The 64,826-nt window shown below is 39.9% G+C and overlaps 1 protein-coding gene across 1 annotated transcript; it reads left to right on the top strand.

Annotated features, from left to right (window-relative positions):
* Positions 1-4,282: 4,282 nt before the first annotated feature.
* lmbrd1 (LMBR1 domain containing 1) lies at positions 4,283-62,900 on the top strand. The gene is made up of 16 exons (XM_030771498.1): positions 4,283-4,355; positions 6,422-6,598; positions 8,968-9,031; positions 21,577-21,674; positions 22,508-22,575; positions 25,230-25,318; positions 29,274-29,347; positions 36,412-36,537; positions 36,729-36,881; positions 42,339-42,403; positions 42,792-42,894; positions 44,543-44,647; positions 44,885-45,034; positions 47,264-47,345; positions 62,470-62,561; positions 62,754-62,900. The coding sequence occupies exons 1-16, from the start codon at positions 4,287-4,289 to the stop codon at positions 62,862-62,864; spliced, it is 1,626 nt and encodes a 541-aa protein (XP_030627358.1). The 5' UTR covers positions 4,283-4,286; the 3' UTR covers positions 62,865-62,900.
* Positions 62,901-64,826: the final 1,926 nt, after the last annotated feature.

Here is a 64,826-nt window from a genome sequence, read left to right as displayed (position 1 = left end):
TGTGTTATGGATTTCATTCCAGTTTGTCAGATGGTCATTAAGCTACTTGAGAGAAGACTCATTCAAAGAATGGTGGTGATGTGTCTCATTGTAAATGGAATCGCTCCATACGACAGTAAACATTTACTCAGTAACCAAATGTGATTAACTCATTTTTCATTGATAACATTTACATCTCTCAGGGGTTCCTTTAATATTTAGAGACAGTGTATGAAGCTTGCTTCACCTGAAGCAGAAATTTCCAGCAAAGAAAATGTATTTCTAGGTGAAACAACATTAGCTGACCTTCAGAAATGACTACCAGCATACATTATATTCTTTCAAGTCATGCGGATTGTGGCCAGTTTTTACAGTACTTCATACTCTCAGCCAGCTTGTCACATCTTATTATCTCAAGGAGGAAAAACAGTGCTGACCAAACCTTGAATGATTTACTCTCCTGCTGTGGGGTCAACAACTTTTCTATTGACATATACAAACAGTTCTACACACATCAGTGTAATAAATTACATTTTTTTAGATAACATAGTTATATTTGAACTCAGAAAGGTGTATAACTTGATTCAGTGAGTTAAGATGGTTACAAATACAATAACAGTACAAAACCAAATTCATAGTAAAAATCATATATGTGCAGTGTACTGTATTATGTTACTGTATTATCTATCTATCTATCTATCTATCTATCTATCTATCTATCTATCTATCTATCTATCTATCTGTCTATCTATCTATCTATCTATCTATATCTATATATATATACACATATATGATTAGAGATGTCTGGGATTTCCTCAGAGACACATATTTTTTCAAAGTCTCAACTACTACCAGCCATTTGTTTACTTAAAATATGTAAATGAATGAATGAATGAATGAATGAATGAATGAATGAGGCAACTGTCCTCTTGTGTAACCATGTAATATGCATCATGTTGATCTCATGACATCATTAGTTCTGCTGCATTGCCCCACCCACTCTCACCATAGCTGTATGACATGCATTTCTTGGCAGTGTCAGCCCTTCCACAAAACTTGGCTCCATACTCACTCTCTAAACTCATTCACTGCTTTCTGGAACACAGGAACTAGAACACTGAGAGATGGCTCTTGGTTTATAAAAGTCTAGATATGAGTGATATTAGAAGTGGTATTAATTAAATTTACGTTTTATTGTTAGTGTCTTTTCAACTATTTTTAATTTATCATATGTAGCTCTCTGGTAAATACCCAGATATGAAAAGGCATTCTTGACATTATCCTAACATTCATTATTACTATGGTGTTGTTTCACTGGTTGTTTAGCAGTTCAATATTTAGTCAGCAACTTCATAAGTCGGAAGAGATCATCATATGTCTGTTTGCCTTCCTCCCTGATCACTTTTCATGGTGTGCTTAATCACTATAGCAACTGTTTGAATGGTCTTCAATATGACATCCTAGCAGGAAAGATGATACAGTACATAAATAAGACGGAGGCATTAAAAACAAAATCCAGGCCAGTGGATAACATACTGCTTGTAACATATTACTCACAGTCAGACGACAGTAAGCTAGGTTTGTAAGGAATCAGATTTATGCGTTGGAATCGTCACATGGGAAGTGTCATGTTCCAATAAATATTCTTTTGAGCTGTCACATGTTATTATGATGTAAAAGCTGAAATGCTTATTATTGAAATCAGAGTGGATAGCTCTCCTCTGCCATTTTAAGTCGTTGCATTTACTGCTACTAAAGATAATTTAATTCTGTAAAATAACTTTTATATCATAGAGTGCCTAATTCTGATTGGTGATGGAATATTGAAAGTATTTCAATTCACAATGTCTCCTGGTGGAACTGTTAATTACCAAAAAGCCCTTTCCTTACCTTTCCTCTACTTCAAGAAATTGTCCATCATTTTCAAATGTATGCATCATCTCATTGAAGATGCCATTAACTTTCACCTTTCACATTTATAATTATGCTCATCAAATCAGAATGTCTTCGTTTTTCCTTTTATTTTCTCTGGCACACTTGGCACACTTGTGGAGATAAAAGTTAATTGAAAGTAATAATTGGGCAAATTATGTAGGATGAGCATCAGTTTAAAGACTTGCTGATCTGGAAACTTTGCAGACTTTCCATGGAAAAAGTATGAGATCCAGTCACACATTTGTGGCTGGTTAGTCACAGGAACGGAGGGAGTGGATATGGATAAAGCACTTGCTTTGTTCAACAAAGCCGTGGTCAAGGCTTCATCAGACTTCAAGACACAAGACTAGAGTCATTGGAAACAGTGTGCGGTCATAGCCGCTTGTTGTGATCATGTCAGCGATGCCTCTTCGATACAGCAGTATAATTATAACTTTATTATTAGTACCGCAATCATGAATAGATCCGTCATCTTTGTTCATGCTGACAATTTGAGGTTCTTTCATAAATTTGTCATATGCTGGTTGTACAAAGATTTATCATTCTGCTCATGGAAATTAATCGAGTGTGTTTGTGTATTAGTATTTTCTATTAATAAATTAAAGTTCATGTGGATGAGATAATGTATGTAGAGTGCTGTTTATGAAAGTACATTAATCAAATAAGTCAAATGAAAGAATGAACACGTATAAAATGTCCTAACTTAGAGATCCACTAATGGTAATATATGTACAAACAAAACACAGTATATTTTCCCCCCACATCTAATTGCATATACAGGATCTATTTGGCAAATATCCTGTGGACTGACCTTCTGTTTAGGGGTTCGAACTGCAGCTGTAATTATTCATTTTATTTATTGTCTGTCATTCCAGTGTCACATAGTTCTCAAAAGTACACACAATATGGTATGTTCCATATGTTTTCCTCCTGAAGCAGCATTCATAATTTACAGCATAAAAAACAGCTGATGCCCAGCCCGTTCTCACTTACTCAGACCCTTCTGGCACATGTTTGTGCTGGAGATTGTACTGTCCCTGAGAAATTCATCCCTTTTGATACCGAGGCAATCTAACATGTGTTTAAAGAGGCTTTAAATGGAAGCTTCTAATGTTTAGTAATTCATCTTGAAGGTGTAAGTGGAAGAAATATTGGTGATTAAGGAGAGAATCTAATGATTCTTAAACTTTCACTCAGCCAGGGCTTGGCAAGCAATCATAGAAATTGATCCTTTTATCGCCTCCAATCCAAAATGACCGGTGTGCTTGCCAAGGGCAGACAAACTTTCACTCAGTTTTTAGACATAAGACGAATGTCAATATCTCCAATATACTTGTTTCAAATAAGGTAAATGATTTTTCTATTTTCATTAAAGAATAGATTATCACCACAGAAACTTGGCATGGATTAAACAGCCACCCAAAACAGACTCTCCTTGCCAAAACATCCTCTCATGCATCCTCTCCCACTTGGCCGTCTTGATAGAAAAAAAAATCAACAAGGACATTTTCATTAAAGCAAACTGCAAAAAGTGTAATCTAGTGGCATAGGAATGTTCAGTATTAGGCAACTTGTTGCAAATAAATTCATGTAGACGGTCTATGCATCCAAAGTATCTTTTATTATTAATGTCACACACAAAAAAAATCAACATGCAGAGGTTTGGCAGCCTGGTTTTATCCCTATCTGAAACTGAGTCATTTTCAAGGGGGTGGAAACTCCTGTGAATGAATTTACACAGGGGTGTATACAGTACGAGCAGAAGTATTGCACTCTACACAGAGTTAAAGTATCCCTCCGGAAAAATTCTTAAGTAAGAATAAAATAGTCACTCATTTACAGTTTACAAAAACGGTTGTCAGTTTAACTCTACTCAGAGTAAATTTTTTTTGTAACAGTACTTCTATTTGTACTTTGTCCACCCCTGATTTTACCATTCAAGCATCAGTGTGGTTGAGAAACAGAGCTGCTTCCTTCAGTGTTATAAGTCATATGTTAAAGAATAAGTCATTACGGCCCTTCTCTACTATAAATCAGGTTTAAAACAGATTCAAACTAAGCATAAAATGACGTTTTACTATTTCAATCCCAAATTAATATTTTGAGTGTGATGGATTTAAGGTTTAGCTGACAAACGTCTCCACTGACAGATACTCCGTGTTACTGCATAACCTTACTGACCGTGTTTTACAAGGTTAAGAATCAAAGTCTGTGTGGAAAGAAGCTCTGAATAACTTAATTTAAATCTGGAGTCAGTCCAATTTCCCTAAAACTTGACCTAAATTTCTCCGAGAAACGTGGCTCCGCCTTCTGCTCCGTGTGAACAGAAACACGTGATTGGTCTTTAGTTTGTTGCAGGAAGTGGCTTGAAGATGGCGGTCTCTACAACATTGCTAACTGAATCAGTGCTGGGATGGTCCATATTCGCTGTTGTGCTGGTGGTAAGACATATTTTAAAAAAAAGTAGTCTTGTATGTTTTACGGATCCCTGCAGTTACAGTCATCGCCATTTTGTCTCAGCTGACGTTCATTCAGATGGCTGACGGCAACTTTTGAGCTAAGCTAGCTGGCTAGTTTGCTTGCTCGTTTATCATACGACGTTAGCACTGTTGTTTACATAATCATTAAAGGCCATTTGGTCAGGTGTAATTCACTTTGTTTAACGTTATATGTAAGCTTATCGTTGGTACGTATATCATAGTTCAAGACAGTCGTGTGAGAGTACTGCCAGACTCAAATGGCAAACATGCAAAGACTGTGAAGTTTCACATGTTACAGTCTCAGTCTAAACTTCAGGGGAAATTGATTGCCTGACCACCCGAGTCTGTTTCTCTTTTCACGGAGCTCGCTAAATTTGATTTTGTGCAATTACATTGTACTCTTTTCACATTTTTCGTGAGTGATGTTAATGAATCATTAGACAAGGTTTGAATCGATCGGTTTGTGGAAACATAATTTTGTTCAGACTTCCTGTCACTATTTAAATTTCACGCCTAAGAGGTTCGCATATCAGGGCAAACATTCAGTCAGAATTTGTATAACCTTTTAATCAGTCCGGAAAGCATATTGAGGATACATCACAGATGATGATATAACCAGTACAAACAAAGGGAAAAAGTGGATGGTCAGCAGGCTTCTTGGTTGGTCCTTAAATTTTGTCAATGAGCGTTGGTTCAGATGCAGAGCGTTGTGTCATTATCTGGCAATATACTCTGCCAGAAGCTTAAGTGTGTAGGCCCTTAATTGATCCTGTCTGAAAATGGCATCCCCTGAAGCGAGCGTGCTGGTTTTAGCAGTGTCCTCACAGCTTAGCGCGTGTGTGACTGGAATACGACCTTGCTGTTTTACAGCGCGTTCATTCCAATTGTTCAGCCATATTGTCAGAGACCGTTTAATGAGAGAGGGCATAAGGTTACATCAGAAAAACGCTCTTTTCATGGTTAGTTTGAAGTCAATTGTTACATTTGCTGTGGAGAAAAAGAATAAACAATCCATGATAGATCAAGGAGATAAGAGGTTTTGACGCCCACACTCTCAGTTAAATTTTAACTGCTTTAGGCTATGTATAATAACAAGCCAAAATTATTTGAAAAATAGTTTCACTAAAAAATAAATAAAATAATAATAATAAAAAAAAATTCACAAGTCTTTTTTTTCTCTCCTTTGACTGTAGTAAGTAACTAGGCTACTCAAAACAAGCTGCCCTTAAATGTCCGGGATAAGTGAACTCACTTACTGGGTAGAACATGGATCTTAATTGCAAATGCTGCCCATACAGAATCAAGGCATATTAGTTCCTTTGGATTTTAGAAGTTTCCCACTTTAAAAGTAACATACATGACTCGTGTGTTTCAAGTGCCTACTTCATGAACATCAGGGTCATTATGAAATCATTTATCCAATAATGAAGACATAGATGTGTGGTTTTAGGCTGTCCAATAATAGGCTAGTGAGTGACACACACACACACACACACACAAAAGAAAAAAACTGGCACGCTCTCTGTCACCTCTGCTTTAGGTTAAATTTATCCAGTTGAGTGATTAAAAAAAGAGAAATGAAACCAGATGGCATATTCAGTTCCCCCTAGGTCTAATAATTATGCAGAGTGTAATCTAAATGGAAGGTCTGTTTATACATGTATAGTAACTGTGAATCTGTTGGGTCTCGTAAGCAAAAGTGTTAGGAGAGCCAGTACACACTGCGCTTTCAGTTTTAAATATGTTTAATTTTTCTGGACACATCTTATAAATTGTCTTAGTTGATTTTTAAAATGTCATCCAATGGCACTGACTTTGCTTGTTTATAAATTATGTGCCCTGACAGAAATGTAAATTGCCAGGTAATTGCATACTATACCTGTTTACTAATGTGGACCTATATAGCTACTTATTTTGTGTTTTGTGATTAAACTAATTCTGTTGTATGAATCAGAGTGGAATAATTGTTCACATGTTGCTCTTTACACTTCAAATGTAACTTTGCTTTTTTCGTTTTGTGTCTCTAGGTGATCTTGGCTTTCTGTTGGGTCTACATTCGGAAGTACCAGAGTCGTCAGGAGAGCGAAGTTATCTCCACAATCACAGCGATATGCGCTCTGGCCATTGCACTGATTACATCTGCGCTTCTTCCTGTGGATATATTTCTAGTGTCCTTCATGAAGTATCCTAATGGCACTTACAAGGTATGATTCTTCAGTGTAACATGGTCACTTAATTCTTGATGAATCTCAGCATTGATAGATGATGAAATGTTTCGCAAATTGAGTAGTCTCATGGCTCTTCACAGTTTGAGTCTGTCTTATCTCTTTGTCTGCATTAAACTTTATCTGTTCCCTAATGTATTGGATTAAACATACTTAAGTCTTTATTTAAACTGCTCCCAAGCTCCCGATTCAATGTCCTTTAAAGCAGTCTCAGAGAGGCCTCAGAATATCTGCTATCAAACACTGATTGATGTTTTGAAGTAGATGATCAGTGATCAGTCGTAATACTTTTGTGAAAGAAACCTTTGGGAGTTCTTGCTGTCTGTAAGACTAATTAGTCTAATATGATTGAATAAGTTTGTTCTCTCCTGAAGTGATAAGGATGTCCAAGGCTGTCGTGAAAATTTGTTTTAAAGAATATTTTTAATTGCATTTTAATACGAACATTTTAGCTTTTTAATTAAGAGACATTGCAGTATCCTCTGAAACTATTTTGTTGTTGACACTAAAATGCAAAACTTTCAGTGTGCTGTCATAAGTAGGAACCATGAAAACAGAATGGCATGACCCTATCAGATAGCATCTTCAACACATTTTGGAGATGCTGTATCTGCATAAACACCGTGAACCAGTAAATGGGTCAGACAAACTGTTGGTTCCATTCCTTATTCTTATTCTTAAGGATATTCTAAGTCATTTGACAAAGTTTTCATATTTCTCATGCATATTAATGTAATTGTGTGAGAAAACTTTTTCAGCTGTACACAAAATATATCTGCAAACTGTTATTTTCTTTTCTCCTGTGACCACTGTTATAATTGCATAATTAACTGTTAGGACAGGTGGCTTTTGCAGTGAAAGAAGGATGTGTAGGAAGAGTTTTGTAAACGAGGATGAGTCATGAATAGATTATGTCAGATATTTCTTCCTTCCTTTGGCAGTTTTGTTAATCCACTTTTTCTGATGTGAAGATCAAACATATCCTTTCCCGCAGTCAAGCAAGCCAGCTTAATGTTTCAACGGAACATTCTCGGTAAACATATCAAAAGTGCGGCCGTACATGTAGACCTGTGTGGTTTTTTTAGCCCAGTCGCTATGCCCTAAAGAGATTACCATGATGACTGGCAGGTTTTGAGGTCTGACTGACTGATGGTAATGCACTTTCTTGCTCAGAATTTTCAGAGTAAAATAGATTGATGTAGGGGTTAGGATGTCCAAGACTGGGGTTTTAAAGTAGTTAAATGAGCCTGTATTATTTTTCAGAAAGCTTCTCCATAAGTGGATGCGGTGGAATGTGATTTCATGTTGAAGTTGTTCATTTTATATGCCAGGCGGTTTCTTGGTGTGTTTGTCCGCACTGCTGATTCACTCTATGCAATATAATGCATAATTTACTCTGGGAGAGCTCTGTAGACAAAACAGATATAAATTTAGACTGAATGAGACTGCTGAATGTTCTACTACAGTACATGCAATATAGTGTAACTCTATACATCTAGTCAGGAGATTTGTCCACTGTGCTTAAAATGAATTCTTATGTTAATAAGTTGTTAGGTACAGCGAATGTTAAGTGAGGTACTGATTTTGGTAAGCTGCAATGACATATGAGTGTCATTCTGTTCATTAAGGCTACTGATTCGATGCGATTTGAATTGATTTGGAAAGCAAGGTGTTGTTTTTTACTGCGTCGCTTGGACTATAGAAGGGCGTTCTTGTGTTAATGGCACTCGTGTAGCAATTAAAGGTTTGATCTTTTGAAACAATGGGAAACGGCTTGATGGATGTGAGGCTTGGATAGGGTTCATCTTGAGGAGGGCATCACAGAGAATGATTTACTGCTGCAAAGGTAGACAGCAATTCTCTCTGGCATTTGGATCAGCTTTGAGAACCTGTGAGTCATCAAAGTGTCAGGTCACATTTTTGATGGAATCTCTGTCACATCAGAAAAAAAAAAAAAACACTCAACAGAAAAAAACAGCTGCAGTACCTCTTCTCCTTGGTAGCACTTCATAAAACAGGATGAGCTGCATTTTTTTGTTCTCTGTTTGTTTCCTGTACATATCAGATTATGGCAATCTGTGTCCTGGTTATTGAAATTTTGACCATCAGATGTAAACAGACTGTGTATTTTTTTTTTATGTCTCTTGTATGCTGGGTTTAAGAAAGCACATTGCTTATATGACATGTGAGTGCGCTTTAGACACGAGTTTCAGATATGACAGTGTACGTAGTACAAAGTGAATTGCTTGAATCGAATGGACTATGTCATAGTAGAGCTAGTCATCTGTGCTCAAAATCTTTTTTTTCCATTCATACTATTTTTTCCCCTTTCTTTTTCTCTAATGCAGGAGTGGGCAGCTAATAACGAGACAAGAAAACAGATTGAAGACACAGTTTTGTATGGATACTACAGTAAGTGTGATCATTTAGTGCTTTTTTGGCCCCCTTATCACCCTGTTTCAAGCCGGTTTATGAACTCATTATCAGTTTTTCTCAATGCACCAATATCCAGCAATTTTCTTTTGGAATAAGAAAAAAATCTGTGGTTTATGTTGTTTTGGTTAAGTTCTTGGAAGAATAGCATACCACAACAATTAAGGTCAAAAGGAAAGGGACCGGTCTCCCACTGAAATTTGTTATACTTAGATGCTGTATCAGGCAGACGTTGTGTGATCAAGGTTGGGGGTATCTCCCAAAACTGAATTTATTGCTCTCACAAGCTTATGCAGTTTTTAGGTTTGCTTAGGTATTCTAGAGGTGTCCAAAGCTTTGTACTTGTCCTTGCTGTAGGTTTACAGTCACACAAATTCAGCGCCGTATGTCTGTGTGTGTGTGAGAGACAAAGTGTCAGTGTTAAATTGAGTCATGCCACAGACACTTGATCATAAACCATTAGAGTTTTCTAACAGATGTCACCTGAACAGGCTGTCAGTGCTGCAGCGTCATGCCAAAAAGCCTAATTCATTGGTGACAAGCAAGTCTCCCAGCTCCAAACCACCCGATCAAAAAAAAAAAAAAAAAAAGAAAGAAAAAAAGAAATCCCACTTCCATTGGCAAAAAGACATTAAAAGATTAACCATGACAGCGCAGGCACACCCAGTGCAATCTCCCATCCAGCTGCTTGGGCATTCTTTGGCCTCTTAGCTCACTGTTGTGGTTATGTGCCCAGAATAATTTTTTTAATTTACCTGAATAGCAATGCTCATTCCAAAAAATGAAAAAAAAGAAAAAAACTTTTCTTTGTCAAAAGTTTTAGTTTGACTTCATGGCAGACACTGGTGGGAAATGAGCTATATCCTGCTAAGCTAAATAATGGACAAATGATTCTATAGTATGTCGCTCAGTTCCTTGAGATTTGTTTTTTTTTTTCTTTCTCTCTTCAAGGAAAATGTTATCGTATCAGCACATCAGCAATTTGTATGGTTTTGTTGCTGACACCATGTAATTACACAGCTAGGATATATATGCCTTTGATGCCTTTACCCTCACCTGATTTTATTTGTCAGGCAATTTTCTTCAACAAGAAAAAGAAGAGTTACAACAGCTAGCATTTCTCCCCAAGATGTCAGCACAAGGTTGGATCCAAAATGGAAATATAACTATGCTTCACCTGTTAGGGTGGGGGAGAACCTTTATAAGGACAGAAATCCAAATCTCAACAGCTACAGATGGGCTCTCTAGAGCTATCCATTGTACTCCTACACTGCTTTCACAAGTCATTCTTTGATCACGCAGTACGACTTCAATTTCCCATGTACCGTGTTCTCATCCTCCGCTGTCTGGCACGAGGATGTTCCTTGGGTCAGAAGACACAAACGTTCCCCTTATTATTTTTATTTCAGGCTTTACCGACACATCTCGATGCACACTGGGGAAGAGAAAAAGCTAAAAAAAGGGGTTACGGTTACGGTTACCGCTGGAAAAAAAATATCAGTGCAAAAGTCTGTTCTGTATGCTGCATGACCGGTTTCAGGAATGCCCATGGAGGGCAGAAGGGATGCAGCAGAGGAAGGAATTAGTTTTGTGGCACTTGAGGTATTTTCAGAGGACCCCAAGCAATGGCTCCCTTAAGGAAAAGGATGAGAGCAAGGGGGGAGGGCTAAGAAGAGTACAGATTTCTTGGCCTGTGGTATACATGCATGTGATCATAGCTCAGGGACCCAAAAAATGATCTGTTTGTGCATTTACTGTAGAAATAACCTTAGGCTACCAAACAGAATGGTTTAAAGTGGTTCAGGAAAAATAAATATATAAATGTTTAAATCCGCTCAAATGAGACGCCAAAGTCATTCAGGTATGTGAAAAAAGCGAGTGGTTGATTTGCATTTCCTGGGAAGCATTCACCTGCAGCTTGAGTGTCTTTACTGCAGAGATTTATCCTTTTCCCCCTTGTGTTTCTGATAACAAATGTCTGTCATCCCTCTTTTGCTGTCTTCTTTCCTTTTTGGTTCATCCCACTTCTCTCAGTGGGAGGAATAGGAGCAGCTGTCTTGGTGAAACAAGTAAAAATATGGCTTCAACAAAGGAAGTAGAGGAGAAATGCAAACAAATATGATTTCTGAAAGCATGTGGTACCAGCACCTTCTTAATAAGACTGTCTTTAGTCTAAAGAGAAGGTGGTGAATTATTGCTTCAGATGGCTCCACTTGAATGCCTGTCCATCTGACTGTTTTGTCCTAGCTTGTCCTTATCATTTAAAAAAAAAAAAAAGGAAAAAAAAAAGCAGCTGCAGTATCACGTGGAATTAATAGTCAAGTGCTGGTACTAGCAGTGAAGATGTTCTCTGGATTTTCAACCTAGGAGCACAACACGAAATTACATTGCCACAGTCTCTCTGACATTTTCCCTGCACTTCAGTTCCTGTTGAATTAGGCTCACTGATTGTCTGTTGTCTTCCTTCTCTCCTCCTCTGTACCGCACAGTGCAGTTCAGTTTCACTGACCAGTAGGTGGAGAGCAAGCTCCATCAGTGTAAGCCCACGAGCAGAAAGTCATTTCTAAGAGGCTGCAAAGCTCTAACCTTTAAAAAGAAGGCTGACGAAGAAGAGGAAGAAGAAGAAAAAAAAAACGGATTCTTTTTCAAAGTCAGAATTTGACAACCCTGTCCATCCACGTCTTTTGAAAATGGAATAATTACAGCACTAACATGGAGATTTTGTTTCTCTATCAAGAGATTTCTCAGCCAGGCAGATTGATTTGTTTGTAGTACTGATCACAGCTAACGAGCGCTTGTATGCCCTACTTGCACAAACATTGCGTTCATAAAAGCCGGTTGGAATCAATGCAATTCATCTGACACTTTGCGCTAATTATTTGATTATGAAATGCTCGCTTTGGCTATCATGACATTCTTAATTGTGTGCAGCAATTGTTCCATGAACGTTTTCATGATTGTTAGAGTCTAGATTAATTTGAACAATGCTTAGAGGTAAACTCATCAGCAGTAGTTAATGTAATACCTTGCCAAAACTGTTGCCACGTGTGATTCAAATATGCCTGGTTTCAGGAAAGTTCTCTGAAGATGTTTTTTTTTTTTTTTTTGTGGTGTATTAAGAATGAATGAAGAACTGTTTTATTGGTGTCATTATTTTGTCATTATCCATTTTGAACACTTCACGACAGTCCTTGAATAAATCCTGGCACAAACCATATCACTCTCAAGAGTGAGGGGGTTAAGGAGAATGGAAGATATGTGCTTACACACGCAAACTATTCTCACAACAAAACTCCACCACACAAAGGTTTTCTTTTTAGCCCTCTCTGGCTCATTTGGCAAGGGAAGACGTTAGCGCACATTTCCCCCGTGTATTTACAGGGGTTCAATAATGTCCAATGGATCTGCGTGATCTGTAACAAAATGCTGTCTTTCCAAAGCTCTTTGCAGTGCTCAGCATCATCCCTCCATTTCTACATCTGTTCAGTCTGCTCAGTGGTTCAAAGCAGTGGTGCTGAAGACCCTGGAGCAACAGGACTAAATACTCGAGAGTCCTCTAAATAAATCATTGAACTTTGTTGTGCTCTCCTTCTTATTCTTATTTTGGGAGGGGACAAGAGGATGCAATCCTCCTGACAAACAAAGTGCAGGCATATTTTTTCCTTTTTTTTCTTCTGCTTTTGCTCGGGAGTTATGAGAGATTTCTGATGGAAAGTGCTCATTTTTTTTGCCACTGGGTTGCTGGGAAAAGCACATATATAGTGGTCTATTTGGACAGGCAATTGTATGTGGTACAAGTTTGAGCTCTTAAAGATGTGTCTGGGCCAAGGCATATTTTCAAAATAGCTTAGATATTATCCTGCACGACCCATTTTTTAAAATTCCTAGCCAAGTTGTTGAAAGGTACAGCTAAAGCTTTTGATGATCCCTGGTAGCAGTGTTGTACATAGATGGATTCTGGCTAAAGCCAGAGGTCCAGAACATCTCTGAAGATTAACCTTTAAGGTTAAGTAATTAAAGAGAAAATATATATTTGTTCAACTGGCCATACGCCAAGTCCTTCCGACAGCCTTTTCATTTAATGTAGTGATCTTTCAAGTAGACGGTCTGGCCTTGAAGTTTGGCTGTAAAGCACAAGGTTAAATGGATGGGGATCTCCAAGGAGACTTAAAAGTCCTGGGAGGTGTCTAATATTCTGCTCTTTCACGTGTATGCTTGTTCTAATAGGCCTTAGAATCTACGGCCAAACCCCTGGTTTTATATTGGGACAACAGAAAAAAACAAAACAAAACAAAAAAACCATTGAAGTTCATTTACAAAGTCTTGACATTTTTTTTTTTTTTTTACAAGGAGGGATACTATAAGAAATTTTGAACTGGAAGAAAAGTTTAAGCACAGTCAGTACAAACTGTCATGGAGTCACTGATGTGTCTACTTGAGTGGTGTGCATTTTAAATTCAGGAGTCAGAAACCTTGACTTGCTCTCCACTTCAGGGCTCTCCCCCTACTCCTCGCTTGCTGTTCTCACCTCCTCAAATGGGTAAAAGGCAGTGTCAGGCCAACATATGCGTCAGTGAAGTTTTAGAGACTTCAAACAGGCGGTTGAGTTTGCAGTCTAGCTATTACCTTTGCTCCGTGGATGTTTTTCAGGAAAACAAGAATGTATCTCTCCCATCTTCTTTTTCCTTCCAGGTTTTATTTTGACGATTCTGCTGCATAGTACAGAAATTCCACGCATTTCCATCCCTCATTGCTTCACCCCTTACGAGAGTGCGTAGGTGATTTGCTGGTGATTAGGGTGGTGTTATGAACATTCAGGCCATCCTCTTGGGCCCGTATGCACGCTTTAGCTACTTTTGCCTTTTCCAGATGCTGTATATTGCCAAAAGCTCTGCAATGCAGAATTTGAAAGCATATTTGGGGGCATGGGTTATGCTGGGAATGAACTGTAAAAATCAATTACTAAAACTGTTTGGATTGCCAGTCATCGAGGTCAGTTCCTCATTTTATAATGTGCATTAAAAAAAAAAAAAATCCTCCCACCCGCCTTTTGGTCTCCCACATTAATTCACTATTCATGTCTTGTATTACACGGCCACTTCAAGAAATTGATGCAGTTTTCCCTCTTGCAAAGATGGACAAGGAGCCCTACAGAGTCTACATAGCCTACAGATTGGGATGGGGATTCTGCTTTTCTATCAGATATCAGTGGAGCTGTGCGGTAAAGAGGAACAGAATAATACAATTTGACTATTGCCATTAAAAAAAAATTCTGCAGGCAAAAATTCTAAAATCAGGAGGAGTCAATGCACAGTTATCCTACAGGTTGTTTAGACATCTGAGTGTCTCTGTCATTATGTTAAGGGAGGGTTGAGGAAACATCCGGCAATCTTTTTCAGATGGTTAAAAGAAAGGATGTTGTAGTATTTTCAATATTAAATTAAATATAATTTCAGATAAATAGAAACCAGCTTCTGTGGCTAAGACCTTTCTTCTGATTTGTATGTGTTTCCAACAACAATAGCAACTATTCATGTCCCAAAGAAGTACACCATCATGTGTAACAGAACCACTTATGATATAAATTGTCCTGTTATTCCCGCAACAACAAAAAGGACTGGAACAGCAACACTAATTCTACATTTATATCTCGTATTCTCTTACTCTCTGTATAACTCCTCACTGTAATCAAAAGTGTTTACATGATCTTTATGGTCAAAACTGAAAGAGATGGCAATATCTTTGAAATGAGAGATCTTAATGACCAAGCGAATAAAGTGGCCCTGCACTAGCCTCTTTCTGACAAGTGCAAGTCTCTCCACAAATGGGTTCTGCTCCAATCAACTAACAGAAGCAGTCAGGACCATCTTTTCTCTAGTCAAGAAATAGAATGAAATAATGGCAGGTGTTTGTGTTAGTATGATATTGATTTCTGCGCTGATGCAGTTTTAGCTGTGATGATAGTTGGGTGCGACTCGCGGTGGATCCTATGGCGTTACATTATCAGTATTCCTGTGATGCTCATTCAGAGGGCGCTGATCCCTGGGGGTCGGAGCTGTGAGAATCCAATACAACGGCAAATTATCGCCCGCCCTGATTAGTAATCTGACGGACCCTGCACGGGGCAAGAGGGTAATGCTCCAATAGTGGTGTATTCTGCTAATTTACAACCTTGTGACAATCAATTGCATCTTCGACCTGGCTGACCAGTTTTATTGAAAAAAAAAAAAAACAAGACGTGAAAAACAAACAAACAAAAAAAAAACACAAGATGTGACAATTTTTGGCCCCTCTGAAAAAGATGATTAGGTACAGTGTGGATGGGTAGAGGAAATTCCTACAAACAAGCTTAAGAGATTGATTGCTTTTTGACGTCTGAGTCCCGAGGTAGCCTTCAAACTAACAGTGTCATCATCATTCTTCTTTTTGAGGCTGCCTCTCCTCAAGAGGCAGCTTCAAATAGCCATCAAACTATCCTTTTGCTGAAAAGGTAAACAGCTAACAAAAAGAAAGAAAAAACAAGCAAACAAAAGAGTAGACTATGATAGTTAAAAGCGAGTGAAAAAGAAATGGCAAAAAAACAAGATCGTCTGTTATTTACACTGGGAAGATTTTGTACACTGCAAACCAGAAGCAAAGGTGAGATCAAATTCTGTCAAACAAGAGTTTTTTTTTTTTAATTCACAACACCCAAAAAAAATGGTTCCCTTGACAGATTAGTGTCTCATCATACCTCCCAGTATCTCTGCCCCATGCATGGCTGACAGGTCTACAGGAAATGAGATGGGGAGAGTTGCTGGCCACAGTGCACAAGTCTGCGGAGGCTCTGAGATTTCACCAATCTCCTGAGTCTTTTGTCACAGCTTTTCACTCCTCAGTTTCCCCTGACATTTCATTTTCACATAAACGTAATACATTTGTGTTGTCTAGGAGGGAAGGACTGGAGCCTTGGGGGTGGGGGGTGGGGGCAAATGATGCTTATCATTCTTGACCTTCACTGGCCCATTAGGAATGACACGTTCACAGGGCCGTAGTTTAGGGAAGAATTCAGATGACCTCCCGTACACGTCCCCAGCAAAAGGATTCTGACCCTGACTCTAGTCTGACTCATAAACCCATGTCCTTCTCTCACCGGTTCCATGCTCCCGACACATCCACAAAACAGCAGGCTGTAATTACGGGTCTGAGAGGGTCCAGGTACAGCAAAACTTCCTCCTCTTTCAATCTTCTCAACATTGTGCTGTGTGAGGGCAGAGTGGGCAAAAACACTTGTGGTAATCTACATTCTTGTGGACTTCAAAGAAAATGAGTTAAGTGGTTCCATTGTCTTGCAGATGTATGTCTGCACTGTGGAAGACACAAAGGAATAGACCACTTTTCTCCTTGTCTTTGTAAAAGAAGTTTATATCCATACGTTATTTTTTTTCACGCTACTTTCTTGAGGCTTTGTTGGTTTTATTATAATAATTTGTGGGAATGTAACAGGCCGACAACAGATTGCAATGCTTTTGATTTTCGTGGAAAAAAGGACGAAGCTTCAAGTGGATTTTTATGAGCTGAAATGGGTGTCAGTATTCCTCTGTGGAATGCATTGGCCTCACTCGTTTGCCACACGGGGAGAAAATTGCTGGGGTGCTATAAAAGGACCAGAATTTAGCGTGGGGCTGAAGTTGGCCCTTTAATTATTTAGCTCCCTTTTCTCTCTGTCGGGGGGATTAATATGCTAAACTTCTCTCTGTGGTCAGGTGCTTTCCCCAGCATTAGATCTGGTTAGAATGTAATGGATGATCTGCAGTAATGCAGCTCCGACCATTCCCTCATTGCGTTAATATTCATAGCGATATGATTAATATTACCCATCGGCATGGGCTGCAGGCGCATGCAATCACAGGACAAGGGAGCTGTAGAACTCACTTTTTCTGCCCATTTATACTAGACTGGTATAGTTGTCTCGGAATGACGTAGCTGTCAATGCCTCCAGGCAAATACATCTTACCTGAATGATTAGACTGAGCGCCAGTGTATTGAAACAAATGCTTTGGTGCAGTCACTCAGTGCTGATGCAGAAGTCCTCCTCAGGCTCACCAGCTATTTGAGTGCTGTAATGACTCAGTTTAAGAAGACTCTGTGACTCTTTGTGTAGATATTTCAACTGTAGCTTAATGAAGTGACATGCATAGGCATAGGATCTTCTGCAGTTTTCACCGACTAACATGTCTGATCTCTACTGTTTCATTTGTTGTGCATTACTAACTGATCGACTGATTATCAGTTAACTGTTACATGCCATAAGGCAGGTAGAGCACCACCTTTATGGAGTGAAAAATGGAATTGATTAGTTAATTGTCTTCTGTTACCATTTTAAGAATGTAATCATCTAATCTGCGGGTTTAATTGCATTTCCTTACAGAGAACCCAAAGTGGTACAGGTGCATTGCTCATTCCTTTTTTTCCTTCCCCTCACGCACTACAATGCATTCCCAACGCCGAAACGCTTTTAAAGTAGTTATCACCACAGGTGTGCTGAATTAATGAGGGTACACAATTTGATTTGAGATTGGGAAAAATTGCATTTCTTTCCTTTTGCCCCGGTTCATTTGTCTTTATAAAACTCTTGGTAGAGCTGTATTAATGAGTAACCAGCAAGGCCTGTCCTATGAATAAAGCTCCATATTTAAAAAGCGGTATTGATTCAGAGGTGCCCATCTTGTGTGATAGTCTAATTGCATTCTTTGTTTAGCCTTACGTTATGAACCATGCTAATGAATAACGTTATCACCTCGAGGAAGTGCTAAGCCAACCATGTCTTTGCTCCATGTCTTCCAAGCGCTTTTCAGTGGGAGTTATTTTTGGGGGTACAGCATAGCTGTCTACAGAGACATCCATTAGCTTTAGATAGAAATGCACCCCACCTCCCCGACCTCCCCCTACTGCCCCCCCCCCCACCCCCCCACCCCAGCTCAAAATAGCTTTTCTCTCCTTTAAGTGTCTGAGCCTAACCTCCTCTCCATGAATTTGTAATGCAGCACAGTGTAAGCATCTCACCTATTAGAAGGTGCTCTCTTAAGATCTGCCATACAAACAAAACAGAGGCACCACAATATCAGGGTGTCTCTGGGGGACAGCATGGGACCGCGGGGGGGGATAGTTTGGATTTCGATGGAGGTTTAGAGCGCTCCTTACTTAAAAAACAAAAGCCCACAAACCACAGCATACAATAGTGTAATAGCTAAAGACTATTTCTAGGTCAGTGTTCAGGAGAAAGGATGTGTGTTTGGACTTGTCTTTCTGTCAGTTAATGCCGTCATGATTCTGACAAGATTTGAATGGCAACCTAATTGACTTTTTTTTTTTTCTTTTGTTCTCAGTATTTTGAGCTGTCACTTCTGGAGGAAAGACCACTCTTTTTGAAAACAAAAAAACAAACAAAAAATTGCTCCATGCAAGTCTTTGTTACAGATGTGTTGCTTTTAACCATGTCTTGTCTTGATATCCTTTCGCGTTATCCAGCACTAGTTTTAAGTGTTTAGGTTGCAGTGACTGGCTGGTTATCCTTGTGTTTTGATGCTGTAAACTAGGGGTATACCCAAATCCGAATATGTTATTCGGGAAGGCACAAATAATGCATTGGAAACAGATTTTTTTTTTTAATCCAAAGTTGCTCGTTATTATTCGGGGGAAGAAAAAAACATGCCATTATGTTTCTTCAAATCGATTCATATCATTGTGGATGGCCACAAGATAAAACTGCCCACTCTGTTTGCAACATTGGACTTTGATTTCACTAACCAGTCATTTCATTCACTACACATTATTGAAAAGTGATTGCTATATTCTGTAGTCGCCCCCACTGAATAAGGTGCGGGAGCTCGCAAGACAAAAGTCTGGTGTGGCAGCTGGTTTACCCCTGCAACCTGTAGTTTTTAGCTGTATGTGTTAACTTCCGCCATTAAAAAACGCAGTCAAAACTCGTTTCATTTGCTATGCATTATTGAAAACTGATTGCTATGTTCTGTAGTCGACCCCACTGTTCTGTAGTCAGCGAAAATTACTGTTGCAAAATAGTAATTCACGTTTCCCTAGCGAACTGCAGTGACGTTAGCACATAAAGAATCGCAAACGCAGCATTATTTGAATTTAAGATTATTAAATGATTGTCTTTACTGTAAGTAGTTTCTATTTCCAATGCAAAACAGAATCTTTCGATATATAAAACATTTTTTCAGTTTCTGATTGTTCCATGTCCCCCAGTTAAGGCACCGGGGGGGGGATCATAAAACTTAAAAATAAAAATGAAAAAGTAGAGCTTGAGATAAAAAGTACAGTATGAGGATGTTAAAATATATTTCATAATTAAGTATATGCCAATATTAAATCAATGTGACGCTGTGAAGGCACAAAAATTCCACTGCCAAGGAATCCAACATTTGCCCGATTTAACGTGACTTCCGGTATAAACCACGCTCACCTCCAGCCTACTCTCTGAAAACAGTTACAGAGACAGATCATTTTGTTGGTTGAACAGATACAGATACAGATAATAACGTCTCTGTACACCTCTACTGTAAGCCATTTGATCAGATCATGGTACTCAGTCCCACATGAAAAGCTTTTATCAGGGAGTATGTGGTATAAGGCTGGGGTGGTCTGATGGTACTGGGTGGGACACTGGAGTGATCATAGTGAGAATGTAAGAGCATGGAGGCAGTGAACCACAGCCCAAGGCAATTTAAAATGAGGAGATGAGAGGTCATGGGATTGTTGCACTTCACAAATATATACGCAAACAGAAAAAGAAAACTAGTTGTCAGATGAAGTGAAGATTTTGGTGACAAAGCTTGTGAGATGATTCTAATGACTATATTCATTATTTTGTATTATTTTGAAGTGTATTGTACCCTTCAAAAAACATGTCTGCCGTCTCCACGCGTATGTTTAATACAAAAGCCTGCATGTGATATACTACAGAAACTCTGTGCATTTTCTTATTTAAAGAAATGTACACATTTAGATTATTAGGAGGAGAGTGTGTTATAAAGAAGGTGTGGTTTTACCAGACTGGCAACTATGGTTCTAATCAGTCTGCAGATTTTAAACTGAATGTAGAAGTCATATATAACGGCAACAGCATGGCTGAGCATTCTCCAGTTGTTTCCCGGGTAAGAGAGGAATTGTGATTGAGGATAACTTGATATTGGTAAATGCATGATGTAATAGGAATTGCATACAATAACATTTGCCAAGATGTTTTTTTTTGTAATTGACAAACTTAACTAATAAGCAGTGGTAAAGATTAATGCTATGATAATCATAACTGTTAAAATTCTTCTCCTTGGCTCACACACCACGGCTCTGAATGGGAACCAGTCGATCACTGATTTATTGGAATCGTGTATTAAGAGTAAACCAGATTTGGAGTAGCATAGTTCATAAATGAATGTTCACAAGACTCTTTTACACCCTGACATTGACCAATGAGTGAAGCTTGTTATTTTAGAATGAGTAGAAATCATTTGATTTCTATCTATCTATCTGTCTGTCTGTCTTTGAAATTTACTCCCCTCATGCAGATACACACACACACACACACACACACACATATATATATGTATATATATCGTATATACTTTTTTTCTGATGAGACTTTCAGTGTATTACTTGCTTTTTCTCATGGCACGTTACAAAGAAATACAGGAATAAAGAAGATGACAACGTCAAGTAATTTACGTTCTTTAGAAATAAAGGTTATCAGATACAAGCATGTTCAATATATCTGATAACTGAGAGAGATGCAGAGGGTCCTCTAGGTCCTGTTCTGTTCCAGATTATGTGTCCAACTTGGAATGCAGATGCTTTTACCTGCTCTGTGTGGTCGACCCTCTGTTTGCTGTGGAAATATGCCATGTACTCTGCAGTGCTTTGGCCCTCAAAAATATTTAGAAGTCTGAAGTACAGAGGTACAGACTTCTTCATATGCAAACACTGGGCTGTAAAATTTGAGCCATATGCCAGGGGACATGGGAATACTCTCTATAACTCTGCTAATAAACACCTAATTTGTGTTGGGAAGAAGTTTTTTGTTGTTGTTTTCATGTGCGATGTCAATGCAGTATTAGAAAATACTTCTCTCTTGCCTCCTTAAAAGGCCATATAATAAATTATGTAAGTGTCTCTCTGAAATGTGTAAAATTGCAATAACAAGCTCGGTGTGTGTTTTTTTTTTTAAGTTCATTTGCCAATATCCAGAATATGTGTCTTTCCTTGACCAGCCTCTAAGATTGTTCCAAGACTTCCTTTCCTGTTTTGCATCTTAATACGCTCGCCTGTCTCTGCTGTCCTTTGCCAAATTTGCACCTCTCATTTTGGAAACAATTTATTAATTTAAATTAAGCACAGACTCCAGTAGACAAATTTCTTGGAATACCAACAGACTCTTTTAGCCTGTACATATGCTTATGAATTTGTAATGAAAGAAGATGGGCTAATCTGCTTCTGTATCTTTTTTTTCCCCCTTTCATCCACAGCTTTGTACTCCATCATCTTGTTCTGTGTCTTCCTTTGGATCCCCTTTGTGTATTTTTATTACGAGGAGAAAGACTATGATAATGGAAACAAGTGTTTGGTGAGCCCTGTTTTCTTCTCTCTGCATTGTTTTACTCCTGCATTTAACCATGTAATGCTCTACTGTTTGGCAGGACTAAAATGCTTAGTAAATGAATGTACATGTAATATGAAATGGTTGTACCAATAAGTGAATGTTAGCATGAAATGTTATGAATGATTACATGTGATTTTATCTAAACACTGAAATCCACTCAAAACTATACCCATAGTTACATCTCAAACAACAACAGAAAAAACCTCAAATACTGTACACACAGTTTATTGGACATTGTCTAGAGGGATGCTGAGAGTGTTTTTTTTTTTTTTAGTGATCTTCTAAGAGGCTCTTTAGATGCACAAGCAGTAACATTAACAGTAACTCTCAAATTATCCCTACAATTCTACTAGACTCTTTCAGTGAAGAGTTACACCGTAGTGAGGTTTGATAGGGTGTTAAAAAAACAAACAAAAAAACACTCCTTTTTCTTACATTTGCACAAAGCACGCATTTGCAAAAATATCCAAATATGTGTTGAGAAGGACACATTACTGATGTGCAGATTAAGTGCTGTGGAGCTCTTTTCTCTTCTGTCAGTTTTTGTGCTGACAGAGGTTTCCTGTTCTCTCACTGCTGAGAAAGATCCCTTTGAAATACCCTGTTCTGAGAAGTAGTGGGAGTGTGATTGTGTTTTTTTTTTTTTTTTTGGTCAGAGATGAGCTGAAACTGGGCACCATGTCATGTCTGTCTCTCAGCGTCCCTCGCTGAATTATTGGATATGAAATTAGACAAACCCAGATTAACCTTATTTCATTGTACTCTAATTATGCTAAGTTGAATTTCTTTCATTACAGCAAGTGAAAAATGCGCTGAAGTACACAATTGGATTTATCATCGTCTGTGCTGCTCTTCTGCTAATTGGGTAAGTATTGGGCCCAGAGGACCCTCGCGAGTGTAGGTGGGGAAATGTGACGATGTCATTATCCTCTGTTAATGAGGGTGGTACTCATCAAAGAAACTGAGGCTTAACTCTGCCACCTGCTCTTTGAAAAACCGGCCATCTCTGATGCCCTTGTGTTCAGGCCTCTATTCAGTACCCAAGGCGAACGGGATAAAGGAATTGTTCTGGTTTGAAGAAGCTGGATCAAAATCTTAGAAACCTGGGAGGTTGCCAGAATAGTGGACTTGAATACTGATGCTTGCTTTTTTTTTTTTTTTGTTAAGATTTTTCTTTGTTAAAATTCTTTCACTGCTTGACCCTTTGTCAGTAGTTCAAGCCATCATTAGTACAACAAGGGACATTTATGCCATGGGTTTTCACTTGCCAACTGATACGCGGGAAACATTCAGACTCGTAGTAATTTGTCAGTCACTATTATAAAGGAACTGTAGATTAAGGATAAGCTGTGAAAATTTACCTGTTTACCTCAAATCTCATAAGATTTGCTTATTCAGGTGTCACAAGGTTCAAACACACAGCAAACCCTAGAGTGCTGCTTCACGTTAATGCACTGTCAGCACATTAAGATCATGTTTTTAACATCCAGAAAAAGTGTCTGGCCTGTTAAGCATTATGTTATTAAAGTTGGTTTTTGGAACTGTGAGCATTTTCATGCTCAAGTTCCAAGTTGCCGCTAATGAAACAGTGGAGTGACATGAACTTTCCTTTTGGAACTTTTTGGAGAGGATTTTAATTGCTCTGGAAGCCTCTGTGCCTAGTGTTTGTCACGTTTGGAGTGGCCTGTTCTCTCCATGATTTAGTAGCTTAACCATGACTCGATGGCTTATCTATAGTGTAATGTGGCCCCAGGCATGTCCCATTTAACCTCAGATTTTCTCTGTTTGTCCTACAGTGCTGCCTAGACAGCATATACATAATGGATTTCTTTGCGACTCTGACAATAACATGCTTTCTGTGTAGGTTATATAATTTAATGTGCTCTCAACCATTAAATAGTGCTCCAGGGGACTTGGAAGGAGAAAAAAGGGGGAAAAAAATGTGTCACTGTCCAAATTTAAAAAGTTGGGATGTGTCTTAGACAGAAGCAATTTGGTCTCCATTTTGCCTTCTTAACCGGCCGGTTGCCCCTCTCTACCAAAGGGGATTGTTCATTGACTCTTGTGATGTGTGACGACATGATAGCTTTTACCCTGAGCGCTTTCTCTTTCTACGTTCCTAGACACTGGTCTTCTATTTTGGTGACGGTTCAATTGTGGACTTTCATGCCCAAATACACTTCTTTTGTTTGCAGCCTTTGATTGGTCCAGGGCCCGGTACGGGAGATCGTAAATAGAACATTGACCTTTTTCCCTTCCATGTATTCTCACTGGATGTGTGGGTTTTTTCTTTTCTTTTTTTTCCTTTGTTTTTTTTTCTTTTTCTTTTGTGACTGCCTTCTGAAGTGACCTAAATACTTGGTACGAGAACCGTTCTCATTTTGAGCTCTAACTGCGGGTCAGATGTAGATAGAGACGTCTGCACAGGGTTTTCAGTGCCAGGAACAGAGATGATTCAAACGTGTACATATTGTTACCGTTTAAGGTGTTTACTCTGAGAAAAACTTTGCCTGTATTGAACCTGTATCGATCAGCTTATGTGTTCCAGCCAAACGAAAAGCTGTAGTAAAAGCGAGTTGTTTCTTAATGTCCCTATTACATTCTCCTGAAAATCACCCTTAGGCTGTTTTGTGTCATTATGTTAATCTCCACTGTTCCTTATTTCCCCTCTTGTATAGTTTAGACAGTTCAGAATGGCATTTATTATTAGTGTCCCCCCCCCTTCCTTTATAGAGTCACCTATTTTGTTTAAATAGAAAATTCCCCATTTCCCAGTTGCTACTTGCTTGTCCATGTGCACAACTACCTTTTCTTGAGTGGCATGTTTACTAATTAACCTGGTGTTTTGATTAATGATCTTATTTGCCTCAAGGTAGTGACTGCTGAGACAGAGCCAGCATAGTTTGGTAAACAATGTGTGAAGTCTTGTTTTTTTTTTTTAAAAGCAAAACAAAACAAAAAACAATGGACGTGTCATCTTTAGGCAGAGAACACCCTTTATGGGAGACCATTTTAGGTCAGCGAAATCATTCATGTGAAGATCATAAACTAAAAGATGAAGGGTAACTTAAAAACAAACAACAGCGACAACAACAACAAAAAAAAAACAAAGTCAGTGTCCTCAGAGATGTGTTTGAGTGTAGGTAGGAGAGTTTGTTTATTTATATTTTGGGTTAAAGTGTTTACTCCTACATATGAGCCTATCTCTGGGAAGATTATGTCCCTGCGGATATAAAATATCATCTATACATTGATTGATGCAGGAAAATCGAGAGCTATGCTTATGAAATATGCCACATCAAAGTTACCAACATAACTGAAGCTCCAGGCGGTTTTTGGAATAAATTTTACTAGAACCAAGTTGAAATTTTTCCCAGATCATACAACGATTTTACAATTTTTAAGGCAAATAACCTGGACTACATATTTTTTCCCCATATTTTGTGAAAGGGCTGGTTCCTACCTATCTGTACCCATTTTAATTTTTTACTAACGAAATGTCCTCGTTATCCATTGCAGGGCCTTTGTTCCTTTGGATGCTCCACCGAATCAAAACTCAACCCAGTGGGAGAAGGTGCAGTACCTGTTTGAAGAGCTGGGAAGCAGTGGTAAATACTCTTTGCTCTTTGAACGATCAGTAGCCGCCTCGCGATTGACACGCGCAGAGAGGTGACAGGAAGGGGTTAGCGAGGGGCCTCCCGTAACGCTCTTCAACAGGAGGTCCACTCACAGAAGCATTGTTGGCGGCGGGGTGATGGACAGGCAAGACATTGGAGCTGTTGGTGCCGCCAAACTGTGTACTCCTCGTGATGTGTGGGGTTGGCAGTGGCGACATTTAGCCTCATCAATGTCAACACACCTCATTGTGAAGGCTGAACTGGCTGTCTGTGGCAGAAAAAAAAAGTGCTGCTTTTCATATGTCATTCTGGACCTTTTCCCCACTGCTAGCCTCTCCAATGGGCTCCATAGCCTTGCTTTCCTTTTACATCCCTTACCTGTGTAGGAAAGGACTGTTTTGTTAAATCACGTTTAATTTGTGTACCTGACTAAATGTGTGGAAATATTTGTGTTTGTGTGGGGATAAAGAAAAGGGAGATTATGTAGTTTATTCGTTTCTCTGGATTTTAAGTGTTTATTTTCCTTTCTTTAATTTGTTTTTGGCCTTTGGGAGGAGCGGTCCAGCGGGCACGCTCGTCTGGGATCATCTCCAAGAGAAGAGACATCAAAACCTTCAGGCCTTGAAGCATCTGGGGATGGGGGCAGGAAGTGAACCCATCTGTTCCCGACTTTTAACCCCGCAGTCTTTCCCTGGCACCCTGGGACAATCTCAGAGATGGGGGTTATGGGGGGTTTTGTAGAGGAGAAAAATGTATGGATCATGCCTTTTCTAATCCACCCCCCCTTTTTTTTCCACGTCGCAGATGGGAGGTTAATTGAGCAAAGGGATGGCACTCCCTGCGATGGCAGCTTCCCGACCTCTTTCCTGCAAATTCCTCATTTAGGCCAGTGGAGCTGTAATGGGGGGAAGGCTCAATGAGGCTTGGCTCTCGACAGACTCACTGTTCTGTGCGACCATTCTCTCGCCTCATAGACATCTGAGTGAAATGCCTCACAAAACTCCTCTGAAGGTCACACATCAAGACCTATCGCTTTTGTTCCTCTTCCTTTTTTTTTTTTCTCCTTTTTTTTTTTTTTTTTCCCAATCCTCAGCAAACCACAGCCTCTAACTTGTCTTGCGTCTTGTGTATGTAATTGCATTTGTGGTTCATGTGAACCGTATGCTCCATTCGACTGTTCTAGGTGAAATCTCTGACAATTTTCACACCTCGCCTTGTTAGGCAGTGTGCTACCTTCACTTTGCATCTGTCCCTGGATGTTCGCTGTCCTCTGTAACTCCTTTTGCCCGCCAGACACAAAAGGCTGCTAAAATCCAGCGTAATCCAATGATAGCCTTGAGTAACTGTGTGAGTCGACTTGACAGTGCCTCACCCTTAGAGAGGTCTTAGAGCTGTCACATCTCTCCAGCCTGCCCTGCCAAACCATTTTAATGAATAAAAACCAAAAGTGAATTTTTCTGTACCCAAAAAAAAAAAAAGAAAAAAGAAATGATAATAATAATGACGCGTTGAAAAAGGGCTTGTTTGTCATAATCAGTACCTGAGCAGAGGCTGATGGGGAAAAACGCTCCATTACCTCTATGAATCGATGGTCGCTCCGCTGTAGCAGGAGTCGCCTGCTGCTCTCATCCTTGTGCCGCCCCCCCCCCCCGCCCCCCCGCATCTCGATTCCGGCGCGTAATGGATGTCTTCTGGGTTGTGCGCGTCAGCTGAGAGGGGTCAAACGCTCCCCTCTGAGACACGAGCGTGTGTCCAGGAGTGTCCACGTCTGCTCTTTTAGCCCCTTGCAATCAGCTAAGTGTGCGACAAACTTCAAGATACATTGTCAGTAGGGAGTGCGCTCTCATCTCTATGGTCTTCTTAATGACTGTATATTTTCATGAAGGAGTAATGGGTCAGTTAGATAATTTATTGGGTTTATTCTTGGAAATCCAGGTTTTCATTTTTTTTTTTTTCCCTTTGCATTTCAGTTCTGTATGCAGCAGGCAAAGAGACCGAACACAAATCACTCCAGTTAGTTGCATGGCTCAAGAAAAGTTCAAGAAAAGAGGGTGTTTTCAGTTGTGAGACTGCTGAAGATTCTTGTCCGGGGAAAAAAAAAAAAGGAGTCGTCGCATAATTATGCAGCAGAGTTCAGACTGAGACTCCACTCAGACAGACTGTTTTTGCTCTCTGACCTGCCTCCCTCCCCATGCGGAGCTGGATGAAGAGATGCAGGGAGTGGCTGAACTGAAAATCAGAAAGAGCATGATGTGTGACCGTATAAGTGTTGTGACACAAGAGAACTAATCCATTCATTTACAGCCATCAGAAAGAGTTGGTAGTTACATGATACAAGCATATTTACACACAAGCATACACGTTTATTTACTCTTTAACAGTGCGCTGACGTACGTGTAAACAGACGCTTCTTAAATGTCACAATCAAGTTTTATTTATTTATTTACTTATAAATGCTTCTCTCTGCGCCTGTCTGTCGTTCCCTCAGTCGGGTTTTAGGTTTTCACTCAGACTGTTACCCGCACGTTGACTTTAGTTTGCCAACATATCTGCGCGACTCTATCATGGCAATGAACAGCGGCGTGCCGCGGCTAAAGGGGCTCTTTAATAAACACGTCTCTGTGGTAGTCGCCTCAGTGTACACAAGCCTGAGGGGCTCTATGCTCAGGCTGATAAGGGCCTCCTCTCTCCTGCACGCCTGGAATCAGGCTTCTGCAGATGTGGAGCGTTGCCGATAATAGACAATATATTCTCTGTCTAATCCCCGGAAAATCTTCTCAAGGAGCCAAGAGAAGAGGCAGCAAACATTGGTCCCCCATACTTTTTTTTTTGTGGCTAGTTCATAAACAGAGCTCTCTCTCTCTCTATGCAGAACACGCAACTATTGTCTCCACAAACCACGCTTGCCACTTAACAAAGGCGCAAAGATCACAAAGGAAAACACCTATTCAAATGTTAATGCTCATCGCAGCTGTCTGACATCAAAGCTTGTTTCTCTTGCGATACAGTAGAGAGCAGGTATATTATTCATCTTCATTTCCTCCCTCACTGTCTTCTGTTTTTTTTTTTTTTCAAGGCCCGTAGTGGGTGGCACATGCACTACACTTTATATTTTCTGAAGAAGGATGTGTCAGTCTTAGTGAAGAACAGGGGGAGAAAAAAGGAACAGGCATTTTCTTTTTTTTGTGTTGTTCGTTTGATGCCAGTCCCATAGCAGCAGCCGTAGTGTGAAGGGGGGAGGGGGTATGGCCCCCACTGCGCTTGGCATGCTGAGCTCTGCTGGACTGATGCTGGGGGGCTTGTGGGAGAACGCCCGCCTGCTCTCATCTCGGTCCCTCCGACAGGTGGCATCCTAACGGGGAGTGCGATGGCGGTCACTTCTCATCAATCTGCCTCATCTGGCCTCTGCTCTGACAGCTGGCAAAGTGCCCTCTCCATTTCTCCTCACGCCTGCCAATGGCCTTCCGCCATCTCCATCACCGACGACACAGGAGAGCTGAGGAACATGCTCCCACATACATACTGATGCAACATGTATGCACACACACACACACACACACACACGTACACACGTACAAAGAACCTGTTCCTTTGACAGAACTGAGGACAATCTAACGCGTGATGTCTCTTCAGAGAGATTTTTCTTTTCTTTTTCTTTCTTTTTTTTTTTTTTTTTTCTTAGTACCTCTGAATGTTTGCTGCATTTCATTTTTGAGTTGAGCTGTTCTGAGGGTAAATGCTTTGGTGACCTTTCTGTGACAGCCTCTTACTAGAAATGGGTAAAACAAAAAAAAAAAAAAAGAAAAAAAAAAAAAAGATGGAAGTAAAGTACATTGAAAAATTTCCCTTGAGGATAAACTGCTCTATGTCTGGCATAAGACCAACCTTTAGCAGAACTGCTCGTCCAGTCGCCTTCACTCATAAAAGTCCCTTCTCCCTCCTGCAGATGGCCTGGCTGCCCTGTCTTTCTCCATCAGCTCCCTGACCTTGATTGGCATGCTGGCAGTGATCACTTATACGGTGAGTGGACGGAGGGGTGGGTTGGAGGGGGAAGGGGGAGGGACCAAGGGCCTGCTACCGCTCCATTGATTTGCATGTGTTGGTGAGAGTCTTAACTGCTCTCGGAACAGAGGTACTCTGTGCTAAGGGAGAGGATCCAAAGTTATTGCTTCAACAGCTTAAAGGGACACAGCCTGTTTTCCGCTCGACTTCAAAAAGCATGAGCCCGATCAGTCGAGCGCTGAAGACATAGACAGATTGTCTGAACATATGCTGCCCCCAAAATAAATCTTTAGACCGTTTTATTTTTATTTAGTTATTTATTTAATTTTTGTAACTTTGTTATGTTTGTATCGACATAAGGTTAACCCGGTTATGCATTCAAGCTGTAAATGTGCTTTGTTAATTATGATGCATAATGGAGTTTAAAATCGCTCTCGATTCAGGTGGTTCCTTTAAAAAAAAAAAAAGTGCCTGCGGAAAAGTTCTCGGCCTTGCTTAAAAACGAGATGCAAACTTTCCCCCATTAAATGCACCGCTTTCTACACATTTAACTGAGGGACCTATGCAAACCCTCTCACGGAAGAATGTTTTGAATCAAAGACAGTGGGAATGATTGAACGTGCTCTCAACGTTAGTAATGTTTTGTGATTCTTGCGTTTCGGCCTTCGATCGCTCACGTCTGCACGGCTTGTCGGCTCTCACCTGTGTGGTGGAGGAGACGTTGGCATGATGTATACGTTTTCACTGCCTGCCCCTTTATCCACCACCTATTTATATATCTCTGACTCAAAAGTCATTAATATATGCCTGTATTTTGATTTCCTCAGCATACTGTAGCTGTCTGGGTTTTTTTTTCCTTCAGATAAGAAAAATAGACTGCAGCGTAACACTCGTTAATGTCGTCCATTTTTCACAGCTGCTATCACGGTAACTAGACTGTGAACATCTCAAGGGTTTCTGCGTCAGGGTGGGAGAAACATGGACTAATGTCTTCTAGGGATAGACGAATAAATAAATAAATAAATAAATAAATGATATCAACCCAGGGACGAAATGGCTGCGGTGAATGTCGGGATCTATCCAGTTCCTGTCAAATTCAAAGCCGTAGCAGAGAATTACACCACAATTTAAGGCGCTGCTTTTGGTAAATAATGCACACAAGCAAATGACAAAGTTACAGAGCCTGTCTCCCTTTAGGAGTAATCCTCCTTGACAAGCCCTATGTCAGTGTGCTGCACTGCAGCAAGCAGGGCCGATGCAAAGAGTGGATAATTACCCCAACACTCTGACGCGGGGTAATGCACTTGGCTTCCCTCTGACCCCATGTTGTTAAAGGCTTCAAGAGGGGGCCTGCGGAAACCAAGGCTCCTAGTGCGCCTTTGTTTTTGATGTTTCATAGTTGTGGTGTGAAGACTTGTAATCAATCAAAGAAAGCCTTGTGAAAAATGCCAACAGCCCCAAGTTCTCTCTTTCACTCTGTTAGATTCAAAACTCTCTTTCACTTCTCTCTCTCTAGCTCGCTCTCTTTCCTATCTCTCTTTCTTTCTCTCACTTTCTTTTTTTTCAGCTGCTCTCTCTCATCTTCTTTTACTCTCAAACCCCTCACCCTCCCCTCCCCACCCTCACCCCCCAATCCTTGCGTTCGATGAAAGAGTGTGTTATGCATCTTTCCAAAGAGGAGCCCTTATTCCACCAATCCCATGTTCTCCATGTTTCCATGGTGATGGGTGATTTATCATATAGAGCTATGTGTTATTATTATGCATGATTAACCTAATGGAATCTAAGTGATGGGGCCCTGCATGCAGCAGAAATGTTGTCCAGGACTAGAGGGTTAATTTATCACCAGACTTTGTGCCGAGGTGGCCACTCACTGTTAATTCAAACAACTGGCTGTGATGTAAACTCTGTATAACAACACTACGGCTGGATGCACTTTACGTAAATGCAAGAGCAAGCAGGTCTCACCTTTGCTGTGTTTTGTTTCCCCTTTTGGCTAACACAACACTTTCTGAGGTGCAGACAAATTAATATTCAACCAATACCGACACAAACGCGTCTTGCCTTTTAATCAGCATCCAAACTACCATATGGTTAAGGCAAGGAAAACAAACCCGTTTGTCCAAGCGTGAATGGCTTGCACTCTAAAACGCCTTTATTAGAAATCATTACACCACATCTCTAAAGTGTTAGTTCAAAGTGTAACTTTTCTCTGTCCTTTTTACTTTAATCGTTAGACTTTAGCATAAGGGTCTGATATGCTAAGCTTTAACACTGCTTTCCAGTTTGCACTTGCTCTGTATGAAAGGGATGGAAATCATTGATCAAAAAAAAGGAGGACAAGAAAAAAGGGAATGTTCAAATAACTACAGAATTATGATTCTTATGGTTTCTTATAACTCCTTAAACACAGAAAAATATTGCTGAGGGAAGTAGTCATGGGTTCGGTAAAGTTGCGCTGAGCTGACCGAAGTATTTCTGAACGTGCCCTAAATATGGCTTATGCTGACTGAACTCTGGTCTGTTCTCATAGAACAAACTGTGCAGTTCTCATGGAACAAAATGTGCAGTTCAACATAGTTGTACATGTCGATCTCTCTCGTTTTAGGAAAAGTTGTGCCTTTGTCTGCATTTGAAATGCTGTTTGACAAAAGATGGCCGGAAATTCTAACACAGTCTGCCCTGAAAAGAGCAGAGATGCTTGTTCCTCATGCAGAGTGGCTTTGTGTAAATAGCATTAAAATTTGCCAGATTCTCCTGACCTCCATAGAAATAGGATCGGATCATTGTTTGAACCAAAACTGAACTAAACTCTTCTTTTTCTCTGTATTGTTTGGATTCTCAGTGGTTCAGCAGGTGATCCCCCTTTGTCTTTTCTATTTCTACAACACTAGATTGGCTGACATTTTGAATTTTTTTTCAAAACAGAGAATCAACTAGCCACAGACTTATCTAGTCTTAAGCCATTTGCGTAGTTTTCACAAAAAGAAGAATTGGAGTAATTAAAAAAAAACATGCTAATTAAACCTCGTGAATGTGGCTGGCCTGACCAAATCTGTATGTTTCATTAATGTATTTGGCTGATGTAACCAAACATGGTATACATGTACTCTATATGATTGTAATCCAGACTGTGAAACTGTATGCATGTTGGTCACCATGTGGCTCTATAATAGCGCAGCAATAAAAATGTCTGTAACTCCAAAGCGGTTAATCCACTGGATTTACAGCTTTGCACACTTCCCCTTATAGACATAACAGTAATAGAGTTTATATATTTTTGTAATATTCGTCCAATAAAATGCACAGCAGAGGAAAATTTCATAATTGGTGCTGCCTGTTTGGCCTATGGTAATCACTGATTGCAGCTTTTCAGTTTTTTTCATTTTTAACCTTAGGAATTAGAAGGCCCCTCTCTTATATTCTGACACTTTTATTGACTTGTTGACAGACTTTTAGCCCCACACAGAGGTGATTTTCAAGGTGCTTCCGTCTCCACGGCATTGGGCCTTCTTTATCGCTGTATGTTATCAGGTGAAAGAGAGCGTTTCTTACCTGACCGTATCTCACATCCTGCTCAAAGTCAACCTTTCAGGTCCAGACCGATAGCGCTCACGTTCGTGGCGCATCTTTGAAAGCTCACTGCCAGGCCTAACAGCCAAACCTTCATTTTCAAGAGTGCGTCTCCCTCTCTGTGCATTTCCTTTGGAAACATATGTTAATGCTCCACCGTTTATCACAGAGATATGCGAGCAGAATCCATTTAATACACCTCAACTCTTCATTTTGCCTTTGGTGTGACATTACAATGAAAATTATTGGCCGAGCTAACTTTTTAATGTGATTGTAATATTTGCATATGCATATGAGCGTATATCATGCAGTACTGTAGCACGTTTGGAGCGTGCATTTTCACACTGCGCCCACCCAATACCGGGTCTGGACCGTCATGATTTAAAAGCCTGGCTCTCCTGGCTGACTTACAGCTCTCACGGCTCACCCTCCGCGTGGTGCCCCACCTCTCCCTCACTCTTAAATCTCCAGCCTGAACACGCTGATGCCCGATGAGAAGGTGAAGAAGATTCATTTTCCCTGATTTAATCATATGCCGGTAAATTGACCTGGGAGAACGAGGCCTCGGGATGCACCTGAAGGACCACTTAAGAAGTGCTCCCCTTATCTTCATCTGAACCTCTTTTTTCATTCTTCATCCTCCTCTCTCCCCTGATCTTTTCCTTTCTTCTTCTTTTTTTTTTTTTTTTTTTATCTTTTTGGCTTGTGTAAAATAGTCTCTTCACACAAGACTGCTATTCTTAGGCGCTGTTTTTTGCCCCCTCACAGTCATTTGAAGTTTGTGGTTTCGAGCATCATTAGATGGAAACAAATGTAGAGGTGTTGAGTAAGTCAGATCACAGTAACGTTTGGATGTCACTATAGCAAGCAGTACACACCTGTGTTCTTATGGCAATCTGATCCACATCTGCCTGCAGCAGGTAATTTGACAGTGCTTTATTTGGAAAGCACACGTAAATAGAATTAGTCTCCAGTAAAATGAGTTTGTAATGTATTAGTTTTTAATTTACAATTAATTTACAATTCCTGACAAAAATAGCCAAATAAGAACAAAAACAAAACAATGTCACTGCATGGACTTTTACCAATTAATGTTGATAGAAAGAATTTGTTCCCGTATAGAACTTGCAGATTTACTTTGTTCTCCTGCAACGACAAATTTTCAGCAGAGTGCATTTCAGGTTACTCATAACTTTTTAATTCTTTTTTTTTTTTTTTTTTTTGACTCAACTTCCAAAACCCCAAAATACCTCTGCAGCTTTAATCATAAGACGTAACCTGTAGGGGGCAGGATGTTCCTTGGGAACAAGAGATTAACAGACCAGCCTGTTGATAGTGGTGGTGGTGGAAAACCATTAATGTTCTGTCTCCATATTTAGTCTGTGAGCACTGAGGGAGAAAGCATTTCCAGATACACCCAGATCCTCCTTGCATTATTTGTGCTCAATTGATCTCTTTATGGAGATCATAGTGCATATAATCATTGGGGAGTATTTTGGAGCTAAGGATTTTCTCCTTTGCTGTGCAAAAGCTTGCTGAAATGTACTATTCATGAAGTATTTTCTGTGAAGTTGATATTACATCATTAGCGTACTGTATTTCGCTGTTATTGCCTCAATATTTGCATAGTTATGTTCCTTCTTTTGCCAGTGTAAGGAAAAAGCATTCATTAGATGTTATTTAATTTACCTTTACTACAGCATTAAAACCACCGTTTATATTATGTGTTTCTAAAGAGAAGCATGGTTTGGTTAATATAACTGAAACATAGTTCATACTCTTTATTTATCTAATGTTAAGCGTTTTAATTACACTCAGTAATGCAAAATAAACTTGCTACATTTTCAAAAGAAAGAGAGAGTTCCTAGCCAAGAGCTAGCCAAATGTTTCATGTTGTATCTGAGACCACCTCCTTCCTGCACTTTCCTCCTTTCCCCTCCTCCTTTTCTTTCTTTCTTTCTTTCTTTCTTTCTTTCTTTCTCTCTCTTTTTTTTTGAACAAAGACTTGCCTTGTGCAAGGGGGTCCGTATGTCCGTATTTTTTTTGCCCCCTCTCTCACTCCCAGGCTTTCCCTCCCTCTGATGAAATCCCTCCTAATGACTTTGATTCTCTAGTCTTTTTGGTCGTGTGCTAATGCTGCTCTCCTTCTCCTCAGCCCATTTTTTTTCTCCCTTCTCCTCAACCTCCGTGGTGATTGGAGTCTTGCGCCTCAGGTCTTATTTTCCAATCAGCGCAGAACACACCTGTTTTGTTTAGCTTATTTCTTTTTCTTTTTCTTTTCTTTTCTTTTTTTTTTTTTTTGAATCATGCCTGTCAGACTCTGGAGCAGAGAGTGCTCCACCAGGGATGCAGGACAGCTTCTCCTTTTATGAGAAGTGCTTGGTATTCGGGACATGCTCCGGCCTTAAGAGCCTCATGATTCATTGCAGGGGGCGACATAGCCCATAGCAGAGATCCACAGCACGGACTAATAATAGTACAGGCTGCATTCACATCCCCTGTGACTCCCGTAATGCTAGCTAACACTCAAAAGACAGTAAAAGTTGTTTAAAGAGAGAGAGAGGGAGAGTGAGAGAGAGAGATATGTACAACATTTCCTTGTTCAAAAGAAACCTAAAAGAAAGGTCAAACTCAGCTGGCCCACAGAATAGTCTAATTGTACGAAATTCATGCTTACTTTATTATGAAAGCTCACAGTGGCAGCAACCCGGGGTCTGCATTTTGCTTGTGCCCCTCAGAAAAAGAGAGAGAGAGAGAGAGAGAGAGAGAGAGAGCCTGCTCCTTTATTCTCAGCTGTATTGATTTGCCACCACTCGGATATTGAAGATGGTCCTCATTTTTAATTAAAGTTCACACACCTCATATAGTGCCTGCTAGGAGGCTCCCAGCCTGAGCAACACTTGACTGCACCACAGAGTCCCTGAGTCCCTTTTGCTGGGAGGGGAAATGCCTATTGATGTGCGCTGGGGTATTTAAATAACGTCTGATTTATAGCATTTATAAAGCTGCACCGCAGCAGCCTTTTGTGCAGAGTCATATCATTATTTATTTCCTGACATGAGCTCTGATCATGTTTGAGACTGCAGAAATGCGCTTGCCACCTCTCACTTGGCTAGGGGTTGGAGTACCATCACTGGGGGGCAGTGTTTGGCTAGAAATTGCTCTGGAGAGCTGTAAAGCTAACCACACATCTCCACTCAAAATGGTCGCTGGGTGCATTCTCTCTCTCTCTCTCTCTCTCTCTCTCTCTCTCTCACACACACACACACACACACACAAGTGCTGTGCTTTCTCTAAATGACACCATTTAAAAAGGGCTCTTTTATGAAAGCGATGGTTCAAAAGGCCACTGGTTATAATGACTGTGTTTAGTTCTCATGTGTTGATAGATATGTGTTGTTTTATGTGTGTGTATGTGGACAGGAGAGTGAGCAGACATGTGTATATTGACATGCTTTGCTCTGATGAATGAAAGCAGTGCTTCATTGGACTTCAATGTTCTTTGTCAGGCATATGGAATGTCGGTGCTACCGCTGAACCTCATTAAAGGCACACGCAGCATTGTGTACGAGAGGCTGGAGAACACAGAGGACATCGAAGAGGTGGAACATCAGATAGAAAAAATCAAAGCCAAGGTCTGTGCCCTTTCCCATGGCCTGAAATGCAAAACATCTGCACACTTTAGCTCTCCAACTCTGTTCTCTCTTTGGTGCATAGTCCAGCTGAATTTCTTAAACTTGGCTGTTTGCTTAGTTTGTAGAAAATTTCTCTCCAAGTCAGGATGTTTTTTTCTTCCTTGTACGGACCGTTTGCTTGCTCCTCTCAGTGTGAGGATGGTCGACCTCTCTCCATGCGAGACAGGAGGAACATGCAGGAACTGGAGGCCAAGCTACAGGTGCTCCGTCGCCGGGGGAGACACCTGGAGATAGCAGAGCGTAACTGTTGCACTAAAGTGGGGACCGCCCTTCGACCCATAAAGGTAAGTGCCCTTTGGTCTGCTTCTGCTGTCTTTGCACTTGATCTTTTCCCTCTGTTCTCTCACCTTTTTACTCTTTCTCTTAGTGATTCCAGGTCAGTGTTCTTTGTCAGTGCATAATTAGTAGTGTATAACTAAATCCTAATTATACTTTTAGGGTCAAAGACATAATAAAAGGTGCTATGCTAAAGTAAATAACCCTGTTGACCCAGCTGAACTCCACAACGGAGCTGATTTAGTATTCTATAGGAATGCCATAGGCAGGATTTCCATTAAAAGCTCCACATGGCGTGACTGGTAAATACTGATGCAGTTTGATTGACCTGCCACTCAATTCTGCTAGATTGCAGACCAGGGAGTTCCAGAGTGGCTACCGGTTCGGACTGTATTGTACTCTGACAGTGCTCATAACTGGTTGATTTTGGGTTTTTTTTTGGCTGCATCAAGTGGTTCCTGAATTTTGTAATTGCTTTTGCCACATAGCGACTTCATTGTGCTGTAACAGTAAATTAGTAAATTAAACACATACACTTAGTTCCCAGAAATGCCTTCAACAGAACAGCATATAACTGAACCAACAACCTCTGAAACAATGAGAAGCGCAAAACTTATATTACGGTCTGTGTTATGCATTTTTTTCTGTAAGCGGAGATGAATTGCTCCAGAATTATAGCTCTGTTGGCGTGGAAAACTTGTGATGGGGGAGGTGTGAATTTGATTAATTTTCATTATGACTTTGAGGCAACACTTATGCATATGTGATGACTTCATTTCACAGCTTAGGCGAATGAGTAGCTTAAAAAAAAGGCAAACAAACAAAAAAACCCATTAAAACCCCAAAACCTTTCATATGTCAAAGAATTATTGTGACTAGATAAATGGTCATAATTTGAATTTAGCCTAATATTTTAGTTTTAGTTTTAGTTTTAGTTCAGTTGTAATTTTTTTCCTTTTTAGTTTTTTTTCATTCTGATTACTTTAGGAGTACCTGTAAACCTATGATGTTCATCTGCCTATTGGAATTTCATGTGAGTGTAGGAATGTGTCGGTGTGATGACCCTTTGCACTATTGTCTAAGTCTTAACTGATAGACTTATTCATTGATTAAACAAATTAATTTTTTTCTTAATTGTAAAATATGTTATTCTGCCCCCAAATAACAATAGACATTTTTTTTTCCTTGTGTCTCATTTGCTGGTTTGTCTGATCCATTTCTTCATCTATCTCCATTGTGTGCACTGCACAGGAGGGGTCCTTTAGCTCCGGATTTACACACCCAACAGCTACGGCAAAAAGTGTGCCGTAAACTCAGGGGGGTCTCTAATGATGGTCCCCAGCCTCTAATTTACACCCAAACGAGATGGGAACTTGACTTACCCCCCTTGGAGCTAGCGAGAAATGACATGCTGAGCTATGGGGAAATTCTTTGTCCATATCCATCTCCAGAGTTTTCCTTCAGGCTTCAAAACCAGCCTCCAGTGCACTGCCATAGAACAACATCTTGGTTCTTGTTCATATCCCTTTTCCACCGACATGTCGTGGGTTCCATTCTGGTTCGCGCACCAAATTTTGAATAGTTTGGAGCATTTTAACTAAAAATAAATTGCTTCAGAACCTGAAAAGTTGGTTCCCAGCTGGAACCAAAAAATAGCTGTTCTTTCCAGTGTGAACTCGTGACATCATCAGTGGGCTTGTCATTCATTTACATTCGTGTAGGCTATACATCTGCAAAGAAAACTTTTTCACATATCATTCATCTTGTTGTTTACATCTTCTATGCATTATTAGTTGGTCCGTGGTTGGTTTGATTTTTGGATGAAAACAAATATCTGCAATAACAAAAGCTCGCAGGTAATCAATCCACCATCTTGCTACAACCGCTTACTTCCATTGTGCATTGTGCAATGCCCTCCGATGACGATGGATCCTTGTTTACAATGGTTCCACTCAAAACTGGTGGAAATGCGGACAGGTTCACTAGAGGGCACCAAGGTTGAAAGAATCCTGAATGGAACGGGTTCAAGAACCCATTCCCTCTTGGTGGAAAAAGGGTATCAGTCTTCCCTGTGTGAGGACCTGCTTTCTGGCCATAAACACCAGAACCATTGGACCTTTTCCCCATTCCTGTTACTGCCAAGGGATCATGGTCACTGCTGTCATGTCTATACGTAGCATCTTCAGTTCATGTACCACATAAGCTATGAAACTATTTTGGTTGGTTTGTTTCTCAGAATAAAAGCACCACAATTCAATAAGTTTATTTCATTTGTAGAGTGAGGGTGAAAATCAGCTATAACTACCTAAATGATGCAAAAAGCTGTAAAAAAGTATGTTTTTCTTGTACAATTGGACATAACAGTAAGAACATAGAACCTTAACAAATAGCAATTGATACAACAGCAACATCAAAGACATGAAGAAAGAGTGAATCTCAAGAAACTTGCAAATCCACAAATAAAAAAGTAATAAAAGTAATTAATAAATAGGAACAAATAAGGCGTAAGCTTGAGCAGTCAGTCTCTCTTATCCTCCATGTGTCCGATATTTATCTATATTTGTATATTTTATACTATTTTTGTATATATTTATCTATATTTGTATGTATTATACTACTCACAATGTAAACATATTATATTTACATATTTATCATTTATATATTTATCATTATTCAACAGTAGGAGGCTTTTGTTTGCAAGATGTGCTAAGAGATCTCTTGCACACCGTACAATTCTCAGGGGCCTTATTCTGACTGCATTGGTTCACCTGACACCATGTCGTTTTTTTGGTGTTGTTTTTTTTTTTTGAGGTGGGATGGGTAGGCAGAGTGCCCTGGGTATATATTTTTTTCCCTCTTTCTTTGCCAATATATCTGGCACTGTCCCCTGGCTGTCCTATCTTGCATGTACATTTCACATGGCACACATGCCAACTTCTTTATGAAATCCCTCCTGCCGTCTCTCACATAAAAAAAACATTGAATAAATGTATATGTTGATCACAACCAGCTGAAGGATGCTGTAAAACACATTAACAGATATGGGTCAGGTTGTGAAATGATTATGAATTTTTTCTCCTCTTTACATTGGAAAATGATTAGGCTGCACAGAATTTTGTTCACACCGGTAATGCAAATGATGCACAATTCAATTTAAAATTTGTGTGAGGCGAGAGGAGAGCCGTGTCAATTTTTCGCCTCGATAACAAGTTTCGACGGGTCTGGAAGAGAGAAAGAGCACAATTCATGCTTGGGTACCATCACCAATTGGTGTTGACAGCTATAATGGAATGTACTTAGTGTGAAAACACTGCGACTTCTTCTTCTTCTTTTTTTTTAACTTTAATTTTTGAATTGCTAACTAGGTAAACATCTAAAGCACAAATATTATGAAAAAGTCATGCAAGGGCATGAACGTGACTTTTTTTTAATGGCAGATTTGATGTTAAATTACGAAATCATGATGCTGTGCGGTGTCAGCTCATGGCAGTTCTCCTGGTTGGCCCCTCAGATGGTAATTCTTAAAAGCAGTTGATAGTGATGAGTGTGTGACTTCAGCAGGCTCTTTAACCATGTTGACTGGAAGTGGGGATTCCTGATGAGCAAACTCAGAGGTAGGTCAGTACAAATGAAAAGAGATGAAGACGGTTGGCAGTTGGTGCCTACAATGTGCCATTACACACTGGCATGACTTGACAGGTGTGATTGGTCCCTCAAAGGGGGGGGGGTTAATTACTTTAAAATCTGTATCAGATTGATTGATTAAGTTTGATTGATTTTTAAATAGTGTTTACCATTGCATCTGCTATGCAAATTGCTTTGGAAAATTGAAAGTGACATTTTTGAATGTGTTAGGTATTTAATGAGCCCAGAGCATATTTATCACATCAGTGAGTGCTTATATTGCTGTTATTTTCTCCAATTCAACCTTTTGGCCTTGTTTTTAAGAGATGCAAGAAGCACAACTCACTTGCCTCTAAAAATCCCCCAAAAAACTGGCTAGTGAGACTTTTTTTTCCCTTTTCCTTTCTGTCTTCCTCCTTTCTCCGTTCCTCTTTCTTGTTTTTTTTTTTTTTTTGGTCATATATTACCTGCAGTCGTCTTTTGGTCCGGTCATTGTCTTGTAACTGTTGATGGATGTCATCTGTACAGCTAAGAAAAACTATTTCAAGAGTCAAATATGTAATGAAGTAGATTTAGCCTCCATAGGTTAATTTAATCAGATTAAATTATTAGAGGGAGAGACCTTTTTTTGATGTTGTATCTGTGAAGAAGGTTAAAACACTAGCCTTGTGTACTATGGGCCCTCTGCTCTTCCGACACTTCAGCTCTGCAAATGAAATCACGTCATCCATAGATACTGCTTTGTTCACCTTTCAGTAAATGTCAGAGGAAAATTCCGTTAACGTGTTTCTTCAGCTCGTCCATTCCAGAGGGTGCAGTTGTAGCACTCCTCTAACAGAACAAATTGACCATGGTGGGAACATTTAAAACATGTTGACACACAACACTGGTCTGAGGCTCACTGGCTCCTTCAGGGATCTTAGGGACAACTTGACTTTATTTCAGAGTCCATTCTCCTTCAGTGACTGAAGCAATGTTGCTTGGGTCAGGAGAACCTCTGATGAACGCAGTCTATAACCTGCAGTCTGTTGCTTTCCCTCTGCACCAGAGAGGAGTTTGTCCAAACCATGTCAAGCATGAGAATCTGTATAGTCGGAGTAGGAGCGTAAATTGCAGCCTCTATGACTCGCAGATGAGATAGAACCGAGTAGACACATTATCTCTCTCTCATTAAGGAGTTGCCCATTACAGAGCTGCATTTGCCATGCTAAAACTCAGCATATTTTAATGGCTCTATGATAAATATGACTAGCGCCAAGGTCATCTGCAAAGGCCTGGGCAGAGTGTGAGAGTTTTCTTTATTTCTCTCTCTCTCTCTCTCTTTCTCTGTCTCTTTCTCTCTCTCTGTCTCTCTCTCTGCCTCTGTGTGCATGAGTGTGCATGTATGTGTTTGGAGTGGAGGAATAGACAGTATATCTCAGTGTGGCTCTGTGTGTCTGTTTGCTTTTTTGTGGAGTTTAAGCAGACTTGAGCTCCAGGAATCCACTAGAAGGCCAGCAGGCATTGTTTTGTTTTGTGTGTGTTTAAATGTTTGTTTATTTGCTCTTATATTTCTTCCCCCTGCTGTATTCATCCTGCATTGCTTCAAAATCTTTTAAATATCTGGGTCTCTGCTCGGATGGCAGTGGCAGACTGAAGTGGACAAAGCCATATGGCTCTGTGACCAACACATGATGGGGGCCTCTAGGTCAGAGGGAGATGGATTTAGTATGACCACAGTAGCACGTTTTCAGTCTTTTCCAAGCACATTTCCCACAAGCTCTCTCACTGATGCTGTCATGTCTAAATGCTCACCTTTTTTTTTTTTTCCTCCCCCTCCCCATTCCTTCCTCCTCTGGCAGATTTTGCTAGGAATCTTCTTCATCTTGGTGGCGCTCCTGTTCACTGTAGCATTGTTCATTTCGAAGTAAGTACCCTCAACCCGCTAAATGTCACGCAGCAAAGCCGCATTCCGAGGGCAGGCGGCAGCTGTCCCCCTGAGGAAGAAGGAGGATTGTGAAATGTCCCTCCCCAACAAAGATAATGTTCTGGAGACAAATGAGTCACCAACAGACACTCCAAGAATCTAGTGCTATGTAGTCAAATAAAAGGTCACACTGATAATTAATATAGAAATTACCACTGATGTATCAGTGTAATGTTAACTCAGTTAGCATACAGATTCTTTATCATCACTTGTTTACTGTTATTGCTGTTATTTCTCCTCAAGCTGACCTCTGTGAATCTGTGCTACTAGGTCTTATGTAATTTTAGTGTCAGGAATTGTGTAATGGTAATGTCTCTGTCTGTTTCAGTCTGGATAAGGCTCTGCACTCAGCTGGTATCAGCACTGGTTTCATCATCTTTGGAACCAACCTGACCAATCCACTCAATGAGCTTCTTCTAGCTCTGCAGCCGGTGAGCACAGCCACAGTTGTACCCTCAGCTAAGCTTGGCTACGTCACATACACTTTCTCAATGAAATATCTCTGAACTGCAACTTCACACTCATTCCTGCTTTTGCCTGGTAGAGTCAGTAGCAAAAAGTGGAAACTCTTCACGGGTTCTTTATCTTGATCAGTAATGATGTAGTCCTTTGGGAAATGTTGACAAACACAAGAGGGAATTGGCTTCCACTCAGCACTGAATGGGAGCTTTGTTCAAAGCTAGGCAGGGAGTCTACCCCTGGTTTTCTGTCTTAAACCATAAAAAAGACGAGGCAAGGTGTCCTTGAATTAAATGTAATTTCTATTCATCATTGTAATGCTCCAGATGATTTCAAATCCTGCAGTCTGGTGGTGCTACGACCATGTTCCACAGGCCTGAATGAAATTTGATCCCTTAAAATTAATCTGTGTGGGATTGCTTAATTAAATGGTGTTTTTCATAGTGTCTGGTGATTGATTTGAAAATTTATTCAATGCAAAAATTCAAATAATAATAAAAACGTTTCTAATTCTCATTGCGGGAATTAAAATTTTGTCCAGCCTCTTCCATAATTGTGGTATTGGAACATGACTGACCAAATCCAAAACCTGACGTTTAGTGTGTTTTGCGATTTTTTTTTTTTTTTCCTCATAATGCACATCAACTCTGACTGAGTTATGAGCTTAGAACGTCCAAGGAGAAAAGCATTAACATTTGTAAGAAGTGAAATGGAGCCAACTACACTTACAGAACATTGGATAATTTTCAGCATGACTTTCAAATAGTTCTTCACTGAACTTTTCCCCCTTTTGAGGGAAATTACTCTCAGTAAATTAGCTAGGGGTGCAATAAAATTGTTCAGAATCTTATAATGATACTGCAGCACTTAGGGGCCTTTTCAAAGAAAAGAAAGAAATCAGTTGTTTTCATTTTTTTGTGAGCGACTAAAGAACAATGTTCAAAGAACTGACAATCTTAATTAGAAGTGAATGTACATACAATTTGGAGAATAATCTTGCACTTTCCAAAATAACTGTAAAATAAAAAAAAGACAGAATACAATGTTCAGTGACTGAAACACTTTGAACCACACTTTGAACTTTCTTTTTATTATTTACTTCCTTGTGCGTTGTTGTATCTTGGTAGTATATAGCAACAAAGTGTGTTGGTGCAAATCCTTTTGTGCATCACAACATATTGTGTTTATACACAGGGGAATTTTTATTAGACATGCAACAGCTCTAATTGTCTCTGTGCTGGTGCTCCTCTGGATCTGGAGCCCTTTGTAAAGCACGCCCAGTGCAATTAAAATACGCTATTAAATTATACGAGGAGCTGCCTTAGAGAGTGGGTGAGCTGGTGTTGATAACCAAGCCTGTTGTAACCTCATGCTTGTATACAGCCATCTCCAGTGTCAAACTTCATTGAGCTAGAATGCCTCTGAAAATGTCCTTTTAAGTATAAATTGCTCCAGACAAAGTGTCTTTGGTAGTTGATAGTAATTCTTGCCCATTGACGACTCCACTAAATAAACTGGCAGCGTGAGAGATTTGTTCAGTGAAGGGTGGGGGGTTCCAGTGATGAAGTGATGGTTTGGAGGAGAGACGTTGAGCTGATCTTTATGTGTTGGCTCTTTCAGGTCTTCCCACTGGACTATGTGTTAATCACAGTTATCACCATGTACTTCGTCCTCACATCCATGGCTGGCATACGGAACATGGGAATCTGGTTCTTCTGGATACGGGTAAGGTCTACTTTCCTTCTTACTTCTTCAACGCAGGGTTTTTTTTTTTTTAACTCATTGTAATTTTTTTTTTTACATACATATATCTTTATTATCATAGCACAATGACCCATCCAGATTCATGTTTTTGTTGTTGTTGTTGTTGTTCTTGAGGATTTTTTCCCCCCAACAGGAGCATGATCTGTGATTCAGGTTGATGTATTTTTGTCACTCATTTTTGCTCGCTTCTCTTGACAGTTGTTCAAGATTAGGCCCAGGAGAACACGGCCACAGGCCCTTCTCTTCCTCTGTATGATTCTGCTCTTGATTGTTCTCCACACCAGCTACATGATCTATAGCCTCGCCCCGCAGTATGTCATGTACGGAAGCCAAAAGTACCTTGTGCAGGTGAGGAGTCTGTGTATAATCCTCATACAAGAGAAATGGACCTAAGCTTCTTGCTTTCTCAGGGTTCTGGGATTATGTCGTCACCTCCTCTGCAGCCAATCCCCTTTTTGGTGTAACACAGAGGAGATTGCAGCTGTCACCTTCTGAGGGGAAAGAACCGTTTGATCCGTCACCGCTTTTGAGCGCATTAATGTGAGCTTGTCTGATTGACAGAGCCCACATATATAAGCTTTACGTGTGCACACAAAACAAACCCATCCAAGGAAGGAGGATTTGTCTAGTTTACAGTTCTGTATTACAAATCCGTATCAATCTTAATGGGCGTCTTGCATGTCTTACACAACTGTTGGTGCTCATATACTATATGTGTATTTGCTTGCTATGACAGCCCAGTGGTCGAGGGGCATCAAGTCCTTTGTCAAAGCGGTTAGCTGAAACGAAGAAAAACTCCATAATGTCTAAATTATAGCAGATTAGGGCAGTTTTTGGCTTCTGATGGACAGGTACAAAGAATGGCTGTTAAATTCATCATTGAGGTTCTCAGACTGACAGTGAATTGGAGATTTTTGACGCAACTTTTCTTTCGTCATCCAGATTCGTAAAGAAACTGCTCAACAAACACTTTTTTCAATTCAGCCAGTGGTTTTGGTAATATGACAAAAATCAGCAGCATGTAAAACATTTGTTTTGATCCAAAATGTCAAATGCCCAGTCACCCACTTTCCATTTACCTGTGATTTTGTCAGACAAGCTCAGAAAAGCCAACTGAGGTGCAGTTCAGCTGTAGCCAAGGCTAACCCACATTCCTCTGACCAGTCACTGCATGTTTTCCACTCCTCAACCTCAGAGGCATTGTTAGGCAAAGTAACACGGTTGGAGAAAAGTGGTATTTGCTCAGCTCAGCAATGCATCTATCTACTGAGGTGTTGGAGCGGTGATTTCTGTATAGCAGCAAAAAGGAGATCAACCCTTGCTGACATAACTGCTGAAGTCAGTGTGGCCAGTCCGTTTCCCTTTGGCCGGAGTTGGTAATTTTTTTTTTAGTATGGACCCTTGTTGTTAGCTGTAACTGAGATCATTAGCTAAGACTTATACCATTTGCTTCAGAGTTATAATGTTTGTGTTCAGTGGGAGCACACAAGGTTCAAATCCTGGTGGCAGCATGTTTCTCGGTGTGTTGAATAATGAAATTACACATGTCCCTTTTGTCGAAGGCTCATTATTGGTGTGACGTCTGTCTGTAATGGCTTAACACTGCATGCCAGGCAGAAATGAGAAAAACAAATCTGAAGGCGCTGCCATTATGTCTCTGTAAGCCGTAGCTGGAAGGAACGTTTTTCACAATTCCACTGATATTGAATCTTTTCTTTTTCTTTCTTTTCTTGACTGAATTCACAGGGGATTTTAGCCGGGATGTCAAGATGATAAAACTAATTAGCTTGACATGGCTAAAATTGAACTCGGTTACATTGATGCTTTTGTCCGAATACCAGAACTACTGTATGACCAAATGAGAAAACTGTGTCAAAATTGATAGCTCTCATTGGACTCTCTAAAAGTGAATAAATAGGTTTCACACTTACCCATTGTTTTAAGTTGCTCTTCTGTGCATTGATCCTGGCGCTTATTCTAGTCAGTTGTTTGACTGTAATGCTCTTTTTTTTTTTCGTTCTTGAATTCACATTTTCAGTGTGCACTGTCAAACAATTATTTGATAGTTTTTAGGCCTGCTTGCCAAAACTGATTGTAATTTGGTCTTCTCCTGCCCCGCAGTGTGAGTCCCAACTGGAAGAATTACTGCCTGTGGACAGAGGAGGGAAAAAAAAAAAAAAGATTGTCTGATAGCTGTAACTAGCAACCCACTGGCTGCAGTACACAGCTCACTGGGTGGTGCCGTTGACCAATTAGTCCTGTCCACTCTTCCTCTGCCTCATCCGCCTGTTATATCAGCACACTGAACACATACATCTCCTCCTGTTGTTCACCCTCATCAATTCTATTCTATATATATATATATATATATATATATGTGTGTGTGTGTGTGTGTGTGTGTGTGTGTATGTGTATGTATGTATGTATGTATGAACATTCACATCCAGTCATTGAATTAGGAGGCGGATATGATTTTTGATACAATAAAGGTAAATGTGACAGAAACAAACTGGGTTTACTGCTTGAGCGGTGCTGAAGATAAGAGAAATAACATAGGAGTGTCATGTTTTTGGACAGAGCCCTGTACCAATGACAGATGTAACCCAGGGGAATCAGACTACTGGGACCACCAAGATCTGTGATGCAGAGGCTCCTGAAGGTAGGCATATTCTGTGTTCCTCGGCATGGTCCCCTGTTTTCCTCACTTTCAACCTCATCCAAACGTAACAGCCTATCAGCCTTTGTCAGAAAGTTTCCCAATGATGGAGATACACATGGAAGAGAAAGGGAGTGGGAAGAGTGCGCCGGATATTTTGTGTAACGTTAGTGCGCACAAGCGCTCTCGAGTAATTTCCATCATCATCCATTATTTACCATACAAATTAATATCAAGGACGAGCATTTACTTATGCATTACAGTGGCTTAGGCTTTCTCGGTGTCAATGCTTATTACAGCGAGTCAGCCATGCAGACACACACTCAAACATACATCAGCCTTATTCCGGCAAGCTGTAGCCTAATTATATATTCATTCGCTCGATGCCCTGGTGGAAGTGGCTTCAGACACGGGGAGAAGAAACTTAACACAATTCACAGAGAACATTGTCAGTGGTGGTTATGAGTAGCGGCGGAGTGTCGGTGCCTAATGAGGACAGTCGCTGACTGAAATGTGAGACGGAAGGGGAGGGGGGGGCATGGCTGGTTGTGTTAATGGGGGAACTTGTATAGCTTTCTGCGGCCAGCAGGCAAGATTCAAATGGGTTTACGGCAGGTGACAAATGAGAATTATGGTCACTGCAGCCTGCTGATGTTAACCTCTGTCTAATATGCAAATGAAGGCCGGATTGACTTTGACCTATGGCAGTGGATATGCAGTGAGTCACCGTCATTATCATGATGCTGATTATTGTGATCGTGTTGATGAATATGATAGTGCGAAAAATACTTGGAATTTTGTTGCTTATGTTACGTGGAGGTTTTTGTACATGGAGGCATTTTAGATTGCGGTTTATAAACACAGTCCTCAAGTCCTGTGATGCCTCTTGTCTTTTCATTCACACATAATTAATTGTTGCTTATCGTCTCCTATAGTGATATTTTAGTCAAAGGAGAAAAAAAGGTTACACATATTGATTGTGAAATATTGTGAAAATGTAACAAAGCAACTTCACACTTCTGTGTTATACTCACACTCTGTTTTGTGTAGTTTGCAGAGGTTGATTATTCATGTTAGTAGCCACAAGAATCTATGGGCAGTCAAGAATTTTCCCCATTGCCTAAATCTAATGATTACATAGCATTCAGATGAATGGAGCCCTGTGTCGGTTTGAAAAACTGACCAGTCACAAATTATTTATTAGATTTTTTTTTTGGTTATTAACCTCAACCTCTCTATTTCTGCCTTCAAGTGTGCGGCAGGTGAGTGACAGGAATTAGCTGCCGCACTGGTTCCTGTTTTGCTTTGCTCTGGCTATACCTATTACAAACATAGTAGCGAAATCTTGGGTGTTTTCTGTGTAGGTTTTTTTTTTTTTTTTTTAAGCATTATCCTTGTTTTATAATGATGTTAGAGAAATCACTGTTTTGTAGTAAATCAAGGAGAATGTAGTAGGTAATGTTCTGAACGAAGAACTTGTGCTTTGAATTTTTTTTTTTTTGCAGTCTTTATTGAGGAGGTCTTTGGCACCGACTAAAAGCACTGTTGTAGATGTAGAACCCCTTCATTAATTAATATGTAGGAAATTAGTGACTGAAGCAAGCAAAGGAGTAATTACTAAGTAAAACATTAATTACCCACATACATTTGAAGTTAATTGCATATATATATATATATATATATATATATATATATATATATCTGTTGTTTTCTCTCTGTGTTTTTGGTGAGCACTGAGTCATGTGATATATTAATTAGAAGATGAGACTGGAAGCCAGAATTGGGTTCACTGAGCTCTGTGAATAAATATGACACTCAGAGGAACAGTGTTCCCAGTCACCAATAAAACATGACTTAGCCAATGCCCTCATCTCCCAACATGATATTAGATTATGTGGATTTTAAACTGTGTTTATTATTATGTTTATGTCTTTATTGGTATGGGCTTTATTGGACTCGCACACATGATGGAGATGAATGATTTTTGATATTGCTTGTCTGTATGAATTGTATTCTCTATCCAGAGGAGGGCACTCCAATATAGCTCTGTAATCTCATTGGAGGACATTAAAATAATAATCAAATCAAGGTTGTTAATATTAAATTGGATCAGTGAACTAAGGAGAAGTGCAGCCAATCTTCCGTAATGTCCCAAAGACAGATTCCTCCTGTAGCTGTAACCTTTCCTTTAAACCTGTTCCTTCACATTCAGCCTCCCATCTCTTCCAAATCATATTTTCTGAAATCTGTGTATCTGCCTGCTCCATGCAGTTGTGTCCAATCAAGAATTCAAAGTTCAGTGATTTCCTTTTGGAGGTACTTTGTTTCTGGGTCAGTCTTCCTTAGGTAGCTCTAAAAAACCTTTAAACAAATGCTAAAATATGCACATCTGTTGGCTTTTAACAGAGCCCGACGACAAAACAGTTTTTGTTGCATATATTTACAGTGAGAGAAGCTTTTGTGCCAGGGCCATGTTTGACAATACGCTGTAATCATATGGCAGCTATGTCTCGCTACAATTTTGGATGTAAAATGGGTCCCTGTCTCACACAATGGTGAGTAAATCCGGAGCACAGAAGTTGCTCTGCAGGTCACCAGAATTCGATCCATCTCCAGTTGACTCGCAGTTTAAACCAGTGCAATATTTAGCCTGGTGCTTGCCAACCTGCACAGCCTCCCAATCTGTTTGTGTGGGTTTGGCCTTTTCCCCATCTGTGGTCAGTGTGCTCATTGTAGGTTTTTTTTCTTTTTTTCTATCCTTTTTTTTTGTTGTTGGCCACCCACCATCAGCAAAATGCTTCACTGCTGCATGTGATAATACAACACACGCTAATCTGTCTATCAGAGATCTATCAGCAAAGCTATCTCAATTATTTCCCAGCAGCCACTGGCATCCTCAGACCTCTTTCTTTCTAGCTTTTTCTAGGATAACAGCTTTTGATTGTTTTTGGCCATCCTTTTGGACTGAGAGGCAGTTGATCAGACCACAATTGTCCCACTGTAATAGGCTAAATAGAGATTAAGGAGTAAGCTTAGACAACCCACCAAATACACTGTATTGTCACATTGTTCTACTTCACATTTGTATATGTTATGCTGGTAGATGTGCAGCCTGTTTAGGTAATCTTTAATACACTGTAATGATAATCTGATATATTTCCATTGTCATACTTATTTACTGTAAGAGTACTATAATAATCGTAGTTCTTCAATAGCTGCAGAATCTCCCTGTATAAACTCCTCTGTCTTGATAGATAGCATTTGTGGTCGTTACGTCATTTATTGGCTGGTATCATGGATCCGCAGCAGTTCTGATTAATCATGTTGATTTGCTGATCATCGTTAAGATATTGGAAGGTGTCCAGAAGGAAGGATCATCTGGTTCATTCACTCTGGTGAGTTCTGTAGTCAAGTCTAAAGACCACACTGTTTGGGCTCAAAGGCATTTGAAACAGCATGAAATTTAGCAATAAATATTTTTTTTAAATCATAATACCATCACAAAATAGGATGCTGTTCAGTTCAAACTCACTCTTTGTGCTGCTGTTTAAACAAAAACATTTTTAAACAATATATTTTCTACAGCAATCAAATTCTGATCACAGAAACTGATTAATGTTCAATAATCCTCTATGAAAAAAAACTCCAAGTTAATCTTTTCAACCCATAGCTGTTTATTATAACCCGTTTTGTTTTAGTTTTTTTTTTTTTTTTTTTTTACATCATGTTACCTGACTCAGACACTCAACATAAAGGGGTTGTTTTTTTCATCAAAGAGGGAGGAAGTGCTAGCTGAAGGCTGGATTTTCAGCCATCCCTTAACTACTCCTCCTCTAACCAAGTTCAGTTCATCTCATTATCATGAAAGGCGGAACATGATTGGAGTCTTGCTAGCAGGAAAGGGACAGTGGGTCTTCCTGAATGGTTGGCCTGTGGATTGCAGCGGCGTAATGGCGCACCTTTGTTCTGCTTAATAAGACTTGACTAATGGTTCGCTCTCCACTGCTGGCCCAAAGAGAGACCATTTTAGCCACTTAATGTCTCTGAGAGTTGGCCACTGTTGAAAGAGCAAGTGTAAAGCATTGTGATACTTGTTTGCCTGTTCCAAAGGCCATTTTTTATTACTAATCCAGATCATTGTGGACTTGAAGTATTTTGTTAGGATATGTCGGTCAAGTAGCTGGAGCTTTGTTTGATTTTTAAACGCTCTTCTACTCTAGCACAAAAGGCAGCAGCGACACTAAGGCATTTTTTAATAACTGTGACTTCTATTAATGACTTACTTTCACAGTGTAGGTGACCTATCAAAATACACTCCTCATATTGAGCCATATCCCAAAACCAACCAAAGTTGATGAAATAAGATTAATAAATAAGCCAAATGAGATATGATACTTTTTTTTTTTGTACCTTTGCTTCAGCAGTAAATGAAAACATGTTAACAAGTGTTCCTTGAGACCTTAACCACACTCTTTCTTAGGCATAGAGGGCTTTTCTTGGAGGGCTTTGCAGTCATGTGTCTGAGGAACTCATTTAAATGTGTGTTAGGCCATTGGTTGAGTAGCACAACATTCCAGAGGGCACAGTTCATTAATCTTATTTGTCCAAGGACAAAGCAGGAGACCAAAGCCATGTACATGTGAGCCATGGTGGGACTGCTTCTCTCATGTTCATTTTTAATGCATGTGTACACACATACCACACAACCATATGCAACAGAATGAAGAGTATGGACTTCATGATTTTTGTTTTTCCATTTTAATGGAAAAGCAAGTGTACCTAAAAGTGTAGTTGGCTTTAATGAATGCAAGTTTTTCTCCTCCTAAATTTATTTTAATTGATTGATTCATTAATCAGTTAAGAGGTTTGTCTGGTTTGCTGTGGTCTTTACTCACCTCCTATTAAGGGACTATTGCAGATCACTCAACCATGATGCAGCTAATGAAACAGTCAAATTAAATGACAGTGTTTGCCTCAAACCAGCCATACCTGAATGTTTCAAGACAGACAATAGCAGCCAACGTCAACATCAGCTCAGAAAGAAGGATAAAACGAGGCATCTCTTTCCTTTTTTTATTTATTTATTTTTCTTTTTACTGTTATTCTGGATAGTGAAGCCTTTGCAAGCTCTCCCTATGCCTGCCTCTTCACTCATTTTGGAAGCCGCTCTGCCTTGCATAACAGTTGTTGCACAACCAAGCGTGAGTAGGAGGAAGTGTCAAGCAGGGAGAACACATGCGACAGGGAGGGGTCGCTACCGGAGCCCGTACCCCCCCCCCCCCCTCCCCCCCAAGAGCAGAGCTTTGCTCTCAGATGAGCGGAGAGAGGGAGAGATAGCCTCAAGTTCGGTGGGGTGGAGACATCTTCACGCCTCAGAGGGCAGAGTCTGCCTTAGCATTAATGTCTGGATGGATTGTCTTCCACAGTATTCTAGCAGGCATTATGCTGAAAGGTTAAAATCTAAGATTTCTTTTCTTTTCTTTTCTTTTTTTTCTCCATGGTTACCCTCTACGATGCCCTCAAGCCTGTTCTCACCATGTGTTTGCTTTCTTTAAATTTTACTCTTTTTCCAACAGCTCTCTCCAAATCTTTTTTGAAATGCTACACAATAATTTTTGCTCTTGTGAAAGGAAAACTGACTTTAAGTGCAGTCAGCAGCATCACTGAACTGAGGCATAGTCATAAAATATATATTTTAATTTGTGATCAATTATTAAGGCTTATTAAGGGTTGTGTACTGTTGTAGCCGTGACGAATCAAGGGTTTGTCATGTTTTGAACTTGAGATAATTCTCATTTGAAACATTTACAGTGTGGTTAAAGAAAAGGTACCCCCCCCCCCCTCTCTCTCTCTCTCTCTCTCTCACTGACACAGATGCAGACACACATACATGTACGCACACTCTCACACATGCTACCATTGAATAGTATTATGTCTGTATTCACTGCAGTCTAGATAGATGCTGGATATCTGGAGAATCAAGTGTGTTTCCATGGCTACCACCCACCAAGTCATTTGAAGTGTCAATGTATTCTGCAGCTGCAAATTAAAATGAAACATACATGGCATATGATGATCTTCAGCATATGCCTGGTATAAATGTGCACCACTTGTCAAGCTAATTTCCAGCCCTGGTCTGAAGTCAATTTAGGACTGAATTCTTTGGCCCGAGGTCTCTTGCTTGAAATGGCTGTTGAAGTCCTCCATTTTTGTCCTATGCAACCCACATGGTCCAAACCCATACACCCACCATTTCACTCATATTCAAATTTATTTGTCATATGACATTTGAGGGTATTACACCATTGTTACCACTCACTCTCTCTCTCTCTCTCTCTCTCTCTCTCTCTCTCTTTCTTTCTCTCTCTCTCTCTCTCTCTCTCTCTCTCTTTCTCTCTCTCTCTCTCTCTTTCTCTCTCTCTCTCTCTCTCTCTCTCTCTCACTCACACACACACACACACACACACTGGTACTGATTTACCTGGTGGTTGAGAATAGTGATATCCCCAGCTTTTTGGTTTTAATACCATGTTTGCTCATTGTGTTCTAATAATTAACGTAGAATATTAACTGAGAACATGTGATGGTCGTTGAAATGAGATTATTTCCGGCTGTCATTGATTGCAGTTTCATTCTAAGTAGATCATCTGCAAACAGGTGTGTTTTATTTTTCCACGTACGCAAACAGCTTCTGTCGTTCTTAGTATATTCTTCCCGTTCTTTAAATGAATTAGGCACCAGTTAGTTGGCAGGTTAGAATATTATTTACAGATTTTAGAGACAAACAGCACAAACTGTACACTCTGTGTGTGGTGCTGTATTATTTGACTGTAGGAATAGCCCTGAGTGTAAAATATACAGGTATCAGAATTCAAATTGAACCAAGACTGGAGAGCAGCACTCTGTGCTCAGAATACTTGTATCATCAGACCCTTAATATCAAGGGTGTAGATCTGGCTCTAGGGGGTTATGATCTCACAGAACTGTCTCACCAATCTGACCTTCATACCTCAGGGATGAACTGATTATTCATTCCCATGAAAGTGATCTTTTGGCCAGTCCTCGGTTTGTTGATGTCTTAGCACACATCTGTCTTTGTATTTGTATTTGTGTTTGTGTTTGTGTGTGTGTGCATGTGTGTGTGTGTGTGTGTGTGTGTGTGAGAGAGAGAGAGAGGTGAGCGTCATTGGAGAGACTGATTAGCCAGTGGTCAGGTGAGGAAGAAGACCACTGATGTACAGGTGAGCAGCTGCAAACTGCCGTGGTCCTCATTATTTTCAGCCAGGTCATTACTGATCCATTACTCACTCCTCCAGCGTAATCGAGATGGACTGGATACAATTGTGATATCATCCCCTCCCCTTCAAAGCTGCGTCAAGCACAAACCATTCGGCACAGGGGCACTGCATCATTTTGAAGTTTTTTATTTTTCTTTTTTTTTTCAGCCCATTCTCTCCTAATCCACAGTTTGAATCTGATTAGGTGCAGAGGGGAAATGTGCTATGTGGCTAAATGGCACACAGTGGAGATTGAAAGCCTAAGGGCAGTGCTGATGAGAGCCAAGTTAACTGGCATCCAGGACTTTAGGACTGGCCAATATTCTGCCAAGCTGAATGGAGACCATGCCCATTGCAGATGCCCAAGGCTGTTATTGATTATGGCCAGTCACCCACTCTAGCGTGATGCTAATACCCTCTGCTTTTTCTTGTGGTAAATCAACACTGCATAGTACATCTCTATGAAGACACACACACACACACACACGTAGAAAGATACAGTATTGGTTGAGAAATGAAGTGCTCTTTCTATTGTTAAATCTGTTCCCTAGCAACAGCCAGTCTAAATGTACAGTGTTTTAATCAGAGAGATCCAGGGCAATAGGCAGACTCAGAAATTCCAGTTGGTTATGCAGTCTTCAGTGCAAATCTCTCTCTGTCCATGACCAAAATCAATTTTAATTGTGTAAACGTTAGGAAAATTATCACACATTTTCCTTTTCACTTGTGTCGGTTTAAGAGCTTTTTCGCTTTATTCTTTACAGAGAGATATTTCAGTCTTCATGTTAGGGCAATTGAAGCAGAACTGCACAATATGTCTCAAAGGCAGTACTCAGTGTGTCTCTGAATACAGGTACAATGAAGTCAAAAAGTGAAAAGGATTCGTTTAATCAGGGATACATTTTTTATGCAAAGCATGCTCGACACGCTTAGGTTTTCAGGTAAAATTTAAATTCATACCAATAAAAAAGCAACCAAAAGGAAAAAAAAAAAGCTTTTCATTGAATGTGGGTAACGTGGGTAACTGCAGAAATGCAGGGATTGTATTTGTGTCTTAGATCTGAGTATAATATTATTACTGTTGTAGATGGCGTTTATGGAGTTTATGAGAGATTATGTATGGTCTATAACATACACACCAGACAGGGGAATCCCACAGATTGACTGCTGTTTCACCTCCAAGGTCTCTGACATTTCTCAGAGAGGTAACTCATTTAAAGAGTGGGCCTGGTTAACTCTTTTTGTCAACTGAAAATCTATTGAAACATAATTATAATTATAAATATAGCTGCAAGCAGCAATTTCCTTCATAAATTAGACAGAGGTCAGTGTAAGGGTTTTACATACCATATTTTGTGCCGATCAGCACAGTGGTCCAGAAGGACATGAGCATTAAATATAAAGAAAACTCATTTTGCCACTGTTACAGTTTGACTGATACATAGCTCTGGTGTTATTTGATGTGGTGACTATTCCTTCGCAGTTTAGATAGAGCATACCCCAAAGGCCCTACAAGTGAAATTTTGCATCAGTTGAAGTTACGGTTCATGAGAAGAAGATTTTTAAGTATATTTTTAACATATTAAAAATTGGGTTAAATATGTGCGTGTTCAAGCGCTTGTGGAGTCTCTGTTTTTTTGATGGATTGCTTTCAAATTTGGAACATCCTGTCAGTGAGGCCTTGTCATTGTGCACAAGAACTTTCAGAATGATTGATGCAACTGTGAATGAAATACGCTCATTTGCATATTAATTAGTAAATGAAGCAACCTGATTGGCTTCTGGCAGCCAAGTTTTTTGATGTAGCAGCTTCTTCTTTGCAATTTAAGACGGGATTTGGTTCAAGATGACGTGTTTCAAATTTCGCACAAATCGGCCCAACCGTTCAGGAGAAGATGTCCTTTTTGAAATCATAATTATGCAAATTAGCTCAAATCCATTATGGCAGGCTTGAAAGGTTCAAGAGGCAAAGTTGTTCCTTGTGATGAGGGGAACCTGTGTACCAAGTTTTGTGACTTTTCGTCAAATGGGGCAAGGGGGTTGAGCTTTTGAAAATGGCGATTTCAATCCAAGATGGCTGCTACGTCATGTGACCCATGGACGCCATATTGTAGAGTATTGTTCATGAGATGGCCCTCTACAATCCTACCAAATTTGGTGACTTTCTATGCACGGTTTTGGTTTTATGGGCAGAATTGGAAAAGTGACGTAATAATAATAATAATAATAATAATAATAGTAATAATCCGAGTAAAAACAAGAGGATTCCAGCTACGCTTGGACCCCTGAATATCATTTCAATTGAATACACACAAGACACCCAGAATGAAGCTTCTTTTTGTTCTCTCTCTCTTTTTTTTTAATTGTCTTAGAGGAGATGAAAATCATCTGCCTTGTTTTTGGTCACACTGCTGTTAGGCACAGTAGCCTGTTCTTGTGACCATTCCTGTGAATAGCAGTGTTTCTAACTGTACTGTCAGGCTCGACAACATCTCCAGTCATTTACAAGACAACTGTCATTTCTCTTCTCATGCTTTCACTTTAGCCTTATAGCATTAGTACTCTGACAGAGGCCGTTCTTAATTGAAGCATCTACAGTGTATGAATTAGGCACATGTAGGTGTAATGAAATGATCTTCATGAACACCTCAGTAAGAATCATCACTAAGCAGGTAGACCTCGAATTCAAACAGTTATTTTTCTCACGTACCTTTTATTTGACAGAGAGCACTAACGGTACATAGAGCTAAGCATTCTATATTTACAAATGACTCTGTGAGTGTAAAATATGATTTGAATATGGTTGTAAATAGGCAGGAGATGATTTTTGGTCTAAATTGTCGACCTCTTTTGACCAAGAGCTTTATGCTTTTCCATTTGCATTGAGGCAGTCAAGTCTTTCTTTTATCCAGAGCCTATCCGCATGAGAGATGGTGGCAGGCCTATCCGTGAGTACTAACACTTACCAGTAATTGCTGCCCTCTGCATCAACCTTGCTCTAAGACCTGGTTTCAGTCTCACTTGCTATTACATTTGTAGACTCCCAAAGGATTATTTTTAATGGAAAATGCAGCCCTTGATTGTTTGCAATTTCACACTTAAAAAAGAAAAAAAAAATCTATCTCTGCTGTTTGTTTGTTGACGTATCCAGAGCGGACACTTTAAGAATAAACCGGATGTCTCTGGGAACAGCTCTTCCATACGTTACCTTTTGCTCATGGGCAGCAGCGTTCCGGCTTTGGAATTTTTCTCATGTAAAAATTTTTTGTACTTCTATAACAGTTCCAATTGAAAAATAAGGGAAAAAAAATCATTACTGTGTCCTGTGCCTAAACAAAAAAGTGTCCTTTTTCCTAAAGCAGTGTGTCACATCACTTTATACCTTCTTCAGACTCTTCATTTTCCAGGTTGCTGGAGTGGAGCAGAGGTGGCTGTGTGTTCAGTGAAGCATCTGCTACTCCTACTTCAGACTGAAAGGATGTTCATCTCTCTCTCTCTTTCTCTGTTCACTTAGCTTAGTCCCCAAATCCCGCACTGGCAGAGAGAACAGTCTATAATTACCCTGCTAAGCACTAAAACAGAGCAGATGATTAAAGAAGAGTTTAATTAATAACTCTGTCGGATAAAGTCTGGCTCCAGTCCACCCTGTTATATGCACTCTGTAGCTTTTCTGCGGTGGGTCACACATGCGCACACACACTGCAAACGCAGTGTAAGGCGCAGAAGCAACCTGATCTAACCACATTTAGTCAAACTCAGCGCTTCTGGGCCCTAAACAGATAAATGCTATGTGTGTCAGTAATAGTTTAGTCAGTACAGTAATATTCTCATCACCATTATATAATTATTACCATCCAGATCACTCTTACCCTCACTTTGGCTGAGGAAGGTTGTTTCCTGTTTCAACACAATTAGATGTCATCAGAGGTCATAGGAAAGGATGGTGTTGTTTGCCATTTTCTGTGAGTATTTGATTTTTCTTTCTTTCTTTCTTTCTTTCTTTCTTTCTTTCTTTCTTTCTTTCTTTCTTTCTTTTTTCCTTGTTTTGTGGTGGCGGGGGGGGGGGGGGGGGGGGGGGCTTGTCTGGGTAAAGTAGTTCAGCTATCTAAGAGATTTCCATTCAACCATACATACTTTCCTGTCGGTGAAAGCAGAGCCAGGGCTCAGCCAAGAGAATGCCTCTCTCCTGGGGTCCTTAGATTCCGTCTTTCCGAACAAGTGGAAGAGTGGGCAAATCATAAAAGGTCCTTCACTGATGTGCAGAGTGCTTTTAGAAAGGACGGAATATTGAAAAACAAACAAACGCAGTTTGAAATGGAAAAGAGTGCATGCACTCCTAAGGAGATGGAGAAAGAAGCCCCGTGCTGTTTTTTTTTTTTCCTTTCTTTCTTTTTTTTTCCCATTTTTGCTCCCACCTATCTAAGGCCCTTATTTGAGTGAGGGAAGAGGAAGAAACTGAAATAAATAATGCATGGCATTCCAGAGGCCATGACCGTGACCAGAAGCGTCATACCTGTGGACAGAAGGACGTGTGCGCACGCTCAGCACGTGTTCACTATAAGAAACGTCCACACTCTGAAGGTGAAGTAGGTCAACTGTGTACACGATAATTTGTTTAGGCAGACCACTGTTGAGAACCATCTGTGAGTCACTTTCCCAACTCTGTAATTCAGCTGAGCAGCTGGAAGACTACAGATGGTGAAGGTGGTGAGGTTTGGTTCCTTGTGAGCACTGAATCTAATGAGGGGTCGAATCGCTGCTCTCCCTCGATACGTTGTCAGGGGTCCATTCATTGCTTCATCCTATTGATGATAACATTGGGAAACATCACATGTGACTCATGTACTTATTTATTTTTTCCAGCAACTCTTTTAGGAGCAACAGCTTTCAGTTTTTATTTCACCTGTTCTTATCAAACCCACTTTTAGCAGGAGTTAGAAACATTTTCCTCAACAGTACCTAGAGGAAACTGTTTCAGTATTGCTCCAGAATCTGTTCAATGTTACATTTTTTATTTATGGACTGGGTAGGCAAAGAGGTAAATAAAACTGCACCATGGTGCTGGGTTTCTGACTTTCATCAGAAGGTGTTCATGCATTCGTTTTTCACCCAAATGTCGCTGCTGTCACTTATGAAACCATTGGCTAGAGTCTGAGGATTCACTAATGTGAGTGCAGTGGAGGATCAGTATGATTGATCCAGCGTGAGTGATCAGATAGAGACACTGCAGCGTTAACACTTGGGATGCTCTCAGACACAGCCAGAAATTACCCATGTACTTCATCTCAAGTCACTCACAAAACAAGTCATCCACACACTGGCCTTAATCTGGCCTCACTGACGTGACAACATCTAGGATGAGGACCTTTTTTTCCCCTGCAGGCAGAGAAGGTAATTATGGGACACGTCTTCTTGGAGGTTCACCGTTGTACGTTATTATACCGCGTGAAATATTCAATGATAACGTTTGACACTCGTCTACACATCAGGCAACTACCTATGATACCTGAGCAGTCCGTTTTCATTCTCGTGTTTGGTCTGTCTTTTATCTGCGTGAAGAAAAATGGAAAAAAGAATGTGCGGAATCTGATTTTTTTTTTTTCCTTAAGGTTTAGCAGGGACATAACCCTTGTCGTTCTCAGTGAGCATTTCTGTTCATTTCCATTCATCCTCGGTTCATTGTGTGGTTTAGAAGGCTTAGTAACAGGCATATCAAATAAACTTACTGCTATATCTTCACTTTTTGCTGTTGTGACTTCACAGACGTTATGCTTCGAACCCTTGCCTCTCAATCAACAGCGGCCTATCCACCACTTAACCTTTCATGTCATGTCTCTACAACGCCACCTATTCGATAAACATTATTAAACATGGGATGTATGAATTGTGGTTATTGCTTCTTAGCCATGAGTGGAAAGTTCAAGCGGGTCAAATTCATTCTGGGTGACAGGGACATAACTTTCCTCTTTTCCGGGAGAGCTGTTGTCGTATTTGGTCACTGTGACAAGTTACCCCGAGGCCCATGCTCCATGGTGATGTTAACAGGCTCTCTCTGGTGCTTAAGTGGAAACCGGGGCGTTGTTAGCACGTAGCTGAAGAGCACGGCTGGCGCAATTATAAAGACTGCATGCAGGCAATTGCTTTGTCATGGTCCATGACAAACACACACACTGTTCCCTTGCATCTGTGCCTGTTTTTCCCTCCCATCTTCTTTTTGCATGACGTCCCACAAACAAGATTTATGTACCAAAACGTTTTGTTCAGAACAGTAATAGAGAAATCCTCTCTCGCTTTGCGTTCTTTGCACTTGTTCTTCTTTTCTTTTTTTTAATCGGCTGATCTTCTTATGTACCATTTCTGGGTGGAATGTTCTGGCATGTTCCATTTGTTTTTCACTCATGGATGTCACTTGGTAGAAAGCGGGTGGCAAGATATGTGAAGGAAAGAACTGGATAGGCTGTGAATAGTGACGTCAACCGTTTGTGGACAAAGCAGTTGACACTAAACTCTTGCTGTTCAGCCTTCAAAGGCATAATTTGTCTATGAATTTGTTTAGGTCTGTACTCAGCAAAAATCTTCTTCTTCTTCTTCTTGCTCTTTAAGAATTAATAAATACATAACCATGCATTTTAAGGCCTATATATTTTTAAACATTTTCTCTGATTCAGATTGTGATGGCTCCACGAGGTCTCATTAAGTGTTTGATTATTGTAATGATTTGAACAGATGCTGCGGTGCTGTAATTAGCGTTGGAACCACTCTGTAGGGACTACTTTGTAACACTGACATCCGCATGCCATTTCAATGTGAGGAATCCTGTTAAAAAAAAAGGGGGGGGGCACTTTTAGCTCAGTAGACAACAACCAGACATTCAGTGCCTTGTGCTGCATTTTTCATTAGGTTTATCCACAGCATTTCACCCTAGGTATTATTAGAACTAAAGATAGTTTTCCTGAGTATTTCATCACTTTCAGACTTTTTTTTTTTTCTAATCTTTATCTACTCAATACAAGAGGAGTTTTCGTATGGCTGAAGCCTACCGTCCCTTTGAACGCTGATGAATGGTGGAGCTTAATATGGATGCTGTATGAAGATTCTCTGAGACCTCCTTCTCATTCACTTACTTCATTCATGCACACGTTCAGTGTGAGATGCTCAAAGCATCTCCACCATTAAGCATCAACTCTGTAAGCATCAATGACTCAATCAATTAGAGTTGCATTATCAGGCAAGGCCTCTAGGCTTGAAGTGGCCATAGACACTAGCGACACTCCATTGTCTTGCTCTGTTGAAACATACAAGAGGCCACTGTGCTCTCTGCATTCACTGCTGCGCCTGGGGGAAACTGAGACCCACAGGATTTGACATGGGTATTTCATGGGGTGATGGTTCCCCTGTGTAAATAAGTGGAAAACAGGCTATAGGAAAAAACCTGGGAGAATGTGACTGATTCAAGACACTGGGACTTTGGAAGAGTTCCTTGGTAGGAGACTAGGGGGAGAGATTACAAAGCTGTTGTGCTATGCTGCACGGTGCCTCTTAGAGCAAACCAACAGATTTAGATGAAATTTGGTAAGTGTGCTCGTAAGGAATATCATTTTCAGGTAATGTGTTGTTAATTATTCATTCTCAAATTATGGCACACTTACACGTGTATTACAGCAGTTAATTATATGACTGCACATTTTGTCATTGCTTATACTTTCCCACTGCCAATTTAAGGTAACCAACTAAGTACGTCTGTGTAGTTCATAAATATTTTATGCAAGAGGTTTATTGAATTGTCTCTCTGCCATTTTCACAAGTAAGCTAATGGCTTTTTTTTTTTTCCCTCACACCACTTTTCACAGATCAGTGCACTGTGACAAGATCTTACCTTTTCCTCCACAAGTTCTGGTTCTTCAGTACCATCTACTACTTTGGCAACTGGGCATTCATTGTGGTAAGTTTGTGGAATTTCTTTTCTTTTCCGTAAAAAGCAGCTCTTACGGTTAAGTGAATGAGCGACCTGCATTTCTCACCGTATTAACCAACCACGTGGTGTTTGTTAACCGTTCGTCTGAGTCACCTCTTACAGAACTTGGCAGATGCTGTGACAGAGCTGACTGGGTTTTGATGTGTGTTTTACTTTTAGGTTTTCCTCATTGGTTTGACTGTGTCTTGCTGCAAAGGAAAGAAATCTGTGATTGAAGGAGAGGTAGAGGCGGATGACTCAGACCTCAGCGATGATGAATATGTGCACTAGTTGCTGCTTCCCTAAAACAGGCAGTGACAACATTCAACTTGCTGTCTTATTTCTTTCTTTTTTTTTTTTTTCTTTTTTTTTTCTTTTGTTTCCTTTGCACGCTGGAACCTTATTGTATACTGACAGATTGTTTAGTTCAGAATTTTGACCAAAGGATTAAAGTCAAGTAACCTACGCTATATTGTGTACGGAATTTCTATTCTTACATGATTGTACAAAAAAAAATTCCTCTTTTAATTTCTTACAGAAATCTCTTAAACGGGATATTTATAATGCAAGACAAAGCTGAAAGTGAATTGCCTCAATTACATGAATCTGCACTGTCCATTTGACTGGTCTAGGATTTAAAAAACCCCATTACAAATTGTATAACCACCATATAGCTTTAGACTTTCTGTTTTCAGTGGTTTGAGCATGTTGCGTTTGCTTCATCTGGACCAATGGAAGTTTTTACAGTGTTTATAAAATACCTATGTGTGAACACCAAATTAAGATTAATGTTATGTAATAAGGTACTTTTTTTGATAAAGTTAAAATATTAAGTTCTGAGGAGGAAGTCCCTAGATTTCTATTATTATTTATTCTGAGAGCATCTTATTGCTCAATGCAGTTCTGACATTTTTGTGATGAAGAATTTTGAATAATTTTCTGTGAAAAATGAAAGCATATCATAGCTTGTTCTCCTTTTAGTTGTTAACTGTAAGTATTTGTTTTAAGACAGGCCGAGGTGATATTGTCTTTTACAGTGTATTTTCTTCTTGTCTTCTGGGTTTTTGGCTGAGACATTTTGAGGTTTGATATAGCAGTACACAATTTAAATGCTTGTTTTTTTGTGTGTGTGTTCTGCAAACTAACAGAGACAGCTCTGAAACTGTATGCGTTTTAAATAATTTGTGAACTTTCAATAAAGACTAAAAAACACAGTTGGTCTGATTTTAACACAAGAAAAATATAATCATCTGTACTTTCAGAAGGATGCACAATGCCAACACAAAAACAAACTTTTATATTTTGGATTTGAAAGGTCAGAATGACATGTCTAACTCAATGTATAATAAATACGTTCTCCCCACGATGTCTGATTCAAGGGAATACTCATAGAGCTCTGACCCAAATAAAAGCATTGACTGTTCAATCTGACTAACCTCTACTGTTTACCATTAAACCCTGAATACATGATTCTCCTCCATAGGTTTAAAGCCCACAATGTCACTGGACCTACCTGCCTGTCAACCAATCACTCTCTCTCTCTGTCCGTCTGTTTCTCTCTCTGTCTGTCGCTTTCTCTCTCTTCCCCTGGTTTGGGCCTCCACACACATATGTTTGCTAGTCACGCCAGACTAGAGGACTGGACCCCCTACTCCTGTTCATACTGACGTTGAAAGATCTTAATCAACAGCCTCAGCAGTGCTCAGTCAGTTGTACCATACAAATCAGGTCACGAAAAATCATAACTAAACCCTTAACTAAAGTTATAAAAGGTATCACGAAAGCCCTTTAATCAAGTTTATGAGAGGGTAAACTAGGATAATTATTTGCATTTTTGGTACCACTTTCAGATGAGAGTGCAGTTGACTTGCAGTTGAAGTTTTTAGGTCAGTTGCTTTAAAAATGTTTTTATGTGTCTTTTTTTTTAACTGAGGCGTGTCTGTGTGAAGTGTTTGATGAAACAACCATTGCCTTTGTTTAAGGCTTCATACCCATAGGCTGAAAGAGCACCAGAAATATAAAATTAGATATTTAGCCTTTTTCTATGTCCTGCTGCTGTTCAGGACGCTTTCATCAGAGGGAAACTGGCTCTGTTAGCTTGCATTTCATGTTTTCATCTGGAGGTTAATTTGATACATGGGATTGAGTATTGTGTGGGTATGAATCCCTCAACAGATGGTGGGGTTTGGTAGAGAAATTGAATAAATGCTACAATAACTTCCGTAGAGCAGGTCCAGTAGTATCTCATCGGCC

Source organism: Chanos chanos, chromosome 4, assembly GCF_902362185.1.
Source record: "Chanos chanos chromosome 4, fChaCha1.1, whole genome shotgun sequence".
Taxonomy (NCBI): domain Eukaryota; kingdom Metazoa; phylum Chordata; class Actinopteri; order Gonorynchiformes; family Chanidae; genus Chanos; species Chanos chanos.
This window is presented reverse-complemented; position numbering and strand designations above follow the sequence as displayed.

Coding starts and splice junctions, on each gene's coding strand:
- lmbrd1 (XM_030771498.1), top strand. CDS start 4,287: ATGGCGGTCTCTACAACATTGCTAACTGAATCAGTGCTGGGATGGTCC. Junction 4,356..6,421: donor TATTCGCTGTTGTGCTGGTG/GTAAGACATATT, acceptor TTGTGTCTCTAG/GTGATCTTGGCTTTCTGTTG. Junction 36,538..36,728: donor TAGAAAAAATCAAAGCCAAG/GTCTGTGCCCTT, acceptor TGCTCCTCTCAG/TGTGAGGATGGTCGACCTCT.